Here is a 72,089-nt window from a genome sequence, read left to right as displayed (position 1 = left end):
CCTATCTGTCATTTTAGCTTTTTGTGTCAGTTAGAAAGAGACAAGTTTTAACGGAGGTTTGCTAAGTTTTATGAATATCTAAGGGGGATAGTGAGTCTACTTAGGTTCTTAAAGTTTTTAATTAAGAAAACGGAAACCGAATTGAATTGATGACATACTTAAAATGTTGTAAATATTAGGAATGAGTTGTCTAAACCATGCCTTCATCTTAAATATCTTATTCTTGAATGTTTATCCTTAATTTGGCCGAGAAAACTTTAATTTTGTTCCTGTCTGACTCTTTGTAATACTTATGAAGCTATTGAGACTTAACAAAACTAGCATTCAAACCGCCCGTCTACTATAGCCTACCCTCGGAGATGGATCATCGAGCGGCGGGGGCAAGGCGCGATAACCGGTGCGATACTCGGCATGCGACCAAACAGAATGTTATATGGGAAGCGATGTGTTTGTGGCACATTGCTTCTGTGTTTTATGGGAAAAGTGTTGCGAGGAGACAGCCGATGTCTTACGTTGTATAAAGAATGATACGCAAGGCAGTTTCTAAAGTTGCCTACAAGAGTTAAATGTTGGAGGTAATATTTGAAGTACTTTATTTTAATAGATTCAGCGGCGAGCAGCAACAAACAATGTGAATGCCAGTTTTAGCAATATTTTTATTTAAAGGATGACTCGCGTTAGACCGGGCCGTGTCCGGGCCGGAGCTTGCGGCGCATCGATTTCTATGGAAAGCATCACTTGATCGCCTGTCGTGTCATAGAAAAATAAGCGCCGGAAGTTCCGGCCCGGACACGGCTTGGTCTAAAGTAAGTCATATTTAACCCATCGCATAGCTAAAAAATAAGAATGCTTGATGATAATGGTATCTACATGTATGTACTATGTACGTTATTTCGCTTATAATTATAACATAAAATTAAAATAAGTGTCCATTAGTCTAGTTAGATTAGTGGTTTAGGTTTACTACGTATATTTTTACACTACATAATATTTACTTTACTCAAAAAGTTTTAGTATTCATTTACGCAAAAAAAGATGAGATTAAGTACTTCAACTTTCCTTCGCCGCAGACAAATTTCTTCTAAAATATTTATTCACATTCCACGCTTTTAAATACAAAGAATTCCCGAAGCAAACACCTGATGTCAAAGGCACTTAAAATATAAAGGACTTAGCCAAATATGAAACTTTACTTATACAAGTTGCATTCCGAACCCTCGCACAAAGTTGGTAACTGTAGAAAAAGAACACACACTTAAAAGGGCATTATCTTCTTTATTTTTGTATTAAACTTGAACCGGGAGGAAGTACTGTAATCGCCTTAAGCTTTTCATCTTTCAGGGACAGATGTTGCAACGTCCCCTTCCAATTTTGCAGTTTATTTTTCGTCCGTTGTTGGAAGTTTTGCTTTTATTTTGGAACTCATTTCGGAATTGCTTTTAAATAGGAACGGGCTAATGATTTATTGGAACCGTAGTGCTACTTAGCAAAGTGCTCGTTATTGACTGCTATTGAAAGCTTTAAATAATTGCAATTTGTTTTAGATTACCTAACTACAAAATGATAAATGGTTAATTTACTACGCTGTTGAAAATATGTTAGATAAATTTAAAGACAAGCAACCTAACCTATTTTATGTTTAAGTACTAGGGAATGCAAATCGGTTATTTTCGGTTATTTTTTGTATGGAAATAATCGGTTATTAACCGAAACCGCGGTTATTTCCATACAAAAAATAACCGATTTGCATTCCCTATTAAATACCTACCTGTTTTTCAAAGTCATACTTACGCGTATTTAAAACAAAGTTATTTTCTATATTAACTATGAGATTTTGTATAGCAGACTAATTTTCAATAAAAGGGCAGTGAACTGATATACATTCTCTTCATTTGATTTAATTATTTATAACATAATAATAATTATTAACTTTGTACAATTCATTCATTTTAAGATCGGCAGCGCGCATGTAACATCCCTAGATTTAAAAGTGTAAGCGTTAAGCGTAGCGTAAAGTGTACCATCATACGTATTAGGTAAGGAAACCCAATTTCATCATCTTTTTCTGTACCTATATTTCATTTCGAGGAACATTTTACGCACCAACCTCGCCTCTGAAACAAAGTGGACCCATCTCACCGACGTTATCGAGAATAATTTCTCAATACAAATACGCGGCACCTTCCCCGCCGGTCGCATACCTATTTTGTAAAACCCGAATAACTGCTTCCCTACAATTCCAACTATCCATAAATGTCGGAACCCTTTTACAATAATCGAATATAGCCTTCGTCTCGGCCACCTAAAACGGACACTTTGTATAATGATATTACTTTTTTTCGCTTTATTTTTATATATTTTTGAGTTACGCACTACCCGGGATACGGTTATGTAAAATTTTATAGCTGGGTCATGGGTCGAATGGATTTTAAAATATACCTACACAAATGTATAGTTGCGTTAGGTATACTTTTCGAAACAGCAGTTATCAAAACAAAAATTATCTTAATCTTTAATTACGTTGCTACTTTATTTTGAGTGATATCTTCAGAAATAGGTAACAATAAGAATTTTTGTTAAAATATTATGTATTGTATGTACTACCTATTTATTTAGATTTAATAGTATGCTAATTTATAAAATTCGAAACTAATGAAAACTTGATTACTGTAGCTGGGTATAAATTGGCAACACAATAGGAAGATTATGGTAACGCGTCGTCGCTGTCATTGTCAATTTCCATAGTAAAATGAACAGTAGTGCAACTGTCGTTGGAAATTGACTGTCACCTTAAGGGTAACATTCCATTTCCAACGACAGCTGCACTACTGTCAATTTTACTATGGAAATTGACAATGACAGCGTCGCGTTCAGTACCGGTAGTGCAGCTGCGGTTAGAAATGGAATGTTACCATAACGGTAGTGCAGCTGCGGTTAGAAATGGAATGTTACCATCAGGGCTTTCCACGCAAACGACTGCCTGTAATATTTATTTGAATGTCCCTGGACCCTTTTTAAGATTAAGTTTTCTTTTCATGTACTTATTCGGTAGTAATAGAAATATTGGTACAGTGCCAGCAACTTTGAAATATTGCCATAAATTGCCTGTTTATGCGTAAGTGCCCAAAGTTTTATATTTTATGTGTGAAACGAGCCAACATTTAAATTTTCTAAATTTACGAATATTTTACGTTTCGATTTAGGTACTTAAATTAAACATAATTATAACTTTAACTAGGTATCTATTTTTATATTAAATATGAACGAATTTTAAAACGTTTTTCCCAAAACGTTTTGAACTTTCTCGCGGCGTCGCGAAAACCTACATTACGGCTACCATCAGTTTGGCATTGACATACTCGTAAATGCTATCGTGAACGTAATTTACTTTCTATACATCTCGCTCGTACTGACATTAAGTGCGAAAGAGATATATAGAAAGTAAATTACGTTCACGATAGCACAATGGGACACAATGAGATCTCTGTTATCTTGAATTAAATAAATAATTGAATTGAAATTGATAGCGTTTATGTCAATACCAAACTGATGGTAGCCGTACATGATATCCATTCGGCCTTACAACAGTTTTATAAAGGTGGTAATAGTGAAAGTAAGTAAATAAGTGAAAGTAAAAGTCCTCATATATGAGTAGTTTCACTTTAAGTCTAAACCATCAACTGAAGCTTTATTCGAAAAAAAAAATGTCCATAATGTAGGTACTACATTATGGACATTTTCTATAAGAAATGGAAACAAGGAAACAAATCACTGTTATATTTCTTAGAAAACTACTTATTCTTACCTCCACTTTTCTTCCCAAAACTACCTTCGTTACAACGTCAAAGTTATGGCAGAAGTAATATTTACAAGGTCCTGGCATGGGATTGCTTATCAGGCGACAAATTGCCTTATGCGATGTATAATTCATAAAGGTCCCAGGTCTGGAGCATTGTGTCTACCTTCTCGCATCCCAGTCTATCCCATAAGGGGTGAGGTGTGTATAAGTGAGATGGATAGATAAACAGTATCTCAAATTGGTTAGGTGATAGGGGTCGGTGTGGACAAAATTGTACATTTGTATAATGCTCGTATTTTCGCGAAGTTTATTGGTTTGTTTGTGTTTTTAGGTAATTTTAACCTGACTAAAATATCTCGTGTTATTTATTAATGTTGAGGTTTTAAAGATTTTACAACACTGTCATTATGACAAATGATTATCTATGTATAATCACGTAGTTACTTGGTAAGGTAATATCTTAGTATTCGCTTTACATTTTAACATTAGTTTTAAAATAATGTAAGTATTCTATATCTAAACTGAATACTCGTAAAGTAGCTACCTACCCTAACTAAGCTAAATAATTTATGAAGTTAAGTCAAATCGAGGAATGATCTAAGCAAAAATTATTTTCTTCAAAATATAGCTCGAAATATTACCAAACCAACAAGGTAGAAAATTAACCATCAAAACTAAAGGACATGCAACCAAATCTATTAAGAAAGAAAAAGAAAAACTAGAACATAAACTTCCGTCACGAAATACCATCGCGGAAAAACAAAATGGTGGAAACTCCGCTAAAACCTCAGCGTACCGAGCGCAACAAAAATTTAATTTTGCTACAAAACTTTCTATGGCCACTCTTAAATTACTGACATGGCACAGAAGAACTTTTCTTATTAGAGGCCCCCGGCGACTAAAATAATGTGGATACGGCTTTTAAGTGTCTCGTTTAAAACTGTGTTTTGCTGCAAATAAACTAAACTATTTTACACTTTAACTACCATACTTAATTCACATGGGAAAACTGAAGAGAATACAAATATTTAAATAAATGTTGCGCGCGATTCTTTTCGTCTGTGAAGCCTTTTTAGAAAATATCAACATTCATAACTAACCTATTTGTAAAATCGAACTGTCAAGGAAGACTTTTTTGTATTTGTTACAAAAAGGATACCTCCGAAGCGAAGAGATATCTTAAGGACCCGATATATATATTTCAAAGCAAAAGCAAACATTTCTCTCCTGTTTACCGGTAGATGTGTTTGATGCCCCTCATGAGAGCTTCACATAAACACGCCTATCCCATACTTTTCTCTCGCTACCTCGGGCCTTTATCGGACACTGCAATAAAGTTGTAGGCCGCGCCGCAATTTATGAATAGAAGGAGCCCGATACCACGCTCGAACTTAATATCTGTGACACCGGCGCTTCTAGGAGTTATGGCTTTAGTTCCGTGCCGCTGCGATATTGTTTTTAATAAATTGCCCTTGTAAGGTGCCGTAAATATGGTTGAATAATCGCGCGGCTATTGTTTTACTAAGCACTTGGGTTGGTTGGTAGATTAGCGATCACTAAATTATTTCGAATTTACCAGCGCTATTCAATTATGCAGTGTATTAAGGTACCTAGTTAAAGTTGGAAACAAGAAATAATTAATTTAACTAGTGATTTTAGGTACCTACTAGATGTATTTTAATTTCCTAAAAAATATAGTAACAGCACCAGTCATGGGACATTTAAGAGGAAATTTGGAGTATTTATGATATTTAATAATCAAACGAACTTACCTGTGAAGTTTGATTGCAATTATACGAGTATCCAAATCCAAGACAACAAATATAATTTACAAGCAGCAGTACATGGAATCATGCCGTCCTTGTCCCACATTTTAGAGATATAATATTTAAAAAACAATTTCGCGCTGTTCCCCTACCTCACTACGCCATCGTCCCTCGCCATCCCACTCTAACCCCGCTCCTCAGATACCCGTCATTATTTCAGAGTGGATCTTTTTTGTGTTATGAACAGAGACTATTTTATTTTAATTTTCGGGGTTGGGGGGCGGGAATTTGTTGTCTTGGATTTGGATACTCGTATAATTGCAATCAAACTTCACAGGTAAGTTCGTTTGATTATTAATTATACTTCCTATCCAAATCCAAGAAAACAAATATAATTTACAAGCAGATGTTCAGAGCCTTGTATCTAAATACAGGTGCGAAAATAAAATGAAATATCGATATGAAATCAGTAAGTTACGTATACCGTTACTGATATGACTGATTTCAGCTGAAGAGATTTACCTGCAAATGTAATTTTATATAAGTATAGCATTGTATATTATAATGATAAGCGTCATTGATTAACGGGTAAAATTAGGTACCTTTTATATTCCTTTTTGGTGAAAGAAAAAAATAATCATAAATAAATTAAACTTTCTTAGTTTTTATTGTAATAATATAACTATAACTTTAAAAAACAACTTCTTAAAATTATGGTTATAACTGTTGTATAATGTAATTTTGCCTTTGCTTATGTAGACCATTGAAAGGTGTGTTCAATCTTTAGTTATAGCTCTGAACCAATTTTTATAGCACTTTATACCCATTATATTATTCGAATTTCAATTTAAATTTAACTAAGATATACATTGTTTTAATTTTCAAGATTATAATTACTACAACGGTTTAGGTTGTTTTCTGCCAGACACTATACATAGTAAATAAGCTGTTTTTTATCATTTAGATTTTACCAACCACTCACTGGATGTAATTATTTTTTGCGTTATGATTAATCTATGAATGTATGTCTTTTTAAGTATTGACAAGTAGAATAAAATATAACTTTATGACAGTTTGCAATGAAGATCCAATACAACAATAAATACCCTCTTCTATACAAAGCCTGTGGGTAAAGGAGATTTTTCTTCATTGTAAGGTTGTCATAGAAATCAAGTTTCTATACATTTAGACTAAGTCCGGACAATGACTAGTAGAAAAGCCTGTAGGTGCTGTTTTGAGACTTATAATTTTTCAAATTTTCAATTATAATTCAGCTTCAAATTATAGATTTATATAGTTGGTCAAACCAATATGTCAGTCATTAACAGGAAAACTATACTCATCCTTTCCTTTTGGGTGCTAGTACTGGTGTAAGACAAAGATAGTACGATTCTCTCTGTCTTTGATTGAAATGAGACAGTCACATTCTCAAACGATATGTAACTAGCTAAATAATGTATATAGATAGACTACCTTTATTAATAAATAACTCGTCTTTCTTTACGTATCTGACCTTTGGTAGATTGTAGTGTAGGTAGTTAGGTCTTAAATTATGATATATTTGTGTATAAGGCATTTACTTGAAATTTATCATTCAAGGAGTAACTTATAGTAACCTTTTTTAAAAATAACAATTATACTGTGCAGCGTGCACAGTATTCTTGTGATACACACAATCAACAATAATTATTTAAGCTTTCTAGTGTTACGTGGCATTCAATAGGGTATTATTACATAGGTACTATAAGTATTTAAATAAATTATTTTACACCATGCATAAAATACACAGATTAGAGTTATTGTTAAACACAAGTTCTATTTTATAAATTGGATAGAAATATAACAATACACTCTTTTTGTTTGGGCAGTCGTGTAAAAAGTAGGTGAGTTGACCGTGACGTCACGATCTAATGTTTCATATAAATTCCATATTAGCAAATCGTTTTGACAGTTCTAAAAAGGTAACTGATTTGTAGTAGTAGTAGTAGTAGTAGTAGGAAAATACCCTATTATAACTGTACAGCAATATAATATGACAACCTAGAGCATTTAAATTAATGACACTATTTAATTTTATTATTGTTGATGGATATCAATCTTTTATTGCGATTGTCAATCTAGCTATTTAGCGATGGCGACTCATGTAACAGGTTACAGCATTTAACTCTGGTTGCATTGTTGTGCAATTGTGCATATTGGTTTTCAGCTAAGGATTCCAGCGTTGATTTCGCGTCGTGGGATATATGCATCAACCACGGTGCAGCCCTTGTTAGTTGCGGCGACGGTCCCCTGAAGTTTAGAGCTGAGATAACCAGTAAGCAAATCGTACCGGATTTGTTACGAGTAGGTAAATCGGGCTCGTTGAGATGCTATATATTTGACTGCAGGACAAAGATGCTGTTTGAAGCTATTTGGAACACATAATTTCGTTATATGTATGTATAATAATGTGAATGTAAAACCGGTTAAATATCTCTTTCCATATATTGTTTACTCGTCATACAGCACTGTTGGTGTACTTAACAGGATTTTAGGCTGCATTAACACCAGTTAAATTGCTTCAACGGAACTAAAATCTCCTTTGTATTTCACATACGTAAAGTCACATCATCACTATTAAAGTGGAGGCAACATAAAGGTCTGGATGCAGACTATGACAAGTACATTACATTGGCATCAACACTGTTACAGTGGAGCACGGTTATATATCTTTGACTCATTTTATAACGATCAAAGCGTCTGCAGAACAAACATACCGAAGAGCGTAAAGACCGAAGAACGAAGTGACTGAAGAACGAAGTGATCGAAGAGCGAAGCGACTGAAGAGCGTATCATCAGAAGAGCGAAGCGACCGAAGAGCGTAGTATCCGAAGAGCGAAGCGACCGAAGAGCGTAGCATCCGAAGAGCGGAGAGACCGAAGAGCGTAGCATCCGAAGAGCGAAGCGGCCAAAGAGCAAAGCGACCGATAAACCAAATGACCGAAGCAATCGAAGAGCGAGTCAGCCATTATTATGTAGTTTTTGATATTATGCAATTATCATCATAAATCTTCAACACAGTAAATGTGGAGTAAGGATAACCTCGTTACTATTAATGAGGAGCAAATTCAACCTCGACGCTGTGAAAGCGGAGCTCTCGACACAATTACTGTGGAGTAAAAATAGCCTCATCACTATTAAAGTGGGGCAAACTTACCCTCAACGCTGTTAAAGCGGAGTTCTCGACACAATTAATGTGGAGTAAAGATAGCCTCTTCACTATTAAAGTGGGGCAAATTTACCCTCAACGCTGTTAAAGCGGAGTTCTCGACACAATTAATGTGGAGTTAAGATAGCCTCTTCACTATTAAAGTGGGGCAAATATAACCTCAACGCTGTGAAGGCGGAGCTCTCGACACAATGAATGTGGAAAATTTTGCCTCGATTTCTCGTTTGTAACTAAATATTTATCCTATATGAATTTTAATTTATATGTGTTATTTAATGTGCAATATCATAAACTCTCCTTTTGTCATTGACTTTTATTTGGTAACACGGTTTATACCGAGTACTTACCTACCTGTTTGATGATCATCTCGTTGCATAGTATACCTAAGTTTCTAAGTACTCACTCTACGTAAACTACCAAATTCTGAATCCCAGTTGTCATTAGGAGGTTTACTTATATTTCCGATACGATTTACGCATGAGTTTACGATCCTCGACGCTATTGTACTAGCGGAGTATTATTATTTGACATAGTCCATAATATTACACAAATCAAGTCCCAATACTTTGACCATGATTTATTTCATTCTAAAATTACATTGAGTTGATAATATGCGAGTGTATAAAAAGAAATTGATATTAGCACATTCATGAGGTTTACTTACTCGTACAAAGATATACTGTTCACACTTGGTACGCCTCCGTTATACAGTACTGTTGTAGAAAGTAACTGGCTATGTGATGTTAAGCATATAGCATTGGTACTTAATAGTGTCAATCAGTAATGTCTATTTATCACAAAGCAGGAGATCTGTTGAGCAAAAGGAGGCGACCACACCGACTGGACCCAAGACTCGACGATACTGCGATGTGCGATTAAAACCAGTACCTAATCCGTTTAAATCCTTACGATACATTCACTATGTCGGTATCGGAGCACGCATAGCGAGTGCTCGTCGTATACATCGATTACTGGCATTAAACACTTTAAACAGTCGGTCAAACTATTCTTCAAGTATCTATTTAATGAAATTTTTTATGTACCTACATATAAAATGTAGGTATCTGTATACCTACAGGTATGAGGATACCTCCTCATAAGATGCTAATTAAACTTATTGTTTAAGTAAAGAATAAGTCTATTTGCACAAAGACACATTTGCTACCGTGCATAGGCACTTAAATATTACCAATCGGCAAGGATTAATATTGTTACCTATCTTTTTTATTACACAGTAGGGTAGATCGGACATGGTAAGAGCCGTTTTCGTGAAACGATTACCTAGTACATATAAATACCTATATAATTTTTATTCAATTCGGATATAGTATGTATACCTAGTACCTACTAGTATACAGTATATAAAATCTGTAGGCGAAAGCATGTCAATATAATATAATAATATGGTGTTCGCAATCGTAAACAATTTACTGAGCGAACATTGCATAGTATGAATGTAACATATTTTATTCAAAACATGAAATGTTAGTAATATCGTACATATTACTATAATCTTTGGATTTTGTATTAGTCATATAACTGGGTTAAAGATCATTTTGTGATTTATCTATTTATAGCTCCGTACTTATTTCACCCGTAATTATTTTATTCTAAAAAGGAGGTAGTTGTAACAAGTGATTTCGTACGGAAGCAAAGATTACTTACATAGTTGATTTATTACGTAATGAGTTTATAACGCTAAATGAAAATACGATTTCAAATTAAAGATTACTAGCCATGTAAAGTATTGCAAACGAGACTAGACTTGCCGTGCCGAAAAACCATTCATTTTTTGCTCGGCCACGGCGGCCGGCGGTACAAGTAATGTTTTGATTATATAATTATCATTCAGCGCTTAATAGACATATTAAAATTACTCACCCTAACTTCATCAATCGACACACACACAGACATTTTTAGAGGAACACTATTTTGGCGAAAATACGTGTGATTCGGACTAACACAAAAACATGTAATGACGGGTATCTGAGGAGCGGGGTTAGAGTGGGATGGCGAGGGACGATGGCGTAGTGAGGTAGGGGAACAGCGCGAAATTGTTTTTTAAATATTATATCTCTAAAATGTGTGACAAGGACGGCATGATTCCATGTACTGCTGCTTGTAAATTATATTTGTTGTCTTGGATTTGGATAGGAAGTATAATTCCCTTATAAATATAAATGGTCTACCGCTTAGCGTGTTAAAAGATGAAAGTCCTATCCGTCTTTCATGTTTTAGGCATGTTGTATCAAAGATACTGCAAAGAGTGTCCACATACTTAACAAATTAAAACTATGTTTTTTTTCTCCAGTCATGGACACCAAAGCTCCAGTAATGGGCCCCCGGTAATGGACGTGGATCCAGTAATGGGCCCCCTATAATGGCCATTGCTCTATCAGTATAAAATATTGAAATGGGGAATAAGTTATGGCAAAAAAATCAATTTTTGCTATAAGCTTTTATTGCTGAATGTATTTTTTTTTCCACAGCCAATTATTATTGTATTAGATCCATCGAGACGATTCTTATTAGAATAATAATAAGAATAGAATTGTTTGGGTCTATTGACCCAAACAAAATTAGTTAGGGTTTATTGCGATAAAGTTCCCATGGCCACCTCCTGTCTCCATCATCAGATCAGGTCCATGTTATCATAATATTGCATTATCATCCAATTTGCATACTTAATTACGTACTTACACAAAATTTCAACTGAATCGGAAATCGAAAAGTGGATCAAATTCAGCTACCAAGATTTGACCTAAACTAACTAACAGGGAAAGTTAAATAAAAGTTTGGAAAACCGATATTAATTTATCCGAAGTCCGAGAATATCTCCTGGTTGACATATTTAGTAACTACATTTTACTTCTGTATTGTTTAAAAACATGATATTATGGCATGGCAAGCATCATTATGTCAATTGTCCCATCATAGGAGGTATGCAGTTTTACAGCTCCTATAATGGGATTGGGCCAAATACCACAATTTTTTTTACATCTGTGGAGTCACAACATAGTGTGTTGTATACCTTATCTCATAATAAATGCAATTAACAAAACACATTCTAGTTTTCATCAAGTATTAATTAATTCAATTTTAATAAATTAACTCACCTCTCTTAGCGAAGTTGTTAAGAATTTGTAGTGGTATTTTTTTTCAGTGACACGACACAGGGTATACTACTATATTTGTTTGTAAAAATTTACTTTTTTAAGTAAGTATACAGGGTGGCTAAAAATAACTGCATTCCCGTTGCCAGGGAGGGAGGAGGAAAAAAAATTACCTTCCCATAGAAAATGGACCAGCCAATATGCATGAAACAGGCAAAAAATTTTTTCGCGATTTCGGGGTTAATCCCATAAGTTGCTCAGTATAATCCCAAAACCTCCCTGGCAACGGGAAAGAAGTTCTTTTCTAGCTACCGTGTACCTATAATTAAAAGACAATTTCATGTCCCAAAATCAGAACTTGTATTTTAATTTACCCAGCACTAAGGTCTGACAATAAAGTAAGAAATAAACTTATGGTTAAGGTTAAGACCTTGTTACCACTGATAGGTACCATTACTTAATCTTATACATTTTAAATTTGTTAGTGTATCATTTTCACACACGTCGTGCCAATAATTCGGCAAAGTTGACTGCCGGACGCTAATCGCACGATACCAAGACCGTTTCGTCTCATTTGCACATTACTAATCAGAAAGACCTAGTTTATATCTAGAGCACGATTCGGATCGCATACTAAACCGTATATCAATGTGCCAAAACTGACAAAACTGAAAACTTATGAAAGCGCCCACCGTCCGTCCGTCTGTCCATCCGTCTGTCACGGGCATTTTTGGATTTGCATACGAATAACGTGTACGACCGTGGTGTGATAGGCTAACTTTAGTTTCGGATACACGAAAAAACATTGGTCGCTACGCGTAGGAACCTAGGTAGAGGTACCTAAAATGTTTATTTTTCGTACCTTTAATAAAATTATATGTATGTGAATATGATAGATTTACTTCAAAAGTCCTTATACCAGAACCATACAAATTACGTCCAATTAAATTTGAATCATTAGGACTATCAAATGGAACAGTGTTGATTTTGTTGTTTCTGTTTATTTTAAAACCAAACAAATTTAATTATATTTTCTAATAATACCATGGATTCAAATTTGATTATTTCCTTATATGGTGGGCCGCTATGAAATCTAAAGCGACAATTAAGTAATACAATGTAACCCGTTTACTCTCTAGTGAATATCACTACAGTAAAATACAGGACCTCGTTTTTGGATTATAAGGTTTACTCGGGTAATTCCGAATGTCGAAAACTGTCGGATAATTCCGAAAAGAGACTTATTATATGATGGAATTTAGGGTGATTTTCATGTGAATTTCGGAATTATCCGACATTCGGTATTACCCGAATACACCTTACATCATAAAATACGGAAACGATACAATATGTTCTCAAGTCTCCTTACACATTTATCGACTCAAGTTTCGACATATTTTATCCACTTGCCAACGTCGACAATACTATGTTGTCGAAAATGGGTTCCAAGCGGAAACTGCACCAAGTTCCAAAAGGAACGTAAAAGATATGAGTTTCATATAACGATAGGTTATTCTGAAGTAGGAGTTAAAAGATACATCTTTAACGGTCGATAGAGTTTTGACGTGAAGGCGAACTTCATTCATAAAAAGTTTGAACGAGAAAACTAGCAGTTAGGGTCTGGACTTAACACCGAGTCGCTGCAGCCACTTTTTTAGACAAATATCTTATTTACTGTATAAATAAAGTATTTAAGTAACTCTGAAATGTTTAATGTAGATTTCTACCTAATACTTAAATGCATATAGGTAGCCCATTAAAGTTAATTCGCATGTCAGCGCAAAATTCTGCAATTATACTTATCATCATCATCATAACTTAAGAGCTTTGCTCTTGTCGGTGGAGTAATCGCCAATCATTTCTTTCTTGTGCCAGTCTTTTAATTTCCTCTTACTTATACTTACTCGTACTTAGTTATTCGATTTTATTTTTAATCACCTGCAACATTGCTGATTTTATGAAATTATCTAGACGTAACACATATTAATATTAATAATAGATTTTCCAAGGGACTTACGGCTGTTACGTAGAACATATCACGCTCGGACCAATCTCTGATCGAAGTACGTGCGGTCGTGCGTTATCATATCACTTCATGTGAAATTCAAACCATCATGAAAAGCGTGTCATCTATCTAAATGCACTTGCAAGCCCTCTGGTGTTGCAGTTATCCATGGTCGACAGTAATTGCTTAAAATCAGGTGATTCATCTGCTCGTTTGCTTTCTTTATCATAAATAATCACTAACGGTGTTTATAACAGCGGCTTACTAATGTACACCAACCTTAACGCTGAAAACAGCCACTCATCCCTCAGAGCACTAAGCGAGGAGAAATACTTTGATTTATTCTTTCAAGAGCCGTTTTCCAAGTGACGTAACAGCAACGTCGCATTTTAATATTATCTCTGGAAAACTACGGGAAATCTCCTTCTACACGAAGAGACATTACTTCATATTCCCCATGTAATAAATCTTGGGGGAGAGACATATCTGTCAAAAGTGTAAAATATGTATTTCTTGTAACGCTCGTCTCTCACGCTTAAAGTGAATAAGATTCGTACATTTTTGTTTGTGAGGGAGGTTTTGAAGTTGTTCAAGTTTATGAATGTTTTGAAGAGGATTGTAGAGTAGTTGAATTTTTACTCCCACATAAGTAAGCTACAAGAACATAGATTTGCGCTTGAAAATAGTCATACATTAACATAGCCTGGTCTGATGAGGGGAACATTTTGGTTTGAGGTTAAAAATAGTGCAAGCGAAAATGAAAGTTGCTTTATTTTTAGTTGAAATCAATAAACTTCATCACGTCATACTAGCGTTATGTAATTCTAAAATATTATACATACTTATAACTGGTATTAATATGTAATTTGGTATGTATTTTATGAAATTTTAAACTTTCGTTAGAGTGACTTGAATCAATGTCAGATTTTGATATTTATATTTCCCTCACTTCAAATCTCATCAATTATACAGAAATATTCACCAAAACTGTAACAAATTTCAAGAACTCTCAGCCCATTATTGCTTTAACAATCCTTCCATTCCAACTCTTTGATCCCTTCTGAGAAGGAGTTTATGTGTATTCAATTATTAATCTTATTCCATTGACATAAAGTTTCAAATACATATTCGATATTTTGATCATAGAAATAAAGCTGTAACATCAAATACATTGAAGGCGGATGACATTATTGAAAACAGTAGTAACCTTCCACAATACGCGTGCTCATTAAATAAGTTAAATATTTTCTACTAGAAGATTATGATGTCTCCGGGTAACTAACTATACTAGGTACTACTTGGGACAAAGCCATCCCCATTTTTATATGACTTCGCAATATAGCCAGCGAACTGTAAAATTTTGTCGCAGAAAGTTGGTGTTGGAGTGGTAATATAACCAGCCGACAATAAACAATGTTGAATTATACGACAGTCATTTTTTTATCTTAATTGTCGTCATATTCGCAGCCTCCGTTCCCTCATTCCATAAGAAATGTAGGTATTAGAAGCTAGCAAGGATTAGTTAAATAGTTTCACATTTTAACGTCAAGATCTTTGTAACACAGTTAGCTTACTTCTTATTAGATTTATTCCACTGCTTGCTATTCTATACGTTCCATTCCATTCCTAATCTAATTACACATAATTATTCCAAATCGTTCACCTACAATCCGCTATTAACCCTTGAGCCCCGCAAGTCTGCGTATTCAAATCGCTTCGTCATCAAAGTCACCATCTGTCTAAGCATGACCTTTATCTCCGTAACTACTGCGTACAATCAGAGATCACCATTTCACTGGCTTGCATAAGATAATGGCATTGCTAAACTAAGAGAATAAAGCTCTTTGATGGCCGCAAACGTTCGTCCGCTCATGCGGAATTTATCGCTTATTGAAATCGATCGACCTACAGCGCTACTGTCCGACATTGAACACTACGAAACGCCACAAGACACTATGAAGTGCTCTGATACATACAACGTTCTTCTAGAAGGTGATATTTTTCTCTGCACTACTGAATAGTGATGGGATGACGCGCTTAGAATATTTTCACTTATACTGCATTATGTAGAAGACGGTGCGGTGAGATGGGAAACATTGAATATTTTTGACGTTGAGTAAATTGAATGTTTTCCAGCATCTAAATAAAAGAGGTGAGGTTACATGAGATGAAATATGAAAACTGTAAACTAGAAAGTATCTTAACCCACTGGACAAAAAGCACCTATAGTTTTGCTTGCACTTGGCGATCAGGTGGGGTAAATATAAATATACGACACCTGTAAAAATAAGACTGTTTTATACGAGTTAGGTTGTAGAAAGTGTATGTACAAGTATATTTACATAAATTTACAAATTGCACTGAAGAAGGTAGAGAGGCAATAGAGAGTACTCTCTCCAGGCGGGTGTTATGCCTGGGGACCGAAGTCCACTGAGAGTTGGTCGGAAGTTCTATATATGGAAACTGACATTATAACTCCGTAAGCGCGATGTAGATCTTGCATACTAATTGCCTTCTAGACGTAGTGTCTTCTTAGTAGTTTGTGCGTTCTTAGCTTCCTAACGCCATCTGTTAGAATATTGTGGCACGGCGTTGGCAGTGACAGCTAGAGGAGCCGCCACATCAGCCCCGCTTTGAGCGGAGGGGTCAGCGACGACGTATGAAGTGTGCAGCGAAACCAAGTGTGGCGAGTGAAGATGCTCAGAGTCACAGGCGAGCGGAGCGGCTCAGAGCCAGTGTGACGAGCGTAGTTGCTCAGAGCCAGAGAGGCGAGCGGAGAGAGAGAGAGAGAGAGAGAAATGGCTTGCTGCGAGGCGGCGTCATCAGGATCTTGAGGTCTTCATGGCTGTCCAATGTCGGAAGGTCACCACCCGCCTGGAGAGAGTACTCTCTATTGCCTCTCTACCTTCTTCAGTGCAATTTGTAAATAATATTGTAAATATCCTTGTACATACACTTTCTACAAGGTTATAAGGTAACATAGGTAACATAAGCATAAAAACATAAGCATAAGTATAAAATAAATATTCATTTTTTATCACTCAAAAACCATATTTAATTCCTATGCCATTTAAAAATAAGTCTACACACAAGGCTTCTTTTTAAATGGAATAGGAATGAGGCATATGGTTTTTATATATAAAATACTTATATACATAGAAGACATCCATAACTCAGGACGAAACATTCATTAGGTATAAGCACACAAAAGTACCCAGGTTCTCACACATTATTTTTGAAAATTCCCTCCTGATAATGGCGTAGTTATACTTCAAAAACGGGCGATATCCTCCGCCTCATAGTTTCATATCACTATCTTACGTCCCAAAATATCGATATCTCCCGCTCGGCTAACTCGAATCGTTGTCACCTTTTCAGCTTCGCATCAAAGGCCCTCTTTTGATCGGTTCCCATGTCCCTAATTAGCAGATTCTCGTTCGCTACCCGCCCGACTGGAAGATATTGCTTATTGGCAATAGCTCCGCCGCACCCAAGCCCGAGGGCCATTGGCACGGAAAATTGAGGCAAAATCGTATGCTGTGACACTTACCTCTATTTCATATACATCTGAATTTTGATATATTAATACGTGGAAGAAGGGTTTAAGTAGGTAGGCATAAATATACAATAATCTACCATATCAAATATTCCACAGGTACACCAACAGTTGTTGCGGTGACTATTTCGAAGAATTATCGTCATTTCCAAAATTTGTTTATTACATATTCTCCGGGAACATAATTTAGCCAAATTACCTACGTTGTTCCAAGTTTATTTAGTGATAAAACTACTTCAAACACTAACTTAAATGGCTAATACGTTAAATTTTAACTTAAACGGTAATTCGGAGTAATAACTCACCGCTACTAAAAATCGAAAAGCGTGTCCAATTTGCATTGCTCTAAGTTTTCAGGAGGTTTATTTGTAAACAATAAGCGGCTTTAAGAGGATAGAATAAACCTAAGGCCACAAATAAAATAACTAAGAGCCCTATGTAAGTAATTTATCTAGAATCTCCATTGAACCAAAATCCCAGCATACCTAGCCAAGCAGCGCGTCGTATGTTCCAAGTTTTGAACTAAGTTAACCGGCCAAGTTCTGTTCCTTATGAATACTTTAACAGTCTCCCTGCGATCTCGAGCAAGGAAAAACTGAATAAAACTTTAGCACAGGTATACAAACACTTTATAAAATAACTTTATGTTTGTTAAACAGTCCATCTGCAATATTCAGAGCGTTCGACCGTTATTTTTATATCTCTCAGGAAATCACAATAATTTAATAAATCGTATTAAATGACAGCGTTTTCTTTTCAGGACATTCATATTTGATTGAATTAGCATACTAAAAATAAAACCAAAAATATTACTTTGCTAATCCGCGAAAAGATAACGTGCTAGTCAATAAATGCTAACCCGTTATACTTACTTGTGTATTTTTTACATGCAACTAATGTTCCCACCCTCCCACTGCAAGAATAAATACACAAATAAATATAATAAACCACCACCAAAAGAACAATACTCGACACTCGATACTCGAGGGGTTTAATTACGTATAATATGGATTTCCGAAAAGTAACGCCTGATTTATTCACTATAATAAAACTAATTTCACATTCTTTCTTTGCTCTTATTCTGCGATGGCAGAAGATCTTGCTTATCGGTTGGATTAATTTGCCTTAATAGCTTCTGTCAATCTTACTCTTCAGGTACAACAAACAATGCAAAAAATAGAAATCCTTCAATAGATTTAAAAAATCTATCTAATTTGTGTCAGACCAGCCTCTAGCTCTTTACGATTAGTATTCTTATGTATTATGTCAGCCATAACTTTCGCAAATAGACCAGGTACGTATTGTACATTACAACTATGACTTGAACTTTTTTTCGTAAATAGTATCTCAACACGAATTACGAAATTAAAACGCCTAATAATTATTTGGTTGTCATCAATTGCGTTAATATACGTTAAGGTAGCCACTGACGAGCCTTCCAACAGTCCAAATAGCGTGGCTGCAATCCAAAATCGATCTGTGAATGTCAAAAACGTACCATGTTTAATATTAGGATGCCGTCCATTTGGATGAATCCATTGTAGCGGCATCCATTTGGAAGGCTCGTCAGTGGCCTGCTTTACCTACTTGGCTTCGACAACTTTAAAATCATAGTCTCTAGGGATAGTTCACTTTGTGTCAGAATTAATGGCTAGACTGGGTAAATAGTGCATTATTGTTAAATTGAACACTACAATTTAAAATTTTGCCTGCCATTTCGTTCACTTAACAAAATTCCCAGCGTATTTAAACTTTAACAAAAACAGGGGTTTATAACTGAATCAATTTAAAAGTTGCTTGTAAACGGGGTGGTTGACTTTTCGCTTGAACCCTAGCTTTCGGTTTTTGGACGAATGGATACGACAAAAACATAAACAAAGAATGTATTTACAAGAGAAAGGCGTAACAATCAACATTTCTACTAAGATAATTCGATTCAATGTTAAAATGCTTAACTAATTTGCAACTGATAAACTCCGTGACCCTTCTTAAAGTTCTTTGAATTTTATTGCCCTTTGGGTATTATTGTTTAGGGGTGAATTAATTTAGTTTTTTTTTTTTTTAGTTTATTTCGTTGTATTGTAAAATTCGAATTATAATTTAATCCACGTCAATAACAACTAATACGTCAAGAAAAACAATTTACAATCTTGAAAACGGAAAGTTAGCAGACACAGTTGCGTTTGCAAGGACTTTCAATAATAACTTAAGTTTATTCATTTAGCAGAATAAGTATCGCCTCGGGGAACCATTTAGGATTGTGAACATTATTTCATTCAGACACGATTTTTTTATCTATTGTGTAAACATTATTTAGACAATGCACGTTTAAGCTTATAGCCGCAAATATCAAACTCTGAAAGGTCAATAAAATTGTTTTTTTTTTATTGGCTTATTAAGAGTGCTATTACATTTCGGGGTTGAGCGAGTTTAGGTATTTTACGCGCTGCGGCAGGCCGTGCGAGCTCAGTATGCCGATCCCTTCTACCACACTCGCACTACAATGATGGATTAAACATTCTTGATCCTTCGCGAAGCATATTGAAATCAACCATAACAACACTAACTGTACTTAACTTTTAAAGTCTTAAAACTGTTATTTGGTAAGTACGAAAATACTAAATGCAGTGCAAATGTACATAGGGGCTGTTCATAAATTACGTCATCTATTTCTGACGGTTTTTGACCGGGGCCCCACCCCTCAAATCATCCAAAAATCATGCTTCGAATGACTCTGTTTCCTCCTACGTCATGCTACTATCATCCGATGTCCAGACCCCCCCCCCCTCCTTCCATTTGAAACGACGTAATTTATGAATAGCCCCATACTCGTACTTATGAAGGTATATTACTCGAAAGAAATTATAGGTACTCGCTTATTTACATGTTTCGTCATTGCATTTGGTACCTACAGGTTGTAAAGTTTGTAGCAACGAGGGTTTAAAAACGAACTGGTATGACCACCACCTTAATCATCATCATTATCATCAGATCCTCAGATCTGATGATAATGGTGATGATTAAGGTGGTCACGGATACCAATCAACCATGTAGTAACATGATTAGGCTCGTTTGATTCGTCTCAATAAGATCTTTGACACTGAAGATACACAGGGTCTGATGATGGAGCTGGAAAGTGGCCACGGGTACCAGTCTATCATGTAACTAAACAACTTCGTGTTTGGGCTCGTTTGATTCGTCTCAACAAGATCTTTGACACAAGACAGTACTCAGGGTCTGATGATGGAGCTGGAAGGTGGTCACCATTACCAATCAACCATGCAACTAAACCACATCGTGTTTAGGCTCGTTTGATTCGTCTCAACAAGATCTTTGACTCTAGGTGATACTCAGACTCTGATGATGGAGCTGGAAGGTGGTCACCGGTACCAATCAACCATGCAACTAAACCACTTCGTGTTTAGGCTCGTTTGATTCGTCTCAACAAGATCTTTGATACTAGGTTATACTCAGAGTCTGATGATGGAGCTGGAAGGTGGTCACCGGTACCAATCAACCATGCAACTAAACCACTTCGTGTTTGGGCTCGTTTGATTCGTCTCAACAAGATCTTTGACACAAGACAGTACTCAGGGTCTGATGATGGAGCTGGAAGGTGGTCACCATTACCAATCAACCATGCAACTAAACCACATCGTGTTTAGGCTCGTTTGATTCGTCTCAAAAAGATCTTTGACACTAGGTGATACTCAGAGTCTAATGATGGAGCTGGAAGGTGGTCATTCATCAGGTCAGTCATCATTGGTACCGGTGACCACCTTCCGGCTCCATCGTCAGACCCTGAGTACTACCTTGTGTCAAAGATCTTGTTGCGACAAATCAAACGAACCCAAACACGAAGTGGTTCAGTTACATGGTAGACTGGTACCCGTGGCCACCTTCGAGCTCCATCATCAGACCCTGAGTACTACCTTGTGTCAAAGATCTTGTTGAGATGAATAAACCGTGCCTAAACACGAAGTGATTTAATTGCATGGTTGATTGGTACCGGTGACCACATTCCGGCTCCATCATCAGATCTTGAGTACTATCGTGTGTCAAAGATCTTGTTGAGACGAATAAAACCAGCCTAAACATGAAGTGGTTTAGTTGCATGGTTGATTGGTACTGGTGACCACCTTCCGGCTGCATCATCAGACCCTGAATACTATCTTAAGTCAAAGATCTTGTTGAGACGAATAAAACGAGCCTAAATATGAAGTGGTTTAGTTGCATGGTTGATTGGTACTGGTGACCACCTTCCGGCTCCATCATCAGACCCTGAGTACTATCTTAAGTCAAAGATCTTGTTGAGACGAATAAAACGAGCCTAAACATGAAGTGGTTTAGTTGCATGGTTGATTGGTACTGGTGACCACCTTCCGGCTCCATCATCAGACCCTGAGTACTATCTTAAGTCAAAGATCTTGTTGAGCCGAATCAAACGAGCCCAAACACGAAGTGGTTTAGTTGCATGGTTGATTGGTACCGGTGACCACCTTCCGGCTCCATCATCAGACCCTGAGTACTATCTTGTGTCAAAGATCTTGTTGAGACAAATAAAACGAGCCTAAACACGAAGTGGTTTAGTTGCATGGTTGATTGGTACTGGTAACCACCTTCCGGCTCCATCATCAGACCTTGAGTACTATCTTGTGTCAAAGATCTTGTTGAGACGAATAAAACGAGCCTAAACACGAAGTGGTTTAGTTGCATGGTTGATTGGTACCGGTGACCACCTTCCAGCTCCATCATCAGAGTCTGAGTATCACCTAGAGTCAAAGATCTTGTTGAGACGAATCAAACGAGCCTAAACACGATGTGGTTTAGTTGCATGGTTGATTGGTACCGGTGACCACCTTCAGGCTCCATCATCAGACCCTGAATACTATCTTAAGTCAAAGATCTTGTTGAGACGAATAAAACGAGCCTAAACATGAAGTGGTTTAGTTGCATGGTTGATTGGTACTGGTGACCACCTTCCGGCTCCATCATCAGACCCTGAGTACTATCTTAAGTCAAAGATCTTGTTGAGCCGAATCAAACGAGCCCAAACACGAAGTGGTTTAGTTGCATGGTTGATTGGTACCGGTGACCACCTTCCGGCTCCATCATCAGACCCAGAGTACTATCTTGTATCAAAGATCTTGTTAAGACGAATAAAACGAGCCTAAACACGAAGTGGTTTAGTTGCATGGTTGATTGGTACCGGTGACTACTTTCCGGCTCCATCATCAGACCCTGAGTACTATCTTGAGTCAAAATTAATACATATAGAATGTCAGGTCGTTTCAAATATTTTTAATCCTGTCCGGTAGTTTATTAAACTGTACCATTATAAATTATAATACTATAAAAACAGTGCTAGGATCAAAGTCTCTCGTTGCGGTTTACACGCACACAGTATAGCGTTTTACACGGCGCCCGCCGCACACAATGATAAAAAATCTCGTCGTCGCCGTTGAAAATGTGCGGAGCCGACCGACACACGTCCTGCCTCTACAAGCTTTGCCGCGGCACTGAGCTGGCGCAGCGCGCGTCATCGGTAATATAGAGTAGTTTTCAAAAAATTGCCAAAAAATTATAGTAGAATTTCATAAACACTAATGTATACCAACAGTATAAGCAAACGTTGCAGATTGCTTGAGTATGAAAATGACTTCGATATTAAGTAGATTTTCGTAGGAATTGACACTTGTTTCGGAGAGAAAATTGAGTTCGTTTTACTTTGATTTTCTCTTTCTCAAAGGTATGTAGGAAAAATATCGTTTGATATGCCTAAAGTACAGGGTATTAGTAATACAAAATAGCCAGGTTTAGCAGAGTAAACTTCTCAACATTTCCAAATAAGAGCTTGCCGTTCAGTGCTTCACGGGGTTTTTCGGAAACGACCATCAGAAAAAAATTCATTACTAATTTAATAAGTCCTTTTTCTAATATTTACAACGATATTTAAAAAGATAAGAAGACACTTTTACTGGAACAAGTACTCATTGTTTCTAATAATGAGCACAAAGTCCTGAATTTCGTCGACTAGTATCATCAATTTTGCATTATTTCGACTTTTCTTGTAAGAGCGCTCTTAATAGTTATAAATGGCGCCGGTAAGTTTATTAATATTATGTTCAAGAATAGATACCTAGCTAAAATATTATTTGACTGTGACTATGGGACCGATTCGGATTATGAAATAGACATCTATCTGACATCTTTTAGACATCACCAAGATACGATAACAATACGTTTAAGATCTAACCTGTCAAATTTGACATTTGCGCGATTCTGGAGATACTCTTGAACGATTTCCACAGGATATGACTTAGAGATCCAATTCACATCTAATAGATATCTTACTCTATCTAACGTAAAAGTGACATTGGTTGCCCGAATTGCGCTGCAAAAGAGAACTAGTTGATATCTAAACTATAACGTATCTAGAATGAATCTAGTACGTGTCGTCTCTTGTGAATATATTGAAGTTCAAATACGGCAGTATAATTGTTTCTTATTTTAAAAGACAAATCTCTATTTACAAGTCGGTACATTGGTCACTAAACAGTCCAATAAAATTTGCAGTACACACGTGTACAAAATATGTGCCATAACTATCTTCTACTCATTTAGATTTATTCAACAATTCGAATCTCAAAAATTTAACAAATTACTTGCCCGTCAGCCCCAAGGCAACATGGCAGACGTATCAAACTTTTTTTTAATTATAAGAAATGGCCGCTCGAGTTCAGTCGATAAGGATCTGCGGACGAGAAATTCAGACCGGCCGTCGCATTGATGCCAGGCGAAGTTTTATCAGTTCCTAGGGTTATATTCCGACTACTAACCTAGCATAGTCAAGTCAAACGTACAGAATACCAACATAAGCGCCTTCTTTGAGTATACGTCGATATCATGAATCTCAGGGTCTTGGTTATACTGGTTCGACTCTTTGTTCGAATACCGTGAGTTTGGTCAACAATTGGAATATGATGCCTAGACTGAAATTCACTGGAATAAGTTCTGTCGTTAGTAAAAAATGTTATTAAATGTGACAGAGTTGTAGATAGCCAAGTTAAATTGCGACCTGAAGCGACATTGTAAGTTTGAAAAACTTTACTGATCTTCATTTCATATTGATTTGACATTACTCTCAGCTTATATTTTCAACGTTCTATGTATACCTGTGCTCCAATATGTTTTAAGGGTTATTTCTTAATAAAATTCACGGTTGACCATAGTTACCTCTACATTTTTAATATTTATAAGCACTTAAGTCGCACTGATCCCTTATCTGATCCCCTTGCATAGAAACTTGTATGCAGGGGGGTTAGTTATCTCTGCAGCTTATTATACGTGCATTTATAAAGCCATGGATTCAATTAATGCCATGAACAGAGCACAAAAATACAATTTTACAAACATAAAAGACTACAACTGCCTTCCCTACTTACAATAAGATGCATCATAAAAAGAAATTGAAATTTTAAATTTCCTGTTAACCAAAAACAAGCCCCATCCACCCCAGTCTTAAATTAGACAAAATATCGCAATTAAATTTTCATTCCTGGCAATAAACGGCCGCCACGTGGCATTTTATTGCCACATTTTGAGACATGATCAGAATTTATCGCGATCTGCGAATCATCTCATTCAAATTGCTTTTTGTGTTTCAAATGTCTTAAAGATATCTGCTTATTTTAGGGACTAACTCGAATATGTCTACGTAGTATTTGACAGATTATAACGTAATGAGAAAATTATGACTAAGTACTTTGCTCAGTAGGTACAAAGGCCCCGCGTACTGATTTATCGTAAATATAGTGTCCTTTGATACAAGTCAATATATTGTTGTCGTAACAGATTATTCTTAAAATAGATAAACATAGCATTGGCATTACAATCGCCTTGAATGACAAATTGCTGACATTATCATATCGATACTTATGCTCATAAGACCCATGCCAATTATTATACCTACTTATATTATAACACATACGAGGTTACATCCAACAACAACTGAGTCGGCAATCAAGCCGACCAAAAAAAGGAATTTTGAAATCAAAAGATCAAATTTTATATTAAAGGAAAAATGGAAAAAATTACGCTTCCGGCAGGACTTGAACCCGCAACCTCCGCAATCCGTGCGTTAGCTCTGCCAATTGAGCTACGGAAACCTACCAGAACCTTGCGAATCTTTCCATATATATTTTCTTTTTCTTTGGAATATCGCTCGCAGACGTATCTGCATGTTTAAAAAATTGATCAAAGTATCAATATGTACAAAGTTGCTTCCAATGCACCAAAAATAATCCCAACCCTTACATTCCATCACAACATCTCGCACTCTGCAGAGTAACAAACGAGCGCACCGCGGAAGTAGGCTCTGAATAATTGAAGAAGTCTGGTCCCGGGCGTGGATCGTCTAGCCGCGCGATCAATACTGCCCGCTCACCACTACAGGACTAGTAAATCTACACAAAAACATCTTAATTGTGTGCTGCTAAAGAATTCAGCGTTCTGCGTTCAGGCTCGCATCCTCACTTTCTTTGGACACGTTTCTCGACGTGGAGATGTATCCGTAAAGCGATTGGTGGTGCAAGGCAGAGTAGAAGGTACCCGAGCACGAGGAAGGTCGCCCATGAGGTGAACGGATCAAATAAAGGCAGCAATGGACGGCCCCCGAATGCGCTAAACGCACAGCCATCAGGGAGGAGTGGAGGCGAGCCGTCAAACGTGTCACAAAGGGAGACTTCCAATGATGACCACGACCGCTCTGTCAAGAGTGACCCGATCAAGACGAGAAGTCAGGTCTCATGGACTTCCTTGAGACCTGACAGCGGTCTTGAAGCAGTCTGCGGAGCAGTTAGTCACCATATTACATATCACATGAAGTCCTGTGATGTGCTCGGACGCCAGACCGTCAACATCTCCTGCCTTTTCTGGTGCCTTGTAGAGACGAAGCACGGGTCGGGATTTATACTTCTAGTGGTAGTTTAGTAAGAGTATATTTAGGTACTTGCGAATTTATTTTCGCGGTGGGAATTTGGAAACATAAATTGAATGTATAAATACGCAAGTATAACGGGTTAGTATTGATTGACCAGCACATGATTATTTTTATGGTGCAGTGTATTTTTATTAATTTAAATGATATAATTTTGTCGTCATTTTCGCGTGAATTTCGCTCCTGTTTGTTTGTTCATATGCGCGAGCGAAACGCACTGGTAAATGATATCAAAATAACATCAAAATATAAGATTGAATTGGCAGTCCGTTAATAGGAGTAAAAACGCTACATTTTGTATATTTTACTATTTTAAACTATATTTATGGCTCCTTTTTAATGCGCTACGTAGGTACCATATTTAAGTGAACTTTTTGGTAGATTCCGTACCTGGTCTCTAATTCCATGTTTTTAAACCAATTAAATTGTTTTGGTAAGTACGAGTAGATCAATTGTTTTTTGTTAATACATTTAACTAGCGAAGAAGATATTTACAACTAACTTATACCTACCTGTATTATTATATGTGGGTAACATATAAGTTTTTAATAAAAATGCAATTTCAATGAAATATTTTTCTGGTTAAAACTAGTTTTCCGTAGCACCTCAGTGAAAACGCGTTTTCACTACCGAAAATCGTGGAATTTAAAACAGTGCTTTTACTAAACTACAGAACATTTGCTGTTGTTACTCAAAGTCAGTTACGTTAAAACTAGTTAATAGCGATACGGGCAACTGTTTTTAACTAGGGAAAACGCGTTTTCACTAGAAACAGGTTTTAGGTGGCATATTTACACAGTAAAAATCATCATACTTATATTTTAAAAGGTACAAATCGTGTAAACTTAATAATACATACCCAAATGCTGTCTATTGACGGATCTATCGGCGTACCCGGTCAACCAAACCAGACGAAATTCGCTTTGAACTCTCAACGACCCTCAAGACTTGTACTGAGAAATGAGATAAAAGAGGGTGCTTCTGGCCTTCGTGTTCAGACACTCTTTGTTACGATTGTTCCAAACACGATACCGACTATATTTAGGTAAGGATTTGAGTTTGATGAATCAATAAGAACTCAGTAGATACGAAATTAATGTCAAGACCTGAGGTAGGTACATTATTTTTAAAAGACAAAAGTATGGTTTAATATAAAGAAAATGCTGACAGGGGAATTATAGTAACCTATTCCTAATAAAGATAGGCCAAGAAAAGTCTGCAGCATTAACAAATTGACAGTCAAAAAACTTAATCAAGTTATCTTAATATTGAATTGGTATCTAATTATAATTCTAATTTAATATAATTACCTATGCATTCGGTGTATGAGAACTGGATACAGCACACCAAAATGGCAGTAATATACAGTTTGCTTATATTGTCGTTGCTGGCTCTGGCAAATGTTCAACTGCAAACCGTCAGCGGGAGGATCAAAATAACAACTGACACGACATCAACATGCACAGACAGAGTACGCTTTTGCGACTATCTGCTATCCTATTTACTGTAGCTATGACGCTATTTCTAATATTTACAACGTTATCTTTCTGTACTGATTTTCTTACAGTATATCCGATAACGTTCAATCTAAAAACTCAATCAAGATGTTTATCTCTGCCTTTCATAGGCGTGATAACGTATAAAACTAAGCAGTCGGTGTACGTCAATCGCATACAGCACACCAAAATGGCAGTATCATACAGTTTGCTCGTTTTGTCTTTGCTGGCTCTAGCAAATGCTCAACTGCAGGCTATTAACGGGAGAATCAAAATAACAGTTGGCACGACTTCAGGATGCGGAGATTGTAACACGGGTGTTTTGAAAGGGGGTAAAATAAATGAATGGAAAGCTCCGGCTTGTCAAAATTGAAACAGCCATGTTAACAAAATAAAATTAAATCAAAATAAATAAAATAAACTAAGTGTAACCTTGCTGTAGGAAAGCTAAGAGGAGATACAATTAAACAAATTTATATCTAATAAACTTTATTAACCTAAGTTATAGTGTAAAAGCTCAGTGGTATAGCTGGGTCGCTTCACAGGTTCATGTCATAAGGTTTACACCAATTAATTAATTACTAAAGACTAAATTTCGAAATACCTAAGTTTTATGCACCAGAACTTTCAAAACTTTAAATTAAAATAACTATTGCTCTAAATCACATTTTAAATTTGTAGCCGAGCGCAGACGCAATTTAAAAATTAAAGATGCATCAGACCGACCTCAAAAACTGCTACCGGACCTGGAGCGGCGGGGAGTGACCTCGCCTATCCCCGGGAAGCTGACTGCTAACCTGGTTGGAGCCGGCCAGTGCAGATGACGTGGGACAGATCCCACAGCATCATTTTAAAACTTCAAATTCGAAACATCTTGAAACTTCTATAAACATCAAAAGCTTCTAGAAACATCTAGAAACATTCTAGAAACATCCCGGCTCCTGCAAAGCGAGAAAAGGAAATATTAGCCGATGCCCTTTATGGCCGCTAGAGAAATAATTTGGCCAAGCCCGAGATAGCTCGAGGCATTTAGTGTTCCGTACGGCTACCATCAGTTTGGCATTGACATAAACGATATCGTGAACGTAATTTACTTCCTATAATAGGTATATCTCTTTCGCACTAATATGTCAGTACGAGCGAGATGCATAGAAAGTAAATTACGTTCACGCCCACGGTAGCGTTTATGTCAATGCCAAACTGATGGTAGCCGTACCGCTCGCATCGTTACATTTTACAGAGGTTGCTTGCCTGTTTTTAGGATACCGTATTCAACTACACACACAGAACAATAGTACAAAGTATCTAAGTGCGAAGGCCGAAGGCCGAGCTTTAGCAAAATGTCATCGCTTTAGCACAGAGCAATAGTACAAGTGTCTAAATGTGAAGGCCAAAGGCCGACCTCCGCGTAGCCCGAAGGCCCGAAGCGTCCAGGATGTCAGTGCTTTAACACAGAACAATAGTACAAGTGTCTAAATGCGAAAGCCGAAGGCCGAGCTCCGCGTAGGGCCGAAGGCCCGAAGCGTCCAGGCTGTCAGTTCTGTGTTTAACCACTGACATCTTGCAGGCTTCGGGCCTTCGGCCCTACGCGGAGCTCGGCCTCCGGCCTTCGCATTTAGACACTTGTATTAATTACCTGTGTTTAGAACTGACCTCCTGGATGCTTCGGGCTTTCGGCCCAATGCGACTTCAGCCTTTGGATCTTGCGACTTAGACACTTGTACTTAAAAATACTTGGAAAAGTTACGGGAGGCGCGCGTCTGTCGGACGCTTCGGATCTTCGAGTCGCTCCTTCGGCCTTTGCATTTAGTTAGATTATTGTACTATTGCTTTGTGTTTGAATACCGAAGTCGAGCATCTCGCGAATGCTTGATGTATTATAAATTATAATAATTTAGAGTAAGGCCAAGCGCGCACCACGATTTTTTGTCCTGCGATAATTTTGTCGCAGAAATGCAACGTATGTGTTTATATGTTAGTGCGCGCATATGCGACAAAAAAATCGCAGCGATTTTGAAATTGTGATTTGTCACATTTTTCTGCGATTGTCCGCGACGCGATTGTCGCAAAGTGAATTGCAGCATGCGGAGTTGTATGGCCCCGCGCGCACTATGATAATAAAATCGCACCCCAGCCGGACCTCAGTCGGCATTTCGCTCTCCAAACCCCAACATCTCGGCACCTGCATCTCCAATGGAGTCTCAAAATGAGACGCTAGATGTTGACCATTTAATTATGGAAATAGACGGGGATCACCTTTGTGTTATAAATGCGCAAAGTCATACAGCAATCGCATATTAAAGACACGTTTCATGACAAGCGACTGGTACGAAATCCATGTTGAGAATGAACAAATCGTCGACTTTTTCATCGCACGTGCGCGCAGTGAATTTTCTGCGATATATTACAGCGCGATTCTAAAATCGTGTCGCAAAAATTAATATCGTGGTGCGCGCTTGGCCTGTAATACCTTAAATGTATACTCCTTCAATTTGAATTTAGAACTCATTATTATTTTTTATTTGATTTTGTTTCTAGTTCTATGCCATATATATAGACTTTAATATTATTTAGAACTGCTAAAAAACAAGATCGGCACTTTAAATATTTCGTCAATTTTACCTTTGTTTCTAAAAACTGTGATATTTAACTGTCATATATATACTATTAATGTCTTCCAAAATTATTTTCTCGTAACAGGACTGAAGGGCTACCGCGAAAACCGAAATTCGCAATTTGCGGGAATCTTTCTCTTTTACTCCAATGAAGGCGTAATTAGAGTGACAGAGAAAAATGCTCGCAATTTGCGAACTTCTATTTTCGCGGTTATAGCCCTGAATCTTGTTGCTCACCGATCCGTTCAAAAATATACATAAGTACTGAATATAATTAATAGATATTATAATTATACAATTAATACAGAAATGTAATGGTACTTAATGAAAAGGAATATTGTGTATATTGTTTCGACGAATCAGATACTCTCAATAAAATCTATACATGAGGCCAAAGCTGTTCATAAATATTAAATGACTTTATTATATCTATACGCCTTACTAACTCCATGTGTCCTATTGTTGAAAAAAAAACAAAACGACAGTCAAGAACAGAATTCTTAATTTGAATTTTTCAAATTTTTGAGATGCCTAGTCCATTGGTTGGAAAGCCCGTTCGAAATTGAAACTTATACGCAATCTAATAAGGTCGTATTTTGTGGATCTCTCTCATACTTATAGTAGGCTATTGAGATAAAATTAAATATCCCACAAAAATAAGCAAGCAGAATTAAACTTTGTGTCAAAGACATAAGTCATAAATTTCAATGCCAAAGTTTTAACTAAGGATGTTTCTCGCTAAAATTATGTACTGCCTTATATGAATTGACCAGTGTAAGCATCAGTTAGCTAGCCCTAAGCAACCAAAGGTCAAGCTGCAGTTGAAAAACTAATAAAGATAAAGTTAAGCTGATAATTTTCCCGCCGTCTCCATGCTTCTTTAAGTTGGGTATTGACTGGTCAGCTGCCTGTTAGCTATAGTTTTCGCGAAAATCGCCAGGACAGAGGTGAAAATTTTTGTATGAAAACTTGCAACTTTAAATGCGTTTTTTGACGAAACTATTGCAGTCTAAAATGAAGTCAAAATCAGTCCATCGACTCAATTTTTTGCAAGCTTTCCAATGGTACCCCACACGATTCTTACAAATGAAAAAAGTTTCAGCCTACCCCTCTCAACCCCCTAAATTTCCCCCTTTAATAAGAAATAAGCAGTTTTGACTTATTTACAATATGAGTGGTGGTAATTGCTATAACTGTTCCAAATTTTAGGTATCTATGTCAAACGGTCTCTGAGAAAAACGTATTTAACTGATTTGCAAGACCGAAGTGATCCCATAAGTGTTCCGTAAACAAAGTTTTGTACGGAACACTAAAAATGAAACAATTCGAAATTTAGCTCACCGCACTGGAAGCTGTTAGGACTTCTGGCGGAGCACTCCCTTCCCTCGAGCAGGAGTCAACTCTGTAAAGAACCAAAACTTGGTTAAGAACAAACCCACAATGTTTCGCGCCATTGTGGAATTGATCACAACTAAATTCCATTTATACTTACTCAGTGGAACACACCGAAGGACTCGAACTGCTTCCACCATTTTGACCACCATGTGGAATGTGTGGTCTTATCACAAAATAGGGCTCATGCGAGCGTGCGTCCCCGGAGGGGTCCACACATCAAAAGTGCATGTCACCTCAGAATGACCTTCTCATATGTTGAGAACAAAAGGCAAAAAAACAAAAGTAGGGTGCCAATCCCCTGAAGACACAAATTCTTCGAAAATTCTGAACTGATTATTTAGACAAATTCACTCATGAGCCTAAGAAATATATTTTTATCATTAAATCTAATAAGGTTTCATTTCAGAGCCACTTTGTAAGTCTGTAATTTATATGTTTTGTTTTACATCAAACTTATTTTCTATCTATAAAAATCATACCTAAATCATACAAAGTTTTCCTGGAGTGACAACATAAATATCTCAAGTTTTAATTATTTTTACTCATATGACAACCCCGACAACAGATAAGCATCAAAAGGTGCATCTGAATGCAACAGATTATGCAAAGAAGTGCAATCAATCGAGTTAGTTTGGGATATTGTTAAAATCGTTGAAATAAGAAAAGGAATTCAACCCAAAAATATTAATTTAAAATCTAAGAAAATGTCTACGTTACAATACCCCCCTCCCCGATTTTAAGGTTCAACGTAGGTGAACCGCTCGCTGTCCTCAGCGACTTTCATCCTAAAACAAAATTTAAAACAAAGTGAAGGCAAGAAAACTAACCTATTCAAACTGATCTAGAAAACCTAGAATCTAAACAAAAAGTCTGACGCAACTTCGAGATTCAAAACATACCAAAAATGCTCTAAAATAATCTAAAAGTAAAATCATACTAACGTTAAACAATTTAAAAATACTGCTGTTCTGACCGAACAAAAAAAATCTAAATAATAATCTCGAACCCACGTCAGTACCACGGAAGGTGAAAAAAAACTATGCGGCCAACTGCGCTGCACATAGAAAAAAAACCTCAGTCTATCCTTCCAACCCGTAAACAAACCGTTGGCCTTCTCAGTACAACGCGACAAAAGCTTGTTGTGCTGAGAAAGCCAAAAACCAACCGCCAGGACCGATGTTCAGCATTCCTAAAATAAAACTCAGCTAGACCGGGCGAAAATGAGACCCATAATAGTCCCCTAACTATAAGCCTTCAACGAAAACCTTTTTTTGTAACCCTACCGGTTGAGGACACTAAGGCCTGTCCCAACCCTTCAGGTAGACAACAATCATCAAATTAAACCCAAAAAATCCAAAACGGCCCTTTGAGTTGGTGAGGCACACCTGTCCCCCCAACTCTCCGGAATCAAAAACCAAACTAAAAAAAATATATATACCTAAACAAAACGAGGTATATAACATAGCAGGTGAGTGGTTCGTCGTCCTTGGCGGCACGACGACTGGTACAAGACGAGGGGTCGTGCGTCCAAGGATAACTCCCCTAAACTCTAAAACCATACTAAATCGAAAAAAATTCAACCATTTGGCTGAGTTGCATTGCGGTAGCAGGCATGAAAAGGGTGGCGGAGACACCGAGTGCCGTTCCAATGCCTTCAAAAATGGCTCATTGGATCGTCAACACGATAAACAAAAGGTACCAAACCAAAAGGGGTACCGCGGTCGATATGTCCAAAAAAGCAAGAACCCAATTTAAAACAGCCCCTCAAAAATGGTAACTGCTGGGTATGAACCCCATACCGACCAAATGCGTAGCCACAAAAGTACACAATTTTGCCACTTGGGATCACTTGTAGTAATCTATATTTGGTTAGAATTTCATATTTTAGGTGATAAATATGTGAATTTTTGGAATTTTGATGGAACTGTACTTTCATAAATGTTTTATAGTGAATTTTTTTAATTTTTATGTTTTAACAGTTAAGCCGGAAGGCATAATAATTTCACCACATTTCATTGTAAATGTGCAGAAAACAGCATAAATGTGAGCAAATGCCCAAATTATGGTATGCAATACCCAAAAAATCTTTGAAATGTAACAAAATACTCTACAAAAGGTGAGTTAAACAAAATTATTTTCTGGTGCATAAAAATAAATCTAGACTTTTCCTGCAGCAAGTAATTATTTAGAAACCTGAAAAATTCTTGGGCGCCATTGTAACACGGGTGTTTTGAAAGGGGGTAAAATAAATGAATGGAAAGCTCCGGCTTGTCAAAATTGAAACAGCCATGTTAACAAAATAAAATTAAATCAAAATAAATAAAATAAACTAAGTGTAACCTTGCTGTAGGAAAGCTAAGAGGAGATACAATTAAACAAATTTATATCTAATAAACTTTATTAACCTAAGTTATAGTGTAAAAGCTCAGTGGTATAGCTGGGTCGCTTCACAGGTTCATGTCATAAGGTTTACACCAATTAATTAATTACTAAAGACTAAATTTCGAAATACCTAAGTTTTATGCACCAGAACTTTCAAAACTTTAAATTAAAATAACTATTGCTCTAAATCACATTTTAAATTTGTAGCCGAGCGCAGACGCAATTTAAAAATTAAAGATGCATCAGACCGACCTCAAAAACTGCTACCGGACCTGGAGCGGCGGGGAGTGACCTCGCCTATCCCCGGGAAGCTGACTGCTAACCTGGTTGGAGCCGGCCAGTGCAGATGACGTGGGACAGATCCCACAGCATCATTTTAAAACTTCAAATTCGAAACATCTTGAAACTTCTATAAACATCAAAAGCTTCTAGAAACATCTAGAAACATTCTAGAAACATCCCGGCTCCTGCAAAGCGAGAAAAGGAAATATTAGCCGATGCCCTTTATGGCCGCTAGAGAAAAAATGAAACAATTCGAAATTTAGCTCACCGCACTGGAAGCTGTTAGGACTTCTGGCGGAGCACTCCCTTCCCTCGAGCAGGAGTCAACTCTGTAAAGAACCAAAACTTGGTTAAGAACAAACCCACAATGTTTCGCGCCATTGTGGAATTGATCACAACTAAATTCCATTTATACTTACTCAGTGGAACACACCGAAGGACTCGAACTGCTTCCACCATTTTGACCACCATGTGGAATGTGTGGTCTTATCACAAAATAGGGCTCATGCGAGCGTGCGTCCCCGGAGGGGTCCACACATCAAAAGTGCATGTCACCTCAGAATGACCTTCTCATATGTTGAGAACAAAAGGCAAAAAAACAAAAGTAGGGTGCCAATCCCCTGAAGACACAAATTCTTCGAAAATTCTGAACTGATTATTTAGACAAATTCACTCATGAGCCTAAGAAATATATTTTTATCATTAAATCTAATAAGGTTTCATTTCAGAGCCACTTTGTAAGTCTGTAATTTATATGTTTTGTTTTACATCAAACTTATTTTCTATCTATAAAAATCATACCTAAATCATACAAAGTTTTCCTGGAGTGACAACATAAATATCTCAAGTTTTAATTATTTTTACTCATATGACAACCCCGACAACAGATAAGCATCAAAAGGTGCATCTGAATGCAACAGATTATGCAAAGAAGTGCAATCAATCGAGTTAGTTTGGGATATTGTTAAAATCGTTGAAATAAGAAAAGGAATTCAACCCAAAAATATTAATTTAAAATCTAAGAAAATGTCTACGTTACAAGATACTGTCAATTTTATCACCACCCAGCTAGCAGATGCCTATGAAGAATACAAGGCGTTCTTGGACATTGAATTCGTGCCATGGGGAAGAACAATCCAGAACGCAGACGGTACTCAAACATGCCAGTTTGGAGTCAATGACTGCTTCGCCAACCGTCTCCATCGCTGCGTACTCGATCAGCTGAGGACTAACCAGCAAGCTCAGATGGACTACATGCTTTGTGAATTCTCGCCCCCACATCCCTCATTTCTGCAACGGAGCTACGAGTGCGCTGCTGCTGTCGGTTTGAATCTGGTTACAATCGACGTTTGCGTGGCTACGCCTTTAGGAGATCACCTTGATGCCGCCGCTCAAGCGGCAGCAGCCGAACCCATGGCCACCATCAACTTCGTGCCCTCCATCGTGTTTAACGACCAGATCGACGTGGAGCTGCACACCGCCGCTCGAAGCCGGCTGAAGAGCATGATCTGCTTCGCACTCGCCGAAGTACCCGAGACCGGTGTCACCAATTGCCAGATTTAAACAATTCACACGTGAAACTCCAAACTCCAGATAAGAACAACGAAGTAATTGAAGCCTAGCATCCAAATTCTCTGGAATAAAAGTTTTATCTCGTTTGGCCTCGGCGCTGAAGATTTTAGAATTTTCGAGAGATCCCAACTTTCGGCTTGTAATCGACGAACTTGTGCAATTGGACAACCGACGGAGAAATCCAGCTAATAGCTAACTCGCACCAAATGTGGATCCCTTTATTGTTATTAAATTCTCTTATCTGTAAAACAATCGTTTTTTTGACTGCGTCTGAAATACTTTTTAAATACCTATGGCTTTGAATAAAAAAATATTTGCTGCGTTTCAGAAAAAAACACATTTCAGAAAAAGGTCTCTTTTGTGGACAACATTATAATGCAATGATAATGCATAAAGGTTAACGGCATATCCTTGTGATGTCTACAGAAAAGATGCCACTGAGTTATTACGTGCTCTGCGACACCGGTTCGAAAAGGAGTAGTTACGAGTTACACTACCTAAATTGTTGCAGCGAGTGTGTTAAAATTAAACATCCAATAACATATGTATAACCTGCGTATTCGCTCCGTGCTTGACTGTGGCGCCACTCTAGTCGGTGGGTGTGGGACATATTGCTTATTTGACCAAATAGTATGAAATTGGCTTCCGGCGAAAGATTTTGTTTCGAATTATTTAAAAATTTAAGAGGTAAAGTTAACAATAATTAATAGGTAAATACATAATGTACCGCCATGTTGAATATAAAAAAACCGCAATTCATAACTCAAGATAACGATAATACTAATGAAGTGATATGTAGGAATAATAAATCAGTTTTAATATGTACTAATAGATAAGTTTATACCTAATAATATACTTATCTTAAGATAAGCCGAATTAGTTTTGACGTATTTACTATATTGACGCTTAATCCTCTTGGTATTTCAATCTCAACGCGGTTTGGTCATCTATATATATAAATGCAAGTGTCCTGACTGACTGATTCATCAACGCAGAGCCGAAACTACAAAAGCCAGGAAGTTGAAATTTGCACACCAGATTGCATTTATAAAGTGTACAAGAGATAAGAAGCGATTTTGAGAAATTCAACCCCTCAGGGGGTTAAAAAGGGGATGAAAGTTTGTATGGGGTGAAAGTTTTCTTTTAAGCTAGGAATTTGAAACTTCGTAAAAAGATATATTATTAAAATACAAGAAAACTAATTTCAGCGTTTTTGAAAATTCATCCCCTAAGGTGGTGAAAAAGGGGTTGAAAGTTTGTATGGTAATCAAAAAATTTTTCGAGTGGTGGACTTGAATCTTTGTATTTAGGAATATTATTAGAAGACATGAAAAGTAATTTCAGCGTTTTGTAAAATTCATCCCCTAACAGGGTTAAAAAGGGGTTGAAAATTTTAATCCATTACAAATGCTTTGAAACTTCTTAGAAAGGCATAATAGCCGATTACAAAAAAAAGTTATTGCAACGTTTTTGGAAATTCAACCCCTAAGGGGGTTAAAAAGGGGATGAAAGTTCGTCTTCGGGTGCAAATTTTATTTTAAGCTAGGAACTTGAAACTTTGTAAAAAAGTATCAAATTCAAATATAAGAAAAACAATTTCAGCGTTTTAGAAAATTCATCCCCCAAGGTGGTGAAAAAGGGGTTGAAAGTTTGTATGGAAATCAAAATTTTTTTCGAGCGCGAGACTTGAATCTTTGTATTTGGGGATACATATTATTAGAAGGCAATAAAAGTAATTTCAGCATTTTGTAAAATTCATTCCCTAACAGGGTTAAAAAGGGGATGAAAGTTTGTATGGGGTTAAAGTTTTCTTTTAAGCTAGGAATTTGAAACTTCGTTAAAAGAATGATGAATGAGCGTTTTTGAAAATTCATCCCCTAAGGTGGTGAAAAAGGGGTTGAAAGTTTGTATGGATATCATACATTTTTTCGAGCGCGGGATTTGAATCTTTGTATTTGGGGATATTATTAGAAGACAATAAAAGTGATTTCAGCAATTTGTAAAATTCATCCCCTAACAGGGTTAAAATGGGGTTCAAAGTTTGAATCCATTACAAATGCTTTGAAACTACTTAGAAAGACATAATAGCCGATTACAAAAAAAAGTAATTGCAACGTTTTTGGAAATTCAACCCCTAAGGGGGTTAAAAGGGGATGAAAGTTCGTCTTGGGGTGTAAATTAAATTTTAAGCTAGGAACTTGAACTTTTTGCAAAAAAAAGGTATTAAATTAAAAAACATGAAAACTAATTCAAGCATTTTTGAAAATCATCCCCCAAGGTGGTGAGAAAGGGGTTGAAAGTTTGTATGGAGATCAGATAATTTGTGAGTGCGGAACTTGAATCTTTGTATAAGGGCATTATGAGAATACAAGAAAAGTAATTTCAGCAACCAACATCAAAATCCACTTGACTTAAAATTTCATATAACTTGCTAATAAAGAAAAGTACTTAATTTCAACATTGCTTGGATATGAAAATTATAGAAAATTATAGGAACTAAAGATGTAAAATGTTGAAGATAAAATTCCACGCGGACGAAGTCGCGGGCAACAGCTAGTACTGAAATATTTAAAAATATTGATAGGTGTCTCTGAGAATTATTAAAATAGCTTTTTAATTCTTTGGGCAGAAATCTTGAGCTCTAACTGGCACCATCTCAAAAACAGAGTTATAATTTGAGGACAAGCGCATCAGAGGGAAATCGACACGTTGACACTCTCTAAAGGTAGGTCAAGCAAGAGGGAATGTGCTTTCTTGCAGAGGGTAGGTACTTAGCTCCTTAAGGGGCCCACTGATTACCAGTCCGCCGGAAAGTATCTGTATCTGTATCAAAACAAGTGGTTATGACTACTTCAGTTAACATTACATTAGTCGGTCATAATAATATCTACAGTATCAAACCATATTCATACCAATAAATCGTCTCTAGATTCACAATAACCAGTATACTAGCGAATTGTTGCTCATGCCAGCGATATGCAGCTAATGCAGTGTATTCCTGCGTAAGCACAGGTATTAGTTGCTGCATTACTATGCAAATCAATGCAGATTGCGGCCCGGTAGCTATGGAACCAGTTACAACATGTTACAGGTATTAACGTCACTCGGGAACTAAACTGTTGTTGAAAAGGATCTTGTTTATGCGTTTTAGCTTGTATGTGGAGAGCGTACTCCCATCTTAAAGGGCGGTAGCGCACTTATAATCCCTCTAGCAACGTGTTGGGCAACGGTTATCCCTTAACATTCAGGCAATACGTCTGCTCGTTTGCCTTAAATATCATTAAAAAAAAGTAATGCTTTTATCTCCTATCGTGCTCATGCGTCTATTGTGTCCTTTTCATAATTAGGTAGGTACTTTTCTACTTTCACAGATCTGCAATGTACAAGATTCTCAAGACTGTCAAATAACAAAAACGCGACCAAATTCGTAATAATATCAAGTGTTATTGGAAGTATTTATTTCTGTAATAATACGTGATTTTGTATACTATTTTGCTTTTCTAACTGTATATTTCAAGATTTAATCAAACACGCAATGCACAAATTATTCTCTAAGTTTGTGCTCATTTATTAGATCGAACGCCATACGTACCTAATATCATATCAATATAAAATCATTAAACTTTTAAAAAATATCTAAATGCTTCTTCACAGGAAGTACTCAGTAGGTTTACTTAGGTCCAGGTCTAAAAAGATACATATATATCGCGTTCACTCCTTTAAAAAAAATCACACATACATACCTATATCACACATACCTAGGTACCTATTATTTATGTGCATAATACTTTTTCACCGTCTGATCTTCAAACGTTTCCTCCTTTATACACTGCCTACAGTGCCTACATCATCTAAACATAATATATTATTCAATACTGTAGGCGTTTAAGCATGTTTAAGCTTTGTTGAAGGCTCCATAAACTAAACAATACTTAATCACATAATTTCTAAAGCCTTTCTTGATAGGAAAAGATAAAATACTTGATCGGGCGTTATCACACCTATTAGATATTACTTTTGCATAACAATAAATAAATATACACGGATGTCGGATATCGATATCTCAATTATAATATAATAATAGGTACCTACAAAAAAGTTACTTGGCAGCTAAAACAATTTACCGTCTTTGCTCTCCCCCTTTGAAAATATTTTAAGGTAATCTCTTAGATTAAATCTTTAAAAAAACAACATACTTTAAGCCTCCATATTTTCTTTGAGGGGAAAATATGTTTTCCCTACAAGCCATGCTGGAATAATAAGCAGCAAAGTTATTAACTCCTACAAGAAAAAACACTAAATAACAATTCTTTGGGGAATACTACATTAAGCCTTTGCTTTAATTTATCGTTTAACTTTAACTTAAACAAAAGAATGTAGAATTAATGAAATCTTCATTAATTTAAGACGCTTGAGATTTCTTTTTCTATTCGAAGTCGACTTAAAAAAGAATCGAAGAGTAATAAATTGGTACCGAAATTGTTTAAGTTATTCTTTAGAAGGGGTTTTTCTACATTAAATATTTAAACACGCTGTAAAGCCTATTATTAGTCCAAAAGTATTAAGTAACTTTTTAATTGAATTATACAAGTCTAAAGAAATTACGAGGAGTTAAAACAGGCAATATTGGATTTCACTAACGAGAATTTATTTCTCGTTGCCAAACTAAAATAATAATTCAAGATTTTCTCCGTAATTGTTGCTTAATTGTGATATAATGGCTATAAAAGGCCTCCAATAGGAGTCTACGCTAATCTTCCTTGCATTAAAGCAGCAGGTATTCAATTACGGTAAATATATTTAAAAATGTAAGACAATCCCTGAGAGGGGTTTGGTGGCCGCAGTTAATGAAATTGGCCTCCCTTGGGAAAGACCTGGGGCCTGGAGTTTACGTGACACGTCTTGGTTTGCGACCCTTTCACACGACGTGTTTTTACTTTTACTTCACGTTTAGCTGTAAAGCCTGCGGCTCAATTACGCGAAAATGATATGTATTGTCTTGATGGAATGAACAGAGTTCATAATAATTATATCGTCTCATAACAATTCAATCAACAATTTCATGTTCTATTTCCTAGCCTCAGGGCTCAGATACGTTAGTAGACTGCGACACTTTATGTTTTATTCTCAAATACAAGCCGGATTTTGGTTGTCAAAATTTTGCTTTCGATTTATTGAGCATAAATATACTGTTTTATCACGTAATGAGGTACATGTCCTGTTCAAAGTTTAAAAGTACCGTAAGCGTACTCCATCCTTCCGCTCAATGAATTTACCCACCGTTTTAATTTACGAAGAGCGCTACAAAAGGCAACTTTGCCTGTAGCAATTAAAATGGCTATTGACGTTTAAAACAAAGGACCTCAAACTTTGCCGAGCGACGTAATCTAATCCAGTGACGTCGAGTTGCGACTGACGCGCCCTCAAAATTTCGCCGAATTTAATTAGTACAAACTGCTGCAGTCAACTCGCAACCCGGCAACGACCAGAGACCCTAAAGCTAAATCCTCTCAACAAACGACTGCTAAAACTTAACGACTTCATACATCCCCATCTGAAGTTACAATGGGGCTCGTAAAATTAATACCTTACCTCCGAATCGCCGGGCTGACTCTCAAGATGGTAATTTCCCTTAAAATATTTAAGTTTTCTGTGCACCCTCCGTCCGCAACAGGATTCAATTTCACGCCCTAGAAAGGGGTCCGTTTTGGTCGATTCCCTGTACCTCAAATGTCAGGAGACAGTGCAAGGCAACCATCTTAACCAGAGCTACGTAGTCTCATCTGCTTTCTTTCTATCTGTTTATTAATCAGGGAATCCCAAGCGCAGCAAGGGTCGTGCTACACTGGTGCCAATTGAAGGAACCATTTGCAGGATTATTCTGTGCATACAGAATTGAAATGGCGGGAACTCAATTGAATCAATCTTGCATCAAATTGGTAAAGGTTTTGCGGGAAGTACACCTTTTAAGCTCATTTAAATTTACGTTTCGGTAACAATGATGCGGTCGCAGTTTTCTTCAATTATATTTATTTCTTGGAATGAATCAGGTACTTTTAATTTTTTTATGAATTTAATTCATGTATTTAGGTATCGCTCCTTAGTTGTATTTATCTAAAACTAAAGCAATACTTTCAAAAATGGCCGTGTTAAATATTGTCTCGCTTTAGAAACTATTTCCACAAACCGAATAATGTGACCCAAAAATGAATAATACCAATGCACATGTTTTTGTATTGTCGCCTACCAAGTAAGGTAGGTAATTAACACAAAAAAAAAAACTAAGTTCAGTGACTTAAGTTTTTTAGTTAAATTTAACTTTTTATTTTTTAATATTCCATTATTCCCGTTTATATTTAATAATGTGATAATCTGAAACTCTACCCGCTATTATACCGAACAAAATCAAGTTTGAATTATTAGTATCAAGAAATCAGCTCACGTAATAACCGATACGACCTCCTAAATCATATCAAACATTATCAAACCGCATGATTAATTCGGTTACGTGCCTGGATTCAATTCGATTAGTTTACATAGTAATTTTATAATGAATTGTTTGTTATAATTGCATGCATGGCCGTAATTGTTGTATGTCAACGTTTGAACACGGCGTGTATGTTTTACCGGAAAATATGTATGCAAAACATCGTGAGGAAACCTGCATACGTCTGCGAAGAAATTCATAGGTGTATGTGAAGTCCCCAATCCGCATTGGGCTAGCGTGGGGACTATAGCCCAAGCCCTCTCGCGCACGAGAGGAGGCCTGTGCTCAGCAGTGGGACGTAAATAGGCTGAAATGATGATGAATGATGATGATGATGTATGCAACATTGTAATTATAACACTATCGATGTTATATACCTACATACATATCGATGTTAACGATGTACTTATCGATAGTTTTATGCTGTTATAACGATAAATATTTCATTTAAGTTTGTCCTTATTGTCCTAGAACATTTTTTACTTACCAATGTGGCTTAAAAGTTGTTAAAATAAAAGAATCAGCCATATGGAGGGTTATTTAATAGGTATCAAAATCAATATTAGTTTTATGAAACAAAATTGTTATGATGGATCCACCTGCTTTTCTCCTGATGATCACTTTTACGAAAATACATCTCTAATTATCATGGCCCATGACCTTAACAACTCTCATGAATAAATTGATTCTGTAATGATACGGGGATTCTATATGACAATATTGACATTTTAGTACAAAGCATACGTAGCCGGAGACACATTATTATTCCGAGAATTTCCAAAACACTGTAAACCAACCAACATTGAGTAGGTACAAACTTAATCACATAAATAAACACAGTACAATAAACACTTTATCGTCTAGTACTATGCAAAGGCTTGCTCACAAATAAGGAGCTACAATAGCCAGGGTTGCCCCCGACTGTATGAATAAAAACAGCGACCCGCATAGTGTCTGCGTGTTCTCATTACCAGGGTTGGCACTCGCACGGTCGATGTTGAAATATTCGATTGCGAATTTTTAATTCCAATTTACTCAGGTCAGACGTATCTTCAATAAGTATTTTCAAACTTTTGAAATTGTTTAATGTTTAGGTACTTTTAAGTTTCTAGTAAGTAAATGATGGGAAGCAGAGAAATATTTTGAAACTGCGCTTTGTGCCCTCGGTGCATATTAACTGCCGCCAAAGGAGTATAGAGCACTTACAGAAAATGTGCAAACATTTTCTTGCAATATAGTTTAGAAAAGTGTGCTCGTCGTCAAGTTTATAATTATACACTAGGCATTGAGAACAAATAGTGAATAGATTCAGGTGTTACTTGCGGAAGTCCATATTAATTATTACCAAAATATTACTTTGCTAATCCGCGAAAACAACTCTTCTTTCCTCTTTTCCCTTTTTTCTCTTTCTTCTTTTCGTGGATTAGCAAAATAATATTTTGGTTTTAACTAAGAAAATATGTCTAGCCTCCATCAGTGGCAGCCCTGGCTGTCCGATGAAACAAATGCTATTACCATACAAAGAGGGCAGCGTCCTGCACCGATTGTTTGTACAGCCCTAATACAATCATTTAAAATTCAACATCCATTTGTCTCTTGTGTGCATGTAATTTTGTTGAAAAATCTAATGCATATGCGGAGGGTACGCGTGTGATATAGTTTATATGTAATTTGGTAGCTATTTTATTTTATGAATCGAAATTATGAAAGTTTTTAGTAAGTATGTTATGCGAAGAAATTCAAAGGTGTATGTGAAGTCCCCAATCCGCATCGGGCTAGCGTGGGGACTATAGCCCAAGCCCTCTCGCGCATGAGAAGAGGCCAGGATTATAACCGCGAAAATCGAAGTTCGCAAATTGCGGGCATTTTTCTCTGTCACTCTTATTACGCCTTCATTGGAGTAAAAGAGAAAGATCCCCGCAATTTGCGAATTTCGGTTTTCGCGGTAGCCCCTCTGTGCCCAACAGTGGGACGAATATAGGATGAGGTGTTATGGTGAGGTATTAAGGTGTCAATTTTATAGGCGTCATTAAATCGCTTTATTGGTGTGCAAATAGTACAATAAAATATTTATGTATCGACATGACCGTTAAGCTAATTTTACCCAGAAAGCTTTGAGACCGAGGTTCTTCAGAATAAGTCGCACGAATGACTTACAAAAATAAGTGTAACCGGAAATTTAGCTTAATGTTAGTATGACTCACGACAGTTAAAATTCGGACATACGACTGTGGACACCCGTCTACTTTTACGTCGGTTTTTGCAGGGTTCGTAATTTTTACCCGAATGAATAAAGGAGGGTTTTGTTTTTCGAATGGATGGACCCGGGTATGTCCTTAAACTACGTCCAAACCAGCGGTGGTAGGTCCCGCAAGGGGCCGCCTGGTTTGCTACCACCCTCCCGCCGGAGTCAGGCGCCAAGCAGCCTTGCTGCGTTTCGTCTATGAGCGGGAGTACCAGTGCCTTTGGGGGATGATTTGCTGTCAGTTGTGTTGCATAATGCCGGTTTTTGGATCCTTGAGTGACGTCGGGCCGAGCAGCTCTCGCTGGAGGGTAGCGGGATCCGAGGCACGGTCTTGCCGGTGGCCGACCGCAGGAAGTTGGGGGCCCAATTGTACGACAGCCACGTGCGAGAGGCTGCCCCGCCACCTAGCGAAAAATCCTGGAATAGCTCCACCGTGCCAGTTGGCGACTGGACGGGAGGACCCGGTGGGTTATTTCAGGGGGGCTCGGGCGTCCCCGCAGTCTCCAAGTGAGCTCCTCATTGTCCGGATTAGCTCAAGTGATCCAATTGGTAAACGCAACACCTCGACAGGCATTTTTTCACCCATCCCACACTCCACAAATATGAAAACAAAAAGGAAAAAGAATAGGGTTAAACACCGGCTGCACTTCCTCCCATTGAAAGTGCACCTCACCAACATCAGGGGGTTGCACTCAAATATCGATCCGGTCCACCACCATCTTGAAACCGAAAAACCGCACCTATTCTTTTTGACGGAGACGCAAATCAAAACCCCAGCGGACGCGTCGTACCTCAACTACCCAGGCTACTCACTGGAACATAAGTTCAGAGCACGTGCTGGGGTCTGTGTGTACGTCCGCGACGACATTTGCTGCAAGCGTCTCCGTTGCTTTGAGGCTGCCGGGTTTTCCACTTTGTGGATTATGGTCGACTCGGGCTCAGAGAAAACTCTGTATGCCTGTGTCTACCGATCGCACAGCGGAAACCAGGAGACAACTAGGCTCTTTGACCACCTTACTGAGATGGCAGATAAAGCCCAACAGCGGTACCCCGCGGCTCAACTCGTATTCCTTGGGGACTTTAACGCCCACCACGAGGAGTGGCTGTTCCCGTACAAGAATACTTGCCACGCTGGGAGGGAAGCGCGCAAATTTGCTGTATCCCTAAACCTTACCCAGCTGGTAAATGTTGCGACGCGGATACCGGATGTTACTGACCATACACCCAATTGCCTTGACCTTCTGCTGACAACTGATCCAGACAGGCACTCGGTTTCGGTCTCAGCTCCGCTAGGATCGTCCGATCACTGTCTGGTGAAATCCGTGTCGATCCACTCTCCTCCTGATCTCTGCCCTAGGGGCACGAGGAGAGTATGGCGATACGAGTCAGCGGACTGGGATGAGATGCGGCATTTCTTTGCGTCTTTCCCCTGGCAGCAGGTCTGTTTTTCTTCGGGTGACCCCTCGTGTTCTGCTGAGGCTGTTGCGGATGTGATTCGGCAGGGAATGGAATATTTCATTCCGTTCTCCGACCTATCGCTCGATCACAAGACCCGAGCATGGTACAATTCGGACTGTGCTCGAGCCGAGGCTCTTAAGCAGTCTGCATACCAGGCTTGGGTACTAGCCCGCGATACCAAAGCTGGAGCACAGAGGGTTCGCGCGAAGAAAAAAGCCTTTAACTCAGCTGCCAAGTCCTGCAAACGGGTGCTTCGAAAGGCTCGATTCGACCACGTCAGTCGAATAGGGGCCAAACTCGCCTCCTACCCTCCTGGTAGCAAGCGGTTCTGGTCCCTGTCGAAAGCGGTCGAATCCAACTTCTGCCGACCCACATTGCCACCTCTGCAGAAACCTGATGGGACACTGGCCCACTCCGCGACAGAGAAAGCTAACTTGTTTGCTTCTCTGTTTGCGAGCAATTCACGTCTAGATGCAGGCTCAAAACTTCCACCTACGCTACCTCATTGCAGTTCCTCTATGCAGAGAATTGCTATACATCAAAAAGAGGTACGCCGAGCTCTGCTGAATCTTGACGTGAATAAGGCCGATGGACCAGACGGTATACCTGCACGTGTACTAAAGCAGTGTGCGCCTGAGTTGTCTCCTGTACTGACACGCCTGTACCGCCTCTCTCTCCAAACAAGAACGGTGCCGAAATCCTGGAAGCTTGCAAACGTGCAGCCAGTACCCAAGAAGGGTAGTCGTGCTGATCCCTGCAATTACCGACCAATCGCCATTACCTCCATGCTCTGTAAAGTCATGGAAAGGGTACTTAACGGCAAACTGCTGGCATACCTCGAAGCAAATGATCTGCTCAGTGACCGTCAATATGGCTTTCGCCGAGGTCGGTCTACTGGGGATCTTTTAGCGTATGTCACGCACTGCTGCGGCGAGGCCATCGAGAGGAACGGTGAAGCGCTTGCTGTTTCACTGGACATCTCGAAGGCCTTTGACAGGGTTTGGCACGCAAGTCTCCTTAGCAAGCTTCCTGCTTACGGCATCCCTGCTGATTTTTGTAGCTGGCTATCTGATTTCTTGAGTGAACGGTCGATCAGAGTAGTTATTGATGGCTGCTCTTCGGACCTCATGGCCATTGACGCCGGTGTTCCTCAGGGGTCTGTTCTCTCCGCAACCCTTTTCCTGCTCCACATTAACGACATGCTGCAACCCAGCATTGTAGGTTATGCAGATGACAGTACGGTTGTTGAGAGATATTTGGCTAGTGCAAGGGACAGCAGGGAGGATATACGTTCACAGAGAGAGGCCATGGTTGAGCGAATGAACTTGACCCTTAGTCTCGTTTCCCAGTGGGGTGATGACAATCTGGTCACGTTCAATGCCTCCAAAACGCAGGCGTGTCTATTTTCCGCTAAACGGAGTCCATTCGACCTAACTCCTTCTTTCCGGGGTGCATCTGTACCTATTACCGACAGCCTGGAACTCCTCGGCATGGAGCTGAGTTCAGTCCTCGGCTTCGGCAGCTTCATTGAGTCTAAAGCACAAACTGCGGCCAGAAAGCTGGGCGTCCTAAATAAGGTGAAGCGATACTTCACACCTGGACAGCTTCTAACACTTTACAAAGCTCAAGTCCGGTCGTGTATGGAGTATTGCAGCCACCTGTGGGATGGCTCAGCTAAATACCAACTCGCCGCTTTGGACTCAGTGGAGCGCAGAGCCAGGAGGATGATTGGCGACAAGAAGCTAACGGCTAAGCTTCAGACTTTGGCCCATCGGCGGAAAGTCGCCAGCCTGTCGGTATTCTACAGGTTGCACTTCGGGGAGTGTGCCCAAGAGCTACACGAGCTCATTCCACCGTCCCCATTCTACCATCGGACTTTTAGACGCACGGCCGGTTTCCATCCTTACTTGGTAGATATTCCGCCAATTCGCACTAAGCGCTTTGCTTCTACTTTCCTTATGCGCACTGCAAAAAAAAAAGAATGCTTAAGAATCTGCTTACAATGTTTGATGGATTTCAACGTAAGAGGTATCATTATCTTCGTTTTAGTTGACGTAGTTATGAGGTTATTAACATAGACTACATATTTATATTAAAATTGCCTGCGAAGCCTAACCGCAGTCGGGTTTAAAAAACCGGGCAAGTGCGAGTCGGACTCGCGCACGAAGGGTTCCGTACCATAATGCAAAAAAAAGGCAAAAAAAAACGGTCACCCATCCCAGTACTGACCCCGCCCGACGTTGCTTAACTTCGGTCAAAAATCACGTTTGTTGTATGGGAGCCCCACTTAAATCTTTATTTTATTCTGTTTTTAGTATTTGTTGTTATAGCGGCAACAGAAATACATCATCTGTGAAAATTTCAACTGTCTAGCTATCACGGTTCGTGAGATACAGCCTGGTGACAGACGGACGAACGGACGGACGGACAGCAGAGTCTTAGTAATAGGGTCCCGTTTTACCCTTTGGGTACGGAACCCTAAAAAACTATGTAGGTAAGCTTTTTGTGGATATAACTAGAACAAGTCTAATTAAATAATTTTTAGGGTTTAAGACTTTGCTGTCCGTCCGTCCGTCCGTCTGTCACCAGGCTGTATCTCACGAACCGTGATAGCTAGACAGTTGAAATTTTCACAGATGATGTATTTCTGTTGCCGCTATAACAACAAATACTAAAAACAGAATAAAATAAAGATTTAAATGGGGCTCCCATGCAACAAACGTGATTTTTGACCAAAGTTAAGCAACGTCGGGAGTGGTCAGTACTTGGATGGGTGACCGTTTTTTTTTTTGCTCTTTTTGTTTTTTTTTTGCATTATGGTACGGAACCCTTCGTGCGCGAGTCCGACTTGCACTTGCCCGGTTTTTAAATATATCGTAAAATTTAAATAATCACAATTATTTTCCAGTGGCGCTAGTGACCACGTTGATGGGCTCTCAAGTGGATACCTAGTTATCATTAGAGTGAAGTGACTCAAAGTCGTCAACTTCGAAAATATTGGTGTAAAATTATTGGAGCATGCATTTATTTAGTATCATTATATTTTGAAAGAAGGAAAGCACTTCAGGCTCGGTATAGAGTCAGCACGTTGTAGCATGAGGTCCTTAAATCTGAATACCAATTAGAGCATGCTTCTAATCTTTGCTCCGACACCTCTGACCTCAGGCTTTATCTCTAAGGACTTCGTATCGACTCGCACGAACTGACTTGGCTTTATATGATCCCGAAACTATATGGCACATATTATAGTTCCTATTATACTGTCAATATTGATTGTCATTAACTGTCAGTACTTAATCGTAATAAAATTTGACTCAATTTTTTAACTTGTTTAGGTCCGATTTAATTTCTTTGTTTGCGAATTTTATTTTTATCAAAAGTATTACTTTATATGATACGAATTTTATTTACAATAAAGTCTTCAATAAACGCGAATGAATTGTTTTATTACTATTTCTTATATAAAATATAACATTGCAATTTGCAACAGAACAGAGGCAACATGTTGAAAAACAAACTGAAAATCGCAAAAATGTAAGAACTAAGAAGCAAATATAGATAAATTTAAAATGATTAATATAGTAAGTTTTTTCTATATGCTGCCCAACGTACGATATGCCATTCCCCGCATTCCTATAAATGTGAGCCTCGTCAATAAAACTGACGACAATACTGATCGTGTATATTGCCATTAAGGTCTCCGAAACCAACTTGGGACCAAGAGACTTGAGTTTAGGGATTAGACTAGACTTAATGTTGAACTTTATTCTTAACTTGCATTAGTTGGTGTGGCTAAGTTCAACCTAGATTGGTGTTTGGGGTTTGATACAGATAATTTAGTTACGATACTGCCTAACTTTGTTTATTAATTTATTTATAAGGTAGATACAAAATATAAGAATAAACTAAACTGTGTTTAGTTACATATTAAAGGAATCCCACCTTGCGGTCTTTTATGTACCTACCTTTTGAATATTAAATAATTAAATATGGCTAAATTTAATTCTTTAATATTCAAATGGTGTATAGGTACTTAAATACAAAATACAGTAGGTACATTGCGGCCTCCTTTTTAAATATATCGTAAAATTTAAATTATCACAATTATTTTCCAGTGGCGCTAGTGAGCACGTTGATGGGCTCTCAAGTGGATATCTAGTTATTGAAGTACATTGTAGACATTAAAGGTTAGAGAACATTTTCGAGCCTATCCTCCTATAAAGTACCTGAAACTAGATCTAACATTAATTGTATTCCGAGGGGCTCGGTAGCAAATTGGGCGAGATCACGCGCCGTACAGATTACCGTTTCAGCCTCCGGCTTACTCGTAAACCCTCACCCGGTAATCCCAGCAATTGATCTGTTCCTACTGATTGAGGTAATAATTAGCTAAGAATACTTTGTAGTAATTCCATTGTTATCAAATTGTGATAGCTCAAATATAGTTGGTTATTATGTATATTTACTTATCGTATGGCAATATGTACACACACTTATTAAATTTACAATTAAGATCAAAATTTACAATTCCACAGATACAAACTCGCGTTTATTGTTAGGTTTTTAAAATCTTCAACTGGGCCATTATATCTGGTAACAGGGCACTGAAATACCATGTGATGTATGGTCTGTTCTGGGTGTCCACACTCGCACGCCGCCGACTCGCTCCACTCCCACTTGTGCCAGAGGTACGCACAGTTGCCGATACCAGTCCTTAGACGGTTCAGTGCACACCATATTTGTCGGCTTTCGTTAAATCCTTTGGGCCGTTCCTGTGTGGTAAACTCAAAGATGGAATTGTCTACATGTAAATCAATTAACATTGATCAACAGAACAGATACACAAACAATTCACAACGACTATCGATAAAGTAGTACCACATATTTCCATCAAAAAAATGTTCCACTAGATGGCAAAGTTTTTTAAAACCTCACGAAGGTCAAGATATCACTTTTCAAACCACGAGCGCGAGCGCAGCATAGCGTAGCGATTTTGGCATCTTTCGCTTGCTAGGGTACAATATTAGCACTAGGGGCTAAACAACAACTTTGCCCCCTTCTAAAACAAATTACTGTAATTGATAATCGACATTTGATATAACTTAAATATAATTAAGAAGTATGTCGAGAAATACATGCTGGGAACTGAAAATATAAATAAGCCCTCGCGCATGAGAGGAGGCCTGTGCCCAGCGGTGGGACGTATATAGGCTGAATTATTATTATTATTGATTAAAGGAAAATATATTGCTATAGTCAACAACTTTACAATAAAGCGGCAATTTGATAATATTATTAGAGCTCGCTACATGCACACTAATAAATTAACCGAAAAGCTCACAACAAATGTTTTAGTACTATCAACAGTCAGCCTCCAAATTAATTGATTTTTGTTTACATTGCTAACAACTCCACATAATTTACTTGTGCATTTATAGTCACCGAACGGCGACTGAACTAATATCATAAATAATTTTTTGAACTCTAGCTACCATAGATAGAGTTTAAAATCAATTGACTATGAATTTTAGCTAAATTTTCGCATAGTACACGTATCATTCCTTATTCATTAGACGAACATGTAAAGAGGCGAACCAATTTAAGTGTTCAAACATGGGGTTGGTTCGTCGCGTGACTGTTTCGGGAACGCCTTTCGTGTGTATAAAAGACAATAGACAACAAATCGGAAATGTTTGACCTGAGTTGCATCGTTTGAAGCGTCTATAAATATTACCTATAATCGCATGGGATTTGCTTTACATTGTGGCATTTGATCGATCGATTGATTTTCGTTGCCCCTACTTAGACGACAATGATCTAAATAAAATCGCATGCCATTTTGCCATGCCTTTATAAACTTTAGTTGCTTAAGTTTTTCTTCCGCGAATAATCTACGGAATCTCTTTAGGTTAATACCTACTTATAATTTTATAATAGCTTTATTTTTTTTTCTATCTTTGGATTCTTCAATCAAATATTCTATCAACAATAAATACAAACACAACTAATAATTTTGATATTTATCTACATAGTTTGGTGAAGCAATTACGAGTATATTGTCCTATAGAAGATATTTTTTTCATATTTCTGATATTTTGTCGAAGTTTGATCCGACTCAGCAACAGCTTCTCGAGACGGTCATGTAAGGGACTGCACTTTTGACGTGCATTTAATGAGCGTTTTCCTAACGTGCCGACTGTCACATTAACAGCACAAGCGTACTCTAGATGAACTCGAGACACCCGTTCTGTGGAATTGCAACTAACTGCTAAATGTTGGGGATTCTCAGACGCAACGTTGCCAGAGCTACGGAGAAATTCGTAGATAATCGGATTGTACGCTTTGTGCGCAAATTATTGATAAACCTTCGGACTTTCATACTACCTACCTAATTTGTTTTTAAGTCATGTAATAGAATGTAACGTGATTGTTGACGAAATTGACGTGAAAGGTCTCTCCTCCCAAAGAAAATGTTCTACTGATATCAGACGATACTTTGCATCTCTTTGCTAACTTTCAACAATTTTAAGCTTTAGTTACAGAATAACTAATAGTACTACCGTCTTTAGTACCCACCTACAGCCAAATATAGCATTTAAAAAAAAATCTGTATACTAACAAAAGCTACAGATTTTTTAAACGACGATCTACGGAATTTTATAGATTTGTTTCGTTTTTCCCCGCAGATTTTAATAAACCTCACCTGGCAACACTGCTCAGATGTTAATTTAACACCTCACATCACAGGCACAGCTACCATTTCCTTGCCTATCTTCGTAAGATTAAGTGAGCAGTTAATTTTCCTATTTAGTTAAACATACATTGCTTTAATCTTACTCAAACTCTGTGATATCTTGATTAGTTTTAGTCCATGAAGCATAATATCAAAATAGAGTCCATCTAAGCTAACTCTGCACCGACTTTGAGAGCAAGTGTGAAAGTGTCATAATAAACGTCAATGTCAACGTGGAAGTGTCCAGTTATCACTTTACTAAAACAAACTAAAGTCACCGACATAGCCCACCGGATTTGCAAGCTGAAGTAGCAATGGGCAGGCCACATTGCGCGCAGAGAAGATGGCCGATGGGGTCGAAAAGTGCTCGAGTGGAGACCACGGACTAGCAAGCGCAGCGTAGGACGTCCACCCACAAGATGGACAGACGACCTTGTTAAGGCCGCCGGGATGCGGGTCGCTTCCAACCGGTACGAATGGAGGTCCAAGGGGGAGGCCTGTGTTCAGCAGTGGACGTCTTATGGCTGAGATGATGATGATGATGAAAACAAACTACCGAACAACGTCATGCTCTATACGAGCAAATTTTTGACATAGGGAAAATCATCACAAAGATGGAAGTCATATTTTTAAAGAGTAGAACGTCAATGTTTATGCAAGTAGCTTGTTCTGACTCTAAAGTTTTTGTTATCGTATTAGAAAACCTTCTACTCTACGCTCCTTCATAAAATTAAAATAAACCAATCTTGGAACAACACCCTAAACTTATTCATTTAGGATTAAACTACATCTGCCCCTATGCCGTCGACTCCACGTATCTCGCTGTCTCGCTATTTGCTCATCCCGTGTTATCTTTATCCTAGTTTAATTTAATATGCGTCGTTACGAAGTAGGTTAAGCGGGTTGCGGAGCAAAGCCTTGGACACAACTTCATGCGAATGAGCTGAAAGTTGCCGTTTTACTTCTTTGTTCCGTGTGTTAAGAAATTTAAGAATCAATGGATTAGGAGGATAGATTCAGTAACCCCCAAGAAGTTCCTTTTACTATAGTAGGTAGTAGTTTTCTTACAGCCTTAATTTACATTACTGAATGCAGCGCAGCTTTCCATCAAACCAAATTAATAATTCATCAATTTTCTGTGAGATACCAACTCCCATTGTCTCGCGTCGTCGCCATTATGAAACGTAGTCCGTCAATTTTATGTCGTGCAACGTGCAAACCGTCTTTAGGCAATTTTAAGAACACCTACGTCGTAAACTATAACTTTAATATAAATTTCTTTTAGGGACTACCTATACAAAAAAAAGTTTTGTGCAAATCACATTCCAATTGAAATGCAGAAATAAGTTGAATTTTTATAATTTAATTAAGTCTTCTTCAACCTAGTGTTGTCCCGGCCTAGGTCAGTAGGCCAGGGTCCGTTTTCCTAATACCCTCAACCTTCCCTCTGTCTTCGGCATCCTCAGGTATGAGATTGTTCTGTTCCATATCCGCTATCACGACATCCAGCCAGCGCTTCTCAGGCCGACCGCGGCCGCGTAAATTTTCCTTAAGTATACAAAATAAACTACTGAATAGTAAAAAAACTTGTCTACATAAAATACAAGAATACTTACATTTTCAGCAGTACATTAAGTTAATCATAATACTAATGAATATCTCCTGACTTATTTCACGCATCTACAAAATAACCGTATTCGATACTGAAAATATGAAAGTTTTATTTAGTTCTTCTAGGTTTCCTTCTCGGTTCCGATATGCTTTTAAGTTTACATTCCTTTGTCTTAACACTGTTCCGACGGCACTTCAGGTCCGATTGTTTCTCGCTGTTTCACCGGACTTTTATTTTAACTTGCATCTTAGACGAAGTTAAAGAAAATCTGAACAAAGAAAATGTACGCTCATTTTTATACGTGTCAAGCAGCCGTATCGTTAACGACTTGGTTTATAACGGTACGATAGAATAATATAAGATTGAGATCACGCGCTTTTCCGGGTTCTAGTATATTTATCACCTATCTATTTACCTATAAAAAAAGATTGCAAATATTACAAATTTTGGTTCATTTAAACTAACTTGAACTTTATCTTTAGCCGTATCTTTCTTTTACTGAGGTGTGCCATAAAGAGTATTCATGAAGAGAGTCATGAATATTCTTTACTACTGTTTAGACTGTTTACTGTTTGTTTTACTGTTCTTTACTTACTGTGTACATATATGACAACTTGGTATAATTAGTACCTTAAGCAACACAAGAAAATAATTACTCAAATTGTATGAAGATTTAAGCCAAAATTCCAATATAATAATCCGTATCGACACGTACTCAACCTTACGCTACACGTAGAACCTCCAGATGACTTTAAACACGGAGTCTCGCTTATCGCCAGTCTGGGGAATGTAATATTCATTTTCAATACCATTCCGATGAATGCCCTGACTGAATAGCAATTAGATTGAGCAAACACGTACCGGGCCACTCAGACGGAACAATATGAAGGGTGCAACCGCTACAAACAAAAGCGTGCGGGTGAGCGGATGGGCATACGGGTAACATGGAATTTAAACTGTTCAAGTCTTTCAAGGTATAGATATATTATGTTCCATATGTGCGCTTATTTGATAAATTTGTCTCTTTCACTTTAGTTGCTTTTGAAAATCAAAATGAAGGTGGTTGTCTCTTGAGAAGAATGATCTCTACGATGAGCTTAAACGCTGCAATGATACTGTCCGCTGCATTACTGCACTTACGTCGAAAATTATTGAGAGTGATAGCGCCCGCGTCAAAGCCTCGGCGGTAATGCTGCTACAGTAGTGCAGCTGCAGTTGCCATACGAATGTCACTTTTAAACGTTCACTCAAGTTATTAAAGGAATTGAGAGCGATCTGGCCTGGATGAATGCCGTACCAGTAATACTGCAGTGGCCATCCAAATGTCACCTTTTTATCGATGTCGGCAGTATTCGGCAGTCGAATCAGTGAAACGAATTAGAACAAATGAATGAACACACAATATCGGAGCGAACAGTTTCACAGTCTGCGACTAGAAATGTTTCGAGCACAGATTGGAAATCAATTGCGGCTAGGGTCTTCGACTAGTTAAATCGTACAAGAGGCAACCATAATTTAAAGGTAGGGGAAACCGAGGTGAGTTAAAACAAAGGTAAATTGAAACAACGTCAATTTTGAGACATCTATTAACATTTATCGAGCTGTAAAAACGATGTCCCACCATCCGCTGGTCCCTCAATATGCGTCCTTGCCTCAAACGATTATAAATACCGCAAAATTGATGTTGTTACAACTAACCTCTGTTTTTACTCACCTGGAATAAAATATTATGTGAAACCACGTGAAACTAATAGGGAGCGAGTGAATAAATAGTCAGATAGTATCTATTTGCAACTGCAGGGCTTTTACATGCGTGTTTTCAGCCCTTTTACCTGTTCTCTATCCTATATTAGGAAAAAACCTTCTTGTTTCACAATTTTTCCTAAAAAAAGATTAAACTTCGAAAAAATAGGTACAAATTGGCAATATTAAGGCGGAGGTTTATTCCAGTATTTTTACAGTCATTTAATTTGTCAACCTTAGCGTACGGGGCCCTAAAAAAAAGATCCAATTAGAATTAGCTGTCACAGAATTCAAGCCAGCATCTTAGCGCCTGAAGGAACATCGGACTCCTAAACATGTCAGTCTTGCGTCGCCTGTCAGGCGCCTCCTTTAATCAAAATGCAAATTCGAACGCTTCCGCGACCGTCCTGTGGCGTGACAAAACGTTCCCACTGATGTGTATTTTATGCGAGCCCCAGGCACGTTTGCACCGAATAGCTTGGGTTTAGGTCTGAGTGTATGGGAAGATAAGCGTTAAGCTTTAATCTAGGTACCTATTTACCCAGGTTTTCGTCTAGCTTTCAGATTTTCACGCTGAACTAACAAAGTGGGAGGAAAATCTCTACACTTTCCTGTAAATTGGAAAACTATTCGGAAATACATTTTCATCGATTATTTTTGAGTGTAATATTATGTATCCTGTTTGGACCATTGCAGTCTGTAAATAAATTATTATGAATTATGAATTTTCCAGGTCAGGGGTGAATGTCACATTTGTTTAAAGAAAACGTCAATCGAAACAAAAATAATGTACGGAAATAATTTCGTGATTTTTCGTCGCATCTCTCATCCAGATACTAGTTTTTCGATTGGCGTTTGTTAACTCCGCGGTCTACCCGGAGTGTAAAAGGGCTGGCTAATTTGAAAATGGCTAACACGAATTCGAAAATTGCTAAATCTTTGGATATCTATTGTACTCTTTAAGCGATTTTAATGTGGCTAACAATAAGGTGGGATTCCAAAAATGTGCGGCACCGTGCGGCATAAGCGTATTCTGTACAAAATAGCTTGAATAGAATCGCTTTATCGCTTAGCATCTCATGACACAACACGTTTACTGTGAACTATATCGTGAAGGATGTCAAGCTGTACAAGAGCTAGTAAACAGAAACTGACAGGAAAATAACTAAGGCTGCTGAAATGTCGTTGCTTAGTTGCAATTTGCATCGAATTAGAAGTGTTAGGAGCACTTGTATTCAATTTATCTACACTAATGTATTCTACTGTCGAGTAACTGCTTTCATTCGTCTTGTCAGCGGTGGGATGTAATGGCTGTAATATCAGACAATACTTATTAACATATTAAGCGTTAGTAACCGAACTGTATGTGACGGTTACTGAAACACAACTTAAGTTGCGCTTTAGTACCTACAAGTAAAATGAAATTGCCCACATACCTAGTTTTTTGTCAATTTTCTGTAGCAATGCGGCACCGACATCTTGCAGCAGTAATGCTGATGTAGTCTGAATCCGAATGTTTCCTTAAATTTTTATTCAACAAAAAGATCATACCAAGCAAATATCAAAGAATGCACGCCCTCAACCCTTACCTTTTGTCTTATTTTCAAACTTGAATAAAAATTCAATATGCATAGCACCCGTTCCACGTGGAACATACTTCTAGGAAATATGCAGTGGAATGGAAATGCAACTGTGTAACATTTATATGCGGTTCTTCGATTCTCATCGGTCTTATATCAGCATCCATCTGTATTGTTTCCATTTCCTCACGAAATCCGGATGGAAATTCACAAATGAAGATTTCCGTGCTCTGGATTCTATTTGCTATCTAATCGCATTTTGGTGTAGACACTGGTTTGTACGAAAGCGACTGCCATCTGTTCTGAAAAGAGAACTCAATGGGAAAACTTGGCATGCAGTCCAAATTTAATATTGTTTTTAACTGAAAGGTTTACTATTGGGAAATATCAATGATATTTCAGCAGATAACTTCTAAAAAACTCAGAGGTACTAAACTAGAACCCATAGTTTCAAATAGGTACGCCCGTTTAAACCACTCGCATGCCAAAGCTCTATAATATCTCGACAAAATTTTATAGTGAATCCACATTTCACATGACTGTATTCATCCGGCACGAGAACTTTGTAACACGCTAAAATACAATGGATAACGTCTCCATCGCATCACGATAAGTGCAAAGGCCAGCGATGGTTTCTGTTACACTCGTAGACAAAATTTAATTTCGTTTCTAGACTTTTACGATCCCTACGTCTAGACTCAGGGGTCTAGTTTTCTTAATGACATTAGGGTTTAGTGTTTTCTTTCAATTATTTGCTTTTATTTAGCGATGTTGTAAGATAATTATGGAGCATTTGTGAAAGACAATTCTGTTTTTTAGAGCTAGATGAAATTTAAAATAGAGTTTTTGAGAGTAAAAACTCGCCAACGTTGAAAATAACCGTTGAAGTTGGTTAATAAAGTTAGCTCTGTATTTTTCTTGATTGGCACTCTCAATTTACTAGCAGCACCAATATTCCTTATCACAATTTTCAGCTAGTTCACTTTAAGTCGGAACAGCACCAAAAATTAATATACTTATACGTCTTATTACCATCGAATAAGGCACAAAATAGTTAAAGTATGGCATCCACCGTAGAAGGGTGCATCTGCGACATGCAATATCGATTTGTAAGTCACCTGCAGTAAATAGCGAGGTATATGAAAGTAGACTCCTTTGGGAATGTGGAGGTTATTACGAAAACAATCGCATGGACAGTGCTTTGTTTTTAGTTTTGTTGCAATTTTTTATACTTTGTTACGTTAACATATTTTTATAGTTTGTTATTTTGCCAGGCAGTGAGATGACAGGTGGACCAAAATGTTGACGGATTGGTGGCCGCTTACGGATGACAGAAGCGACTGGCGTCCGTAGGCTTGTTTCGTGGATAATATTCGAAAAATAGCGATGCACTTTTGGATGAGACTTGCCCAGGACCGGGATAAGTGGCGTCCACGAAGAGATGCCTATACTCAGTAGTAGGCGACTGAAGACTAAAATGATGACGTTAACTTTTGAGGTAGGTAATGACGATGAAACGACGAAAAAGAGATGTCACAGTAGGCCCATTAGTAGATATTTTAACCGGTCTTTATATCGCACGGTATCAGAATAGCCCCCCGCTATAGAGGAAGTTTCGACTAAGCTATCACCTGCCCCTTGGACTATTTTGCCGTGCAAGCTAGTAGGATTCACGGCTATTTTTATGGCCAGACTTAGAGCCGGGAAATTGTGTTCTACACGAAATATAAATGCACAGGGTTCGTTAAATGTATTTTTACTTTGCTTTCGTCCTTTTATTAGATTCTTGCACTTGTTTAGAGGTGATTCACGATGTTTGTAAAACATCACCAACCTATCAATACATTTAATAGGTTGGTGATACATTTAAATTTCAATCAATTCTTAGGAACTTCGCACAAACCTTTGAATTTCATTTGAAATGTATGCACTACTTTTTTATTTACCTAAGAGTGATTGATAAAAACACCTAACTATATTTTGTAAGCATAAATAGGTAAGTACATAAGTGCCAAGTACTCATTAGAAGCTGGAATCAATGTTGAAACAACAATCTTATAATCATATATTATGCTATAATAACTATCTCTCTGTCTCTAGAGTTGATTTACTCTATGCTATAAAGATTCAAGCTAAATGTAGTGTACCTACGCCAAGGGTAACCCTATAACAAAACAAGAAGGTACACGCAATTAAATAGGTGCTAAATAAGCGCACACATTCCACGTTAAGAAACTTCTTTAGGTACAGATCAACTAACAACCACTAAGTCCAAATACGTCAACACACACGAATCACTTTTTCCAAGCCAACGAAAAGGACAGTAATGTTCAAAAGCATTAACAACATAAAGACTGTTACAAAGCACCATTTACAAGCAAATTAAGCAAGATTAAACTTTAAACTTAAGTTGTTAAGGGTTTCTATAACTGCATTTAGCGAATGCAGCAACTGTAACAGAAGTTCGGACGATGCCGTGTGGACTGCGGAATACCGATGCCCCCACATGCATTATTTATCCTAAGCCCAAATGAATGCACTGGGGAAAAACAACATCGTGGATTATAAAGCCCTAGAAGGGAGAACAGTTTGTTACTTAAAACTCCTTTGATGGATTATGGCTTTACGATATGGTTTTAGTTTGTATTTTCTGTACCAAAAAGATAAGATCATTGAAATACAAATGTCTCCAATTCTGGTATAACAAGTTAACTCAAATTAAGTAACTACCTCGGCTCTACCTAATATCCTCAACTTCCGGAAAAAGAAGGATATTTTTTGTTTATAATGGACCATGGAACAATACAGTATGTATCATTTTTTCGCGTTTTCGGGGTTGGTCCCATAGTAAAAGTTGCTCAGTATGACCTAAATATTAATGGGTCTCTTTCTTTGCCTTTCGTTCTGATACATACTGTGTTATGAACATACAAGAGTATCATTCGGATTCAGGTCTCGATTAAGAAAATAAGTACCATATATGATTTGGACATGATTGAGAACCGTTCACCTGTTTACAGCTGAGCGTATCTGAACATTCTGAACTGCATTTTAAGATTCGCTCTAGCAGAAAACGGTATACATCAATAACGATATTTGACGACAATCTTACCTAGCCTCAAACTCAGCAATTACAAAACATTTGTGATAACACAAATCAATGGCCTTACCAGGATCAGACCCAAGGCTTCTGACCGACTAATCTGACACCAACCGTAGTCCCTTCCAGAATCACAGGTTTCTTGTCCCCACCGGTGGACGTGTAGCCGAGGCTAAACGACGGAAATAAAAATCCTATAAATATTGAGCAACCATATTTTTCTCACTTTGTCGCGGCGAGCCGTGCGTCTGCAGCTCTCCGCGGATCATGTAAGGCTGTGACATGGTGGCTACTGGGTTACTTGCGATTTGTAGACTAACTTTGAAAAATTAGGGGGTCATCGGTAAATAGGTAGGTATGATTAAACCGCAGGGCCGTAGCCAACATTAAGTACCTTAACAACAACAAGCCTTTACAACATTAACATGCACCATTAAACTGTATCTATCTATCTAGTAGTATCTAGTCTGTATCTATTTAGCCCTTTTGTTCTAAGTTAGAGTATATAAGCTCAGTGTGCCGCTTGGCAAAGGCCCCCAGGCCTATCGTGGGCCACTCTTCTCCAGTTCGGGCCCGCTGTGAATTTGAGTTCATCCTCCCATCTTGTTCGAGGTCTCCTCTGGTTCCGTGTGCAACCTCTTAATGGGTACCAATCCGTTACGTATCTTACTCCATTTTTCCTGCCTGTCTCTCGACATGTGGCCAGCCCATCTCCACTTCTGCATTAAACTATATATCCGATTCTAAAACCATGGTCGTTTTTTTGTCGTGACAATGATAGCGTAATGGTTACCAACAGCGAAACCTAAGTTGTAACACGTGCAACATACGTGTTGGTAAGCTGACTCTTTGTACGTATTTTTGGATTCTGGTGTTGACACCTGAAGGACACATAAATGCTGGTTCCTCGCTGTCAACACGGTGTATGCGTAATACTAAGTAGTATTGCCAATGACTACAGTGTAGCCTGTACGTAAAATGCAATTAATTTCCAAGTTTAGCTGCTGGCCTTATCTCACAATAAAAAGTACTCCAGTAAAATCCATAATGTTCTTAAACGCATCCGTAACGTTCTCCTGTGACGCGCCTCTAGCCAGCGCATGGCAATGCAATACGCGTAAAGCGACTGATCTTTTAGGGTTCCTTCGATTTTTTAGGGATCAGCAGTGTAGCCTCCCTTTGAACATGCAATGGGATTTGTGTAAACGAATGGGACGATATGTTTCGGTATAAAAGATTAGGGTGTCTTTCCAAAGCCAAAATAATATCGAGACATCAATATATGACAAGTGGATGGATCAATAGCTAGTGTACAAAACGGTTATACTCAACGTTATATTTTATAGGTTATGCATGTTAATGTACCAAAGGCCTTATTAATCATGCTCTGCAATGTATTTAATAATAAAATGTCATATGTATGTTTATTGCTTTGTAAGTGTTTTTTTTATATTTTACTTTTATATTCATATTATAAATTACCTAGCCTAAGAATAATATAATTAAGTATATTTTCATGAAACAATGTATTAGTATGTATATACTGTCGGCGAAACATAGCGTTCTCACATACTTTTTGTACCAACACACTGTTACCTACTCGTATGTTTACATATAAGTCATTTGACTTTGACTTTAAGATGTTAAATGAATAAAGAAAAATGCTGATATTAAATATAGCAATATCTACGAAAAAGTCCCACTTCTTTTCTTCAACTCAATGTTGATTTCAATTAACTTTTTTAATTAAGTTAACGAAATTTACTAAGAACTAATTTTATTAGCTACATTGAAATCCGATACGCAGTTATGAAAATTAAAATTAATTCCAGTAATCAAACTAAACTTAGGTTTTTAATATCAATAGGTAGGTATTAGCTACTTATTTACTTCTTTCATTTGTAAAACTTTTCATCGATGCTAATAATTATTAGAATTCTTGGATAAGGTCTTCAATTCGTTTTAACTTAAGATACCTACTACTCCTTTAATGTCATTCATATAAATAGGTACTAAACTTTAGGGGAAAAACTTTACCAACATTTGACTATGATTGGCAAAAGATGGTCGGATGGCCTTTCGGAAACTACCGTTATCAAGAACTACAGGTATCGTCTTGGGTCGTCCCATTCGTTTTTCGTCAAGTTCTTAAATTAGTCCTATTATTCTGCTTTCGTCACCCATTCTACATTCGTTACAATCGTCGGTAGCTTTCAATGTAGAATGAGTGACGAAAGCAGAATAGGACTAATTTAAGAACTTGACGAAAAACGAATGGGACGATCCAAGACGATACCGAACTACACAAACAGAGCATCCTAATCAATTTGCTTGTACAAATCATCAGCTCAAATCGCTCTACCCTCCTAAATCCCGATGCCCTTTTAAAAGGACAAAATAAATCTAATTCTGAACCATAATAGAATAAAAGAAGGTTCCAAATTCATAACAGCGTAAATGACTCTGGGCTTAGGAGGTTTTACCCCACCACGTGATGCGGCAGCGAAAAACTACGCCCACGTAAACATGGCATCAGAGGGGCTACCATGAAAACCGAAATTCGCAAAATGCGGGGATCTTTCTCTTTTACTCCAATGAAGGCGTAATAGGAGTGACAGAGAAAGATGCCCGCAATTTGCGAGCTTCTAATTTCGCGGTTATAGCCCAGTAACGTAGCAACAGTAATCCCAATGTCACCTTTTACTTTAATAAAAAGCTTAGTTTGAGTACCTAATATCTTTTTTATTCTGTAATTCTGAGTCAAACATCATTAGAGTTAATTAAGTGCTTGAGACCAAGTTTTTAAATTACAATTAATTTCTTTCTTCTTAGCATAAAATTATGTTCTCTCGAGGATAAATAAGTAGAGTGAAGGCTACTTACCTTCTTTAAATAGCCACTTGCCCCGGTCAAGTCACATTTTAACTTATTCTATTGGTATTAAATAGAATAACTAAATACCTAACTTTTAATGGTAAGGTGTGTAACATATTACAGAAAACAACAATGGCCCATAAATTATGTAATATCTTTTAATCTTAATGCCTGTTACCGTATCCGCTTTTTAGGCCTCCCTCCCTTGAAATAATAATTTTGATTACCTACTAATTAATTGACAATATCTTACATTTGTAATAATATAACGTGCGCGGACTTTTTCTTCTGTACCTACACTTTTTTTCGTAGACACATTTATTTCCTGTCAATACTTACCATTAATGAATGAAATCTTTATTTCAGGCAACTAGTGGCCCATACATAAATACCTTAAAACTAGCATACATATTATAAAAATTTGAAACCGTCCGCGTCGCATCGCGACTCCCTTAGAGTCAGCTGTGATTGGTCCTTGTGAACAGGTTCACGAAGGCTCTGCACCCCTTTCTTCGGCCGCTGCTTAGGCTTGGACACAGCAGGCGGCTTAGCAGCAGTAGCAGCGTAAGAACGTTTCGGGGTTAACGTACTCTCGCGTGACGTGCGCGTCTCCGGTGACGTAGACGGGCGGGCGGCGGGGCGCGGGTCGGCGGTCGCCTGCTCAGCAATCGCCGACGCATCCAAATTCGCGGGTTCAATACCGCCGCTGGACATATTCCGCGCAACGTGACACACGGCTATGTTAGAGGTATCTGACCTACATTCCGAACGTGCGCTACGTAATAACGCCAATTCTGAACGTAGCTCACTATTAGATACCTCTAACTTAGCCTGCACTTCTGCCAGACTCGTCTTCAGAAATGTTATGTCCTTCAGCAGCCTGGTGACATCGACGTGATCAAAGGTAACCGGCGGTAACCGGTCTAGCCGCTTCGCAACGAAGGCACATCTCATCACATTAATACACAATCATCGGCAATAAATACGATATTCTACTCTGATCTATTAACTCCACGACTGGAGGTTACACGGAGCCATCACGTCCGTAATGGCTCCTCTACACGAAGGGCCAACGCCGGCCACTCCAAGGGACGCAGCCATGCGGTAGAATGAGATAGCAATATCACCTGCTCCCTCTAACGTATAAATGCCTTGGAGTGGCCGGCGTTGGCCCATCGTGTAGAGGAGCCATAAAGGGTCATTAGTGCTATTGGATTATTTTCATTAAATGCATACTTCCGCGCGACTACGTGGACGGAATACTGACTTGTTTGTTTACCACTGACAGAAAAATACACAAAAGTGCAATGAAAATGGTTCTTGTTTGAAATTGTCAACCATGGTGACTGTGTTCATGGCTCCGTAGACAAAGTGGCAAAAAGTAAAGTTTTATAATTTTGTCATGTCTGTCAGTCATTTTACTCGAAAACTGTAAGCTATATTTTAATTAAATATGGAACTAAGGTGTATTTTATGAATCGCCACTTAGTTTCAAAGTTAATAAAAGCAAAATTAGTAAGAATCAACGTGTGGTGGTACAATATTCGATAGATCTTTAAAAACAAACTATAAGTTCTTTGTACTTGGTTTTTGTGGTTCTTGTAAATGGCGGAGCTTGGGGGTTCGCTAGCTCTTTAGCCCATAGAACCACTAGTATTTGTCAAAATTTCGATTTGGCTGCTGTAAGATATCATAATAGCTAGTTAGCTTGTAGGTATATCCTACAAAGATAACAGAGCCTTATTTGCATCGCTGTAACTCGGCGTAGGGCTGTAATTCCCAAAGCATGCGAGCGCTGTCGGCATGTCGGCGTAATAATAGTGACAGAAAAAGACGCCCGGATTTTGCGAACTTCGATTTTCGCGGTTATAGCCCAGTGTAGCTCTGATTCGATTAGGTAGGTAAGTACATAAGGTTAACACGGGTAAGGGCCGATACAGACGGACTGCAACCCGACTGTAATTCGTATGGGATGGGAACTGCTCGCCGACTGCACGACAACTGCATCGTCGGTGTGCGTGTGCAGTTACCATACAAGTTGCAGTCGGGTTGCAGTCCGTCTGTACCAGCCCTTCACATTAGGCTCTGTTTATGCATTGATGAGTGTTTATTGCACTAAACACAAGTAGCAAAACGAACATGAACTCTCAGACGACCTACGCATATAAGTATACAGAAAATAATCAAAACTATAATTACCTATATTTTGTTTGTTATTACATAGAAGCTCCAACATAAGCGCTTTCTACTAGAAAATCACCGAACAAATTATTTACCAACCGCTTGAAATAAATGAAAAACGATATATTGGTGGACCTTACTTTCCTTATATCTATATTCAATATCCCTCCTAATACCTAATTTGTTTTCAGTTGAAAAACAATTCTTTTTTCTTTTCGCACACAAGCGCCTGTCAGAAATCAATAGCAACATACAAACGAAGCGCTGGTAGCCTGGCGGCAGAGAGCTGGCGGTAAGAACGTGTGACATGCTATCCGGTGGGCGCGGGTTCAAACCCCGGCTCGTACCTAACAAAGAGTTTTTTTCTAAAATTAAGTACTTACCTACGAAATATCATTTGATATTTACCAGTCGCTTTTTCTCCCTTCCAATCCCTTCTGAAAGCCCTATGTCCTTGATGAGAGATAATAGGATACTATCATCATCGTCACCACACTTTTTTCTTGGTATTCACCCAAGCTTGCGCAAGTAATGGGAATCCTTGGCCTCATAATGAGCAATTTCCCTGCGCTCGCGGCTTGCTTTAATTGAAGCTGCTGAATGACAACCGAGTGTCAATACGCGTAAACGGGCAGAGTTAATACTCTGTTGTTGCTGCAAACAATGTCACTTAGTTTAGAATATGGAGGAATATAATTTTTAAGAAAAAAAACCGACTTCTATGGGGCCCGGTGAAAGATAATGGTAGATGGTGCACTATGTAGAAAAGGAGGTAAAACCAGTACCTACTTTCTAGTAGCATTTCGTTTCCGTAAGGGTCGTAGTTATCTAGCCTAACCTAACCCACTTCTCTGATAGCAGTTCGGTTCTGTGAGGATCGCAGTTCGAACCTAATCAAACCCACTTTTCTAGTAGCATATTTCGTTTCTGTAAGACTCGCAGTTCTAACTAAACCTAACCCACTTTTGTTCGGTTCTATGAGGATCGCAGTTCAAACCTAACCTAACCCACTTAACGGCGCATGCGGTGCGGTGTACGGGAGTTTGAGCGGGAGGGGTTTGGCATCATCATACCCACATTTTATGGTTGGTAATAATAGTGGTTTATTTAGTTTAGGTATCATAGTGGTTTTCCGGGTCAAGGTCCGGGTCTCTGAGTGAGAGTCCGGGTCCGAGTCCCGGTCCGAGTCCGGGTCCGGGTCCGGGTCCGGGTCCGAGTCCGGGTCCGAGTCCGGGTCCGAGTCCGGGTCCGAGTCCGAGTCCGGGTCCGAGTCCGAGTCCGGGTCCGAACCGGATCCGGGTCCCAGTCCAAGTCAAAATCGAAATTCGAAATCACCAAACATGTACTATGCGTCGTTTAAGAGTTCTGTTCTGATCATCATCAGCAGTTCCACTTCATCAAATGCGACAGTTTTTAATGTAAATGCTTGATTTTATGATGAAAATACAAAAAATTCTATACGTATGCCTTTAAGATTTGAGGAGTTCCCTCGATTCCTTATGGATCCCATCATCAGAACTCGAGCTTGACAGAAATGTGGCTTAAAAACTAAACTTGCTTAACAAACATAACGAAGAGGACAAATCGCCAAAGGTGAACTATGCGTCGTTGAAGAGTTCCGTTCTGATCATCATCAGCAGTTCTACTTCATCAAATGTCACATTTTTGAATGTATATGCTTGATTTGTTGATAAAAACACAAAAATCACTATATGTATGCCTTTAAGATTTGAGGAGTTCCGTCGATTCCTCATAGATTCCATCATCAGAACTGGATTTTGACAAAAACGGGACCAATCTGTATGCATATACATACAATCAAAAAAATAATTTTCAAAATCGGTCCAGTAATGACGGAGATATGGAGTAACAAACATAAAAAAAAAAAAAAATAAAAAAAATAAAAAAAAAAAAAAACATACAACCGAATTGATAACCTCCTCCTTTGGGATTTGGAAGTCGGTTAAAAATAAGACCTATGCCGTATTCGAACTTCAAGATATTCACATAGTTCTCTTTTGCAGCGCAATTCGGGCAACCAATGTCACTTTTACGTTAGATAGAGTAACATAAGATATCTATTAGATGTGAATTGGATCTCTAAGTCATATTCTGTGGAAATCGTTCAAGAGTATCTCCAGAATCGCGCAAATGTCAAATTTGACAGGTTAGATCTTAAACATATCGTTATCGTATCGTTGCCGCCCCAGGCCCGGGCCTACTGGGCCTTAGAGCAAATCCGCCACATGTGTACCAACATCACACCAACTATATAAAACATGCACCAGTATTCATTATATCATCGCATATTATTATGTCGCTTCAGTTTGACAATGTGAGGCTGTCAGCTATCATAAAAGTACAAGTATCATTTAGAATTCGAACACAAATAAAAACATCATACACTCAGCCTGAAAAATTTATTCATCCATTAATTCCGCACGTCTTTCGCCGTCATGCCATCTAATTCGAGTTTAATATGGAGCGGCACAAATAGAAAAAGCACAAGTTAAAAGGAATTTAATATGACGGTAACAGAGTCGCAGAGCTTATGGATAAATAAACGGGACAGAGTAACGAAAACACATTGGTACATGAGCAACAGAATAGATACAGATGTGGTCACAGTTATGAATACGCAAAACATTAGAAATCAAGAGGACACATACCTATAGCGAAGGAAACAATGCCTGTTTATGCATCCATATGCGACATGCGTTGATAATTAAGTTTTTTTCTGTTTTTGACCGCTTGGTTCGCTTGCAATGTACCGCGACAATAAAATATGACGGCTGCCCTTACCGGCAACGCACTTGTGTACACCTTCGAGTTTATTTATTTTTACGGCACTTCTGTATGAAGTGAAACTGTTACTCTGTTCAGTTTCTTTACTCCTGTGCCAGAGTTCCACGGAAAGTATGCACGAATCCATTAGATGGAGTCCTCTGGGAACGGCAGTTTTCCGTTTCGGAAATTACGTTAAAAAGCGATACTTTCCAATAATAACTAAGGGAAGAAGTGCACGTTAAATTCACATAATATTTTTTGCGCCATTTTCCACTTACATTTATTATTATTTAAAAGATGACTCATATAAAAAAAATGTGCCACGTCCATGAACTCCAGCCCCTTCCGTTAAATATATCCTGGCTCTAGCTACTATTGCTATCATTATGGCAAATTATTAATATGAAACAGCCATTTCCTGCTCAATCTAGCCACTCACATGCTTTTGGCAACTGTAGTTGCCAGCTGCCACCCATTTTCTGCTCAATCGAACCACTCACATGCTTTTGGCGACTGTAGTTGCCAGCTACCACCCATTTCCTGCTCAATCTAACCACTCACATGCTTTTGGCAACTGTAGTTGCCAGCTGTCACCCATTTCCTGCTCAATCTAACCACTCGCATGCTTTTGGCAATTGTAGTTGCCAGCTGACAGCTGTCAACCTTATTTTATAATAATAATATAGGTCACTGAAAAGTATCAATCATGTGAGTGGAAATATACTCAGGCAAATTAATTTGTAAGACATAGAGTCAGAGACATCTCAAGTCTAGAATGACGCTAAAGCTTAAAGATAATTAAGTTAAAAGGATAATCATCAAGTTGGTACATCGACTACAAATGAAAAAACAATACCACTTTAAAAACAAAAATAGATTTTCTGCCTGATTCTAACTTAAAGATACGTCAATTATTATATCTAGAAACGATATGGATTAGATTTGTCAGTGTCAAAAGTGACATTTTTGTTTGGAGAAACGTCCCATTTAACGCTGACATACTAATCCATATCGTTTCTAGATCTATTAACTGACTAATACACACGTGGTGTACATTTATCGTAAACTACGAGTATATGAGGTGTGCAATAATAGTTATTTGTTTTACAAGGGGGCAAAGTTGTTGTTTAACCGCTCATGCTAATATTGATACCCGAGCAAGCGAAAGATTCCAAAATTGAACCACGAGCGTAGCGAGTGGTTCGAAAAATGGAATCTTGAGCGTTGCGAGGGTTTCAAAGCACGAGGGTTAAACAAATTTGCCCCCGAGTGAAACACAAGATTTTTCACCACACCAACCCGAAGCAAATATTAAATGTAAAATATCAATCAAAATCAAACCAAATCAAATCCAAATGAATGTTATTAAATATTTATCATCCAAAATCATCATTTAAAAGTCAATTCTACCCGCAAACATAAGAAAACAACTCAAAATTTGCATTTGATTACTTTGCCTCACATGTGGATAAAATGCAACTTTGCTATTCGGTGTGGTATGGTGAAAACAGTATTGTATGGTATCTCAAAGTTCGAATAGGGCCGCGTATTTATTATTAGCTCGTCTATGTTATAAGGCTCTTTTAGCGAGGCCATCGTAGCGTGAAATTAGGAAACAAAAAGAGAATCCTCTTTGTGAGTCACTTATAGAGGAAAAGGAGGTTGAAAGTAAGTATATTGGATATGTATTGATTGTTATTGTCTTTCGTACGCTCGTCGGTGGTTATTTTGAGAATCCGTGTTTGGGCAGTTTGTTTTGTGCTAAGGGCTTAAGGATGATTCACGTTAGACCGGGCCGTGTCCGGGCCGGAGCTTCCTGCGCTTACTTTTCTATAACATGACATGCGATCACGTGATGCTTACCATAAAAAACGATGCGCTGGAAGCTCTGGCCCGGGCACGGCCCGGTCTAACGTGAGTCATCCTTTATTTACACATTGATCCGTTTTAAGTGACAGTTGATACATTTGCTATTAAACGCATGTAAAAAATGTATGAAATCGCACTAAATTCTAAATACTAATACTAATTTTCCAGTTGCTTTTCAGTGAAGGAAAAGGTTAGAAAGCCTAAGTTATCCCACATTAGGTGGCTGAAATCGGACCACAGGCACTTTTAGGGCACCTTTCCAATGAGATAGGGAGAAAGGACATCGCTATGTAAAGCAAGACAATTGCTATGTCATATATATATATATATATATATATATATATATATATATATATATATATATATATATATATATATATATATATATATATATATGCATATACACATTTACACATGTACATGTTGTACATGTTGTACTTATGTATTGTTTGAAACAATAAATTCGATAAAAGCTTTATGCAAAAGTAAACCGTAACAAAGATAATTGAATCTAAAGCAAAGAAATAACAGTCATAACGCATCCATTATTAAAATTCACATTCGAGGCAAATCTCCAAGAAAAGTTAAGAGCAGCGTTAGTCCACTCACTGAGCGAGGCGAAGATCTTTGTGAACCAGTAAAAGTGAGCCGGCCCCTATTCACCACGGTGACAGGTGCGACAATTGTTGACATCACTGTTACTGATGTCACAGGCCACCATAGGCCATGTTAACCGCTTGCCATCGGAAGGGCGGTGTGTTTGTTTGCCACCAACATTTTAATAAAAAAAACTCTATTATATCGTCAATAAATAAGTAGGTACTTATTTTGCGAAGCTAATGTCAATTGTCACGAAATTCCGACACAACCAAAGAATTATATGACAAAGAACAACTCTCAATCTTCAAAAGTGTGACCAAAAATGAAATGCAAGTGTGTGCGTAAATTGTCTATGTGAGATCAAAAATAGTGATGTCATGTTACAACATATTACTAATCTGTCGATGTTTGATTGCTTTATCGACTACTTTTTCAAATGTTATTTTAAACATTAAAATTCTACGACATTATGACGTATAAATAACAATTGCACTGCGTTTGCCATCAAAATCGTTACAGACTTATCTTAATGTAACTCTTACTGTGTTGCAAAGTGAAGTTATCATGACACGCTAAACATGAACACCTTCAAAAAGGTATAACAATCGTTATTATTTAAAATCAGTTATAAAA

At 38.0% G+C, this 72,089-nt stretch overlaps 1 protein-coding gene across 1 annotated transcript; it reads left to right on the top strand.

The window, feature by feature from the left end:
* Positions 1 to 28,082: 28,082 nt before the first annotated feature.
* LOC134667944 (GILT-like protein 1) lies at positions 28,083 to 36,280 on the top strand. The gene is made up of 2 exons (XM_063525365.1): positions 28,083 to 28,249; positions 35,658 to 36,280. Exons 1-2 carry the CDS (start codon positions 28,132 to 28,134, stop codon positions 36,176 to 36,178), a joined length of 639 nt encoding a protein of 212 aa, XP_063381435.1. The 5' UTR covers positions 28,083 to 28,131; the 3' UTR covers positions 36,179 to 36,280.
* Positions 36,281 to 72,089: the final 35,809 nt, after the last annotated feature.

Source organism: Cydia fagiglandana, chromosome 10 (assembly GCF_963556715.1).
Source record: "Cydia fagiglandana chromosome 10, ilCydFagi1.1, whole genome shotgun sequence".
Taxonomy (NCBI): Eukaryota; Metazoa; Arthropoda; class Insecta; order Lepidoptera; family Tortricidae; genus Cydia; species Cydia fagiglandana.
The sequence above is the reverse complement of the archived record's forward strand: the minus strand, read 5'-3'. Positions and strand labels throughout refer to the sequence as shown.

Bases quoted from the DNA above. Each gene is read 5' to 3' on its own strand.
- LOC134667944 (XM_063525365.1), top strand. From the start codon at position 28,132: ATGGCAGTATCATACAGTTTGCTCGTTTTGTCTTTGCTGGCTCTAGCA. The intron at 28,250-35,657 runs GTAACACGGGTG...CTACGTTACAAG, and splicing joins GACTTCAGGATGCGGAGATT to ATACTGTCAATTTTATCACC.